The sequence below is a fragment of the Poromitra crassiceps genome (genome assembly GCF_964638095.1).
Source record: "Poromitra crassiceps genome assembly, chromosome: 10".
Taxonomy (NCBI): Eukaryota; Metazoa; Chordata; class Actinopteri; order Beryciformes; family Melamphaidae; genus Poromitra; species Poromitra crassiceps.
Window position 1 is genome coordinate 44237408 of NC_139631.1, and position 51582 is coordinate 44288989.

At 44.4% G+C, this 51582-nt stretch overlaps 1 protein-coding gene across 1 annotated transcript; it reads left to right on the forward strand.

The window, feature by feature from the left end:
- Positions 1–34458: 34458 nt before the first annotated feature.
- Positions 34459–47872, forward strand: lox (lysyl oxidase; the record flags this gene model as incomplete). The annotated part of the gene is made up of 6 exons (XM_083645053.1): positions 34459–34594; positions 41496–41604; positions 45600–45731; positions 46089–46245; positions 47477–47572; positions 47753–47872. The coding sequence occupies 6 exons, from the start codon at positions 34459–34461 to the stop codon at positions 47870–47872; spliced, it is 750 nt and encodes a 249-aa protein (XP_083501179.1).
- Positions 47873–51582: the final 3710 nt, after the last annotated feature.

The following is a 51582-nucleotide window of genomic DNA, read 5'->3' on the forward strand; positions in this document are numbered from 1 at the left end:
CCAATATGGCTAATTTTTTGTCTCTGAGTAGTGGGGCACATTTCCAACCTATGTGCAAAGTCTGGCTACTGTACCCCTTACGGTTTTTGACGTGCATACTGTTTTAGCGGAGAATAATAATAAAAATAAAAATAAATATAGCCGCAAGCGGCGATGCGGGGTCCAAGCTTCTGGTGACTTGGGGGTTATATGTCAGATAATATAGACACTGAATTGCACATTTAGTCAGAGTTGATATGTGCACAAGTGTACCAAGTTTGCAAGTAATATGTAGTAAGTAGCAGTGGTGGTGGTAAGCCATTTGGTGGCTGTCAAAGAGGCTTATTAAGCAATGGACTTTTTCTAGGCAAACTGTCATAATTTCAAATCCTAGCTTCCTGATAAGCTTAGATGTGTTAGCCATGAGTGGACAGCTTACTGAGGTGTTGCTTTTGTGGTGTTCCGAGTCCATTGGATGAAGATAGTGTGCTGCTTCTACTGTACACTTCTGATCATGGTTATAGATGTGCTCAGTGAGGAAAGGATTAAACAAACTGTTCCTGAATGGTGATATAAGTAATTGGTTGTCACAATGAAAAGCCAGTGCTTTTGTAGTAGTGGTGGTAGTCATAAATCTGGTCTGCATAAGCACAAGGCCAGAATTTGAACCATTTGTCTTGAAATTAATGTAAAATCCTAACTATTACTAGATACTCCACATGGTACATTCATAGTGTCTCTGTATAGGTATAACAAGATTAATATTCAGGTTGTGTAAATCACCCTTTAAGTCAAACTGTTAGTGGCTTAATAGGTTATCAGTTAACAAGTTACTTGTCTGTTATTCAGATGTTTTGAGAGGGTAAGCTTGGGCACAGTGGACATCTACAAGTTGGCAATAAAAGTGTAAGCTCAAGGTTGACTAAAGGAGTTAGGATATAATGCATAAAAAACTGTGACAAAAGACAGCAAAGGAGGCAGATATATGATTCAAACAATAAGTTTTTATTGCAAATAATAGTTTTTATGAAATGAAAAACTTAAAGTAAAAATAAATATATCAATCCATTTTGTCCTTGTGTGGGGCTGAGTCGGGGTTTCTGGACTGTGTGGAGGGACTGTCGAGTCTTGGAGTCAAGTCTGAGTCAGGGCTATGATTTGTCTATTATGTCAACTCAGATGTGATTGAGCATGAGGATAGCTTCTTCCATTTCGTCTGTAGTCATTTGAGTTGGTGATTTTGTAAGCAGTGGTGTGATAAGTGCGAGTGGGATGGTGTATGATGTTTCCTGGTTATTGATGGACAGAGAGAATTGGATATGTGTTTTGCGGTTTCTGTTTTATGGCGTTGATTGCATTTGTGACATTTGTATGTGAGTGAGTCAAAGTTTACAGTAGTGATAGGTGCCAAAAACAGAAGTACTTGTTTGTGACGGTGGCAGAAGAGACTTCACCATAGATGCTTTGAGTGGTGGGTGGTGGTGGTTCTGTGTATGATTCAAGTGCAGTGGTGGGTGTTGATGTTGTGGTTGGGGTGGTTGTCAGATATGTATTGGTTTGTATGCATGTATGGATAGGTTGGTCAGGTGGTACCAGTCGTCAATGTCAGGTTTACAGTACCCCCACACAGCTAGGTCAATGGTTCCAGTTGCGTCAATGAGGAGGAAGGTTGTTGTATTCATGGTGGTGCCGGCTCAGGTTGTTGCTTCAGTTGTGGGTTTTACCAGTTTGATTACTTTGCAAGTGATGTTGATCTGTGGAAGAGCATGGCATAAACAGACAAATTAGTCATAGGAAGTAGTATGTTTAGCTTTTATAACTTCACATTGACATGACACTATTTGCATATAGGTTGACTTTAGAAAATCTGGAGTATGTAATTCAAATTCAAAGATTCAAGGCCAAGGTTCAGTAGGTGGCATTTTGTTTTTGCATGATATTGTATGTTTTATCTAATGTCACTACTGTGGCATAGGGTGCAAAAAAAGATAGTAGACTTACTTTTTCGAAGTGGCGTCCTTCATTCAGAATGGTGCTGGTTGCATGTGAATAGCCACCCAGGGAGTGATGGATTATGGGAATTTGAGTCCGAGTCTCCAAGCCCTGAGTCAATTAGGTGGCTCACACATGTGTGTGTGTGTGTGTGTGTGTGTGTGTGTGTGTGTGTGTGTGTGTGTGTGTGTGTGGGAATGGGGGGGGGGGGGGGTGTCACAGCAGGTGGCATTAAAAGTTTAGACATTACAAGTACCGCATAGTACCACACTTCAAATAAACCAAACTATACCTTTCACAAATCAACTCAATAAGTGTCAAACTAAATGAATGCCTGCGGAACTGTTTTCGGATGTGTGAGATGTGCAAAGTAAATCAGCATTGTTTTTCGGTGGAGTGTCCCTTTAAGGCCAAAACTCTTAACATCTTACTTGGCTTTAATTAAACACACAAGATAGGAATACATTTCAAATTTTTATACCCATAGCTCCACCCATCTTCCCAGGGGGGGGGGGGGGATGCAAACACACAAACAATAACTCACCAATTCAGCTTCAGAGTTTAGATTCAACAGGGCACCATTGGCACAGTGGATATCTACAGATCAGTAAAGGCGCAACCAATCACTTCAAGTTCAAACATTAACATTAACATGGTACATTCATGTCCACATTTTTAGTAGCGTTTTAAACATAAATTTAACATTTTTAACTTTGTGTTATTCTTTCGTAATTTATACTTTTAACTTATGCTTTTAACTTATTAAACTAAAACACAATATGAATTCAAAGATGCAAACACAAAAACGAAATCAGTGCTGCAATACAATGGTTCCTTCCAATTGAAGCAATTTAACAAATAAATTAAGCAGCATTGCATCAAACATTTAAGCAGCATTTTAAAACAACAGGAATGTAAACATATTCACCGACCATTGGCGTCTTTGAAATTAAACTCTGAGTAGAGCTTGGTGCTTCTGGTTGCTGTCTGTTTGTTTGAAGCATGACTGAGAGAATGTATTCCTTTTCAGGTGTCCTCAATCTGGTAATGAGCGGCCATTTTGCTGCTGCATCTTGGGAAGTGTAGTTTTTTGTGAGAGTAATCCCATTCCCTGGCTCATCTCTTGCACCAGGGGCTGTGTGTGTGTGTGTGTGTGTGTGTGTGTGTGTGTGTGTGTGTGTGTGTGTGTGTGTGTGTGTGTGTGTGTGTGTGTGTGTGTGTGTGTGTGCGTGTGTGTGTGTGTGTGTGTGTGTGTGCATGTGTGTGTGTGTGTGTGTGTGCATGCGTGCGTGCGTATGTGTGTATGACACCTGTGTGTGGAGTGAAGCACTCTGGGAGATGAAGTACAGCCGTGGTGGCCATTTTAGTATATGTGTGTGTGTGTGTCTGTGTTTGTTTGTTTGTTTGTTTGTTTGTTTGTGTGTGTGTGTGTGTGTGTGTGTGTGTGTGTGTGTGTGTGTGTGTGTGTGTGTGTTTGTGTGTGTTTAGTGTCAGGGCATGTGTCATCAAAAGTTTAAACATTTATCATTTCAAGACGGTTTCACGTATCCAAATTCTTTCTAAGATTTTGAATCAGGGAAGTCCAGAGATGACACACAAAAAGTTTGCGCTCATTCGGGCAAATGGCCTAGGACGAGTTCGTTTTTTTTTTTTTTTAGAAAGTCCAAGATGGCGGAAAATCTAGCAGACTTAAATGGGCGTGGTCTATATGGATAGATGCGTATTGATCCAGGGAATCCAGCAGATGTGGAATTTTGATTCTACGCCTCACGGTTCAGCAGTTATGGGTCAATACGCAAAAGGGTCTGTTATAGCGCCACCATCTGGCCAATATGGCTAATTTTCTGTCTCTGAGTAGTGGGGCACATTTCCAACCTATGTGCAAAGTCTGGCTACTGTACCCCTTACGGTTTTTGCCGTGCATACTGTTTTAGCGGAGAATAAAAAAAAGAATAATAAATATAGCCGCAAGCGGCGATGCGGGGTCCAAGCTTCCGGTGACTTGGGGGGTGTATGTCAGATAATATAGACACTGAATTGCACATTTAATCAGAGTTGGTATGTGCACAAGTGCACAAAGTTTGGTTGAGATTTGGTGACCTGACCGGGTTCAAGCAGTAGTAGCAGTAGTAATAGTAGTGTGTGTGTGTGTGTGTGTGTGTGTGTGTGTGTGGCAATGTGCACTGGAGCTAGCGGCTGAATTACACCAACTAAGGTACAACCTTGCTACAGTGAACATTTAAGCTAGAATCAGGGTGTAAATGACATTTTCAAGTCAACTTGGCATCTCAGGGCTTGTGGAGAGTTTGATTACACCAGGTGAGCAGTATGGAAGCATTCTATGTATTTGTTTTTTCTCATGGTCAACTTCACTCAGCAGACAGCTCTGTTGTGGTTAGAGTACAGTTCTATCTCTGTGTGTGATGCGTCCAGAGTGCTTTACCCAGTACACCGACTGCATGCAAGTACCGCATAGTACCCCACTTCAAATAAACCAAACTATACCTTTCACAAATCAACTCAATAAGTGTCAAACTAAATGAATGCCTGCTAAACTGTTTTCGGATGTGCGAGATGTGCAAAATAAATAAGCATTGTTTCCGTTTTCGGTGGAGTGTCCCTTTAAGGCCAAAACTAACATCTCAGTTGGCTTTAATTAAAACACAAGATAGGAATACATTTCAAATCACAACACATTGCCGTCACTTCAAATTACCTTCATACCTCCCTTTACATAACATTGAAAATATATTTCAGATTGTGTAAACCTCCCTTTAAACTCACAGATTTGGCTTTTGGAGGTTTCATTCAGCAGGTTTCAAAGATAAGTTGAATTGGATGTTAAAAAACGTTCCCTCTATACTGCCAACTGTCTTGCACCATCTCCATTCATCAGTGATTCAGTGCACCTGGTACAGAGCCTGACCACAGCCCAACTCTGATTGGCTCAGTCACACTGCAGGATTACAAGCCCGCCAACTTCTGTTTCATGTAAAATACATTGGTGATACATTTTGCAGTGTAAACATTGGTGAACTGGGTTTACAATTATCAAATTATGTGTTCTTAAGTTAAAGCAACTCTGTTCAACATGTGGTAAAATATCAGCCAGGATGAGCGGTTAATGCGTGTCACACCTATGAACAGGTGAGGGCAATGTGACCCCTCAGCACTGGACCCAGATAAAACCACAAGGAAAGATGGCAGGCACACAGCAGGACAAGGTGCAGGGTGATTTTATTTTCCCAACATCAAAAGTGACAGTGAGGCAATCAGCATGTTGTCTGTGGATAAGAACACAAACAGAATTATTTACCCAAATACACAATGTTAACAAGCAATCCAAATGACATCAAATTAGCAATAAACAAACAATGTAACAATCAATTAAAGCAACAATAAACAATATATTTCAACCATGCTAAAGAAAAAAACATATGCAATTCACCTTTAAGGTCAGCATGAGTTGGACTGGCTCACAGCACCTCTGTAGCAGCAGACTGGGGTTTGGGGCAAGTTTTGCACTTCTTTTATAGCCATAGCTCCACCCATCTCCCCACCCACGTGGCACAATCCACAAGTGAGTGAGTGAAGCACTCTGGGAGATGAAGTACACCAGTGGTGGCCATTTTAGTGTGCGTGTGCGTGTGTGTGTGTGTGTGTGCGTGTGCGTGTGTGTGTGCGCGTGTGCGTGTGCGTGTGCAAACAGACAAAATAGTCATAGGAAGTAGTATGTTTAGCAATAAAAAACAATATAACAATCAAACAAACAATAAACAATATATTTTAACCATGGCTAAAGAGAAAAACATATGCAATTCACCTTTAAGATCAGGATGGCTTGGAATGGCAATTCAACAATGGCTAACAAAACTACAACTTACTTAATAATGCATCTGAAGGGAGGATAAACACCAGACTGAAACACCAACACAGCCTCTACTGCAGTAACGGACACACACTGAGTGTAGAGGCTGATTAGCGTCTTAAGTGCAGGTGTGTGGTGATCAGTCCAGAATTAGGTGCAGGTGTGGTGTATATGTGTGTGCGTGTGTGTACGTGTGTGTGTGTGCGCGTGTGCGTGTGTGTGTGTGTGTGTGTGTGTGTGTGTGTAGATCCGGTGACCTGACGGTTTCCAAGCAGTACTAGTAGTAGTAGTAGTAGCAGTAGTAGTAATAGTAGTAGTAGTAGTGTTGGTAGTAGTGGGAGTGGTAGCAATAGTAGCAGCAGAAGTACTAAGAATAGTAGTAGTAGTAGTAGCAGCAGCGGCAGTAGTAGTGGTGGTTGGCTGTTATAGCGCCACCATCTGGTGGATTGGTGTAATTTTTTTACTCTGAGTAGTGGGTGATGTCGTGAACCTGTGTGGAAAGTTTGGGTGATGGGGGGTGTATGGTTTCTGAGATCCACACACTTTTAGGGCAGGAAAAGAACAAAAGTAAATACACAAAAGTTTAAACATTTATCATTTCAAGACGGTTTCACGTATCCAAATTCTTTCTAAGATTTTTAATCAGGGAAGTCCAGAGATGACACACAAAAAGTTTGCGCTCATTCGGGCAGATGGCCTAGGACGAGTTCGTTTTTTTTTTTTTTGAGAAAGTCCAAGATGGCGGAAAATCTAGCAGACTTAAATGGGCGTGGTCTATATGGATAGATGCGTATTGATCCAGGGAATCCAGCAGATGTGGAATTTTGATTCTACGCCTCACGGTTCAGCAGTTATGGTCCAATACGTGAAATGGTCTGTTATAGCGCCACCATCTGGTCAATATGGCTAATTTTTTGTCTCTGAGTAGTGGGGCACATTTCCAACCTATGTGCAAAGTCTGGCTACTGTAGCCCTTACAGTTTTTGCCGTGCATACTGTTTTAGCGGAGAATAAGAAAAATAATAATAAACGGAACAGATACAATAGGGATCCACGCACTTCGTGCTTGGACCCCTAAATATAGCCGCAAGCGGCGATGCGGGGTCCAAGCTTCCGGTGACTTGGGGGGTGTATGTCAGATAATATAGACACTGAATTGCACATTTAATCAGAGTTGGTATGTGCACAAGTGCACAAAGTTTGGTTGAGATTTGGTGACCTGACCGGGTTCAAGCAGTAGTAGCAGTAGTAATAGTAGTGTGTGTGTGTGTGTGTGTGTGTGTGTGTGTGTGTGTGTGTGTGTGGCAATGTGCACTGGAGCTAGCGGCTGAATTACACCAACTAAGGTACAACCTTGCTACAGTGAACATTTAAGCTAGAATCAGGGTGTAAATGACATTTTCAAGTCAACTTGGCATCTCAGGGCTTGTGGAGAGTTTGATTACACCAGGTGAACAGTATGGAAGCATTCTATGTATTTGTTTTTTCTCATGGTCAACTTCACTCAGCAGACAGCTCTGTTGTGGTTAGAGTACAGTTCTATCTCTGTGTGTGATGCGTCCAGAGTGCTTTACCCAGTACACCGACTGCATGCAAGTACCGCATAGTACCCCACTTCAAATAAACCAAACTATACCTTTCACAAATCAACTCAATAAGTGTCAAACTAAATGAATGCCTGCTAAACTGTTTTCGGATGTGCGAGATGTGCAAAATAAATAAGCATTGTTTCCGTTTTCGGTGGAGTGTCCCTTTAAGGCCAAAACTAACATCTCAGTTGGCTTTAATTAAAACACAAGATAGGAATACATTTCAAATCACAACACATTGCCGTCACTTCAAATTACCTTCATACCTCCCTTTACATAACATTGAAAATATATTTCAGATTGTGTAAACCTCCCTTTAAACTCACAGATTTGGCTTTTGGAGGTTTCATTCAGCAGGTTTCAAAGATAAGTTGAATTGGATGTTAAAAAACGTTCCCTCTATACTGCCAACTGTCTTGCACCATCTCCATTCATCAGTGATTCAGTGCACCTGGTACAGAGCCTGACCACAGCCCAACTCTGATTGGCTCAGTCACACTGCAGGATTACAAGCCCGCCAACTTCTGTTTCATGTAAAATACATTGGTGATACATTTTGCAGTGTAAACATTGGTGAACTGGGTTTACAATTATCAAATTATGTGTTCTTAAGTTAAAGCAACTCTGTTCAACATGTGGTAAAATATCAGCCAGGATGAGCGGTTAATGCGTGTCACACCTATGAACAGGTGAGGGCAATGTGACCCCTCAGCACTGGACCCAGATAAAACCACAAGGAAAGATGGCAGGCACACAGCAGGACAAGGTGCAGGGTGATTTTATTTTCCCAACATCAAAAGTGACAGTGAGGCAATCAGCATGTTGTCTGTGGATAAGAACACAAACAGAATTATTTACCCAAATACACAATGTTAACAAGCAATCCAAATGACATCAAATTAGCAATAAACAAACAATGTAACAATCAATTAAAGCAACAATAAACAATATATTTCAACCATGCTAAAGAAAAAAACATATGCAATTCACCTTTAAGGTCAGCATGAGTTGGACTGGCTCACAGCACCTCTGTAGCAGCAGACTGGGGTTTGGGGCAAGTTTTGCACTTCTTTTATAGCCATAGCTCCACCCATCTCCCCACCCACGTGGCACAATCCACAAGTGAGTGAGTGAAGCACTCTGGGAGATGAAGTACACCAGTGGTGGCCATTTTAGTGTGCGTGTGCGTGTGTGTGTGTGTGTGTGCGTGTGTGTGTGCGCGTGTGCGTGTGCGTGTGCGTGTGCAAACAGACAAAATAGTCATAGGAAGTAGTATGTTTAGCAATAAAAAACAATATAACAATCAAACAAACAATAAACAATATATTTTAACCATGGCTAAAGAGAAAAACATATGCAATTCACCTTTAAGATCAGGATGGCTTGGAATGGCAATTCAACAATGGCTAACAAAACTACAACTTACTTAATAATGCATCTGAAGGGAGGATAAACACCAGACTGAAACACCAACACAGCCTCTACTGCAGTAACGGACACACACTGAGTGTAGAGGCTGATTAGCGTCTTAAGTGCAGGTGTGTGGTGATCAGTCCAGAATTAGGTGCAGGTGTGGTGTATATGTGTGTGCGTGTGTGTACGTGTGTGTGTGTGCGCGTGTGCGTGTGTGTGTGTGTGTGTGTGTGTGTGTGTGTGTAGATCCGGTGACCTGACGGTTTCCAAGCAGTACTAGTAGTAGTAGTAGTAGCAGTAGTAGTAATAGTAGTAGTAGTAGTGTTGGTAGTAGTGGGAGTGGTAGCAATAGTAGCAGCAGAAGTACTAAGAATAGTAGTAGTAATAGTAGCAGCAGCGGCAGTAGTAGTGGTGGTTGGCTGTTATAGCGCCACCATCTGGTGGATTGGTGTAATTTTTTTACTCTGAGTAGTGGGTGATGTCGTGAACCTGTGTGGAAAGTTTGGGTGATGGGGGGTGTATGGTTTCTGAGATCCACACACTTTTAGGGCAGGAAAAGAACAAAAGTAAATACACAAAAGTTTAAACATTTATCATTTCAAGACGGTTTCACGTATCCAAATTCTTTCTAAGATTTTTAATCAGGGAAGTCCAGAGATGACACACAAAAAGTTTGGGCTCATTCGGGCAAATGGCCTAGGACGAGTTCGTTTTTTTTTTTTTTGAGAAAGTCCAAGATGGCGGAAAATCTAGCAGACTTAAATGGGCGTGGTCTATATGGATAGATGCGTATTGATCCAGGGAATCCAGCAGATGTGGAATTTTGATTCTACGCCTCACGGTTCAGCAGTTATGGTCCAATACGTGAAATGGTCTGTTATAGCGCCACCATCTGGTCAATATGGCTAATTTTTTGTCTCTGAGTAGTGGGGCACATTTCCAACCTATGTGCAAAGTCTGGCTACTGTACCCCTTACGGTTGTTGCCGTGCATACTGTTTTAGCGGAGAATAAAAAAAAGAATAATAATAATAAACGGAACAGATACAATAGGGATCCACGCACTTCGTGCTTGGACCCCTAATAAACGGAACAGATACAATAGGGATCCACGCACTTCGTGCTTGGACCCCTAATAAACGGAACAGATACAATAGGGATCCACGCACTTCGTGCATGGACCCCTAATGATAATACTATTAATAAGATCCTAATGTTTTGCAAATGATTTGGCGGCCCACCAGTGTCTCATCTAAGGCTTAGACAAATATAAATAGTGAAGTTGATCCTATGTATGAATTTCTTTCCAAAGCCTTTGTCTTTCCATCAAGACAAAGAATCTAAATGATCAGATAGTTTTGATTTGTTTGACACCTTTTTTGGCTGCCGCATAATTCCATCCAACCTATTCTCACTCCCTAGTTGGCAAATACTGCCACTACCCAAAGCATTTGTGTGCAGCCGTCAGCTCTCTGACCACAGCTTTTGTCATGCAGGGTGTTCAACACGGGTTCAGGGTCAAAAGATAAGTCGCAGGAACATCAATCTGGGAACGCAATCGGTTAAAACAAAAAAGAAAAAAGTCTGTCTTGAGAGATTACAGGAACATTAGCATAGATCCCTGTCTTATTTCAGAGAGATGAGTCCTGAACATAATGTTCCTAAAGCCTCCTGACGTCCCTGCAGTGTAAGGTATGCAGGATAAATCACTCGTGGATGGGTAGCAGGCTAAACATAAGCCTGCTTTTTGGATGGTGAGGGAATGTCTTTTGAAAGTGTGTCTCTCCAGAGAAAGGCTTCAGACACCACTGGGCGAGGTGACAACAGCTTTTACGAAAGTGTTGTTTCAGTGTGTGTGATGCTGGAGCAGGCCAGCCAAACCCCCACCCAGTTGTAATTGTTGGTGGAGCCTCAGTCAGCAGCTGTGTGTGTGTGAGTGTGTGTGTGTGTGTGTGTGTGTGTGTGTGAGTGTGTGTGTGTGTGTGTGTGTGTGTGTGTGTGTGTGTGTGTGTGTGTGTGAGTGTGTGTGTGTGTGTGTGTGTGTGTGTGTGTGTTTGGCTGTGGACATCTCTGTGTGAGCTCTGTCACGTCCACACAGACCTGCACGTCAACTCAGCACAGCTCAGCTTCAACTCTGACCCTATTTTCACCTTTGATACATCATTCCATCACACATGCTTCCTCCGCCACATGTGCAGTCGCCAGCCGCTTATTTTCACCTGACAGCGAGGGGTCTCACCGGCAGGGCGTAGCAAGTGGGAGGATCACACTATTCCCCAATTGTGCCTTCAGGAACGTCTGAGCAAGCTGGAAGTATCGCTGCCGGGGATTGAACGTACGGTGGTAGGCGAGTGCTTAGTGCTTTACCTCTACACTAGCCTCTCCCCAGACTCAAATATTACGTTGAATCGCTACGCTCCGCATACTACATAAGTGAGTCTGTGCCAGTTCACAGCCACTGCTGGTTTTGAAGGCGGGTTGAAATTGAATGAGTGACAGGTCGTAGCACCGATGAGAGAGCGGTTCGAAAAATGGGCGGCGCCTCCCGTGTTGTCTGATCGCGAAGTCGTTACTGATTGGAGAGGACTGAAGCCATCACTGGCATATGACTGGCCAAGTGAACGGTTCCCTCCCATAACCAGCCCTCTGAGGGAAAGTGTCCCAGACCCAGAGAGAGCTCTGTAGCATGCAGTAACGTAGTGTATCAGACCCAGAGAGAGCTCTGTAGCATGCAGTAACGTAGTGTATCAGCGTAAGAACTCTCATGGGTCTGGCGTTGAGACTACCTCTACACTACCCAGATGCCCCATCAACACTTTATTTTGCTTTCTTTACTTCTGTGATTATGAGTGTTCTACACAGTATTGACTTGCGACAAGTGTCAAAACTGCTCCACCAAATAAGAATCTGCTCAGAGATGAAAGGTCAACCACTTGAGAAAATCTATGAATCAGCCTACCATAATAACATGTCAAGGCTGGTCAACATCACCTCTGACCCCAACCACATCCTGAACAGCCAATACAACCAACCTGTTACCTTCTAACCCGAGATATAGGGTTCCACGATTTCATAGGGTTAAATTAAAATGCTCCTTTGTGCATCGGTCAATCCGAAAACTAAACACGGAGCTTAAGCCAAGATCAAATGTACGAAAGGGCCTTGAAGGTTGTCTTCTGTGATTGGATGTTATGTTGAATGTATGTATCTTGCGTCCATGTTTGTCTTTTTTGTGACGTTGTAAATGGAGTTGCTGCTGATGCAAGTTCAAATCAGCCAATGAATGGACTCCAATGGACTCCAAAAATCACCCCCAAAAAGCACCACAGTAATGACATTTCAATCAGGAGAGAGCACTATTTAGTTAACAGTGATTTAGGCTATTAACATGAGCAAAGATTGACAATGAAATGTTCAAAGTCTTTGGCGATTAGACTCCATCACGACGTTATAGAGATGTCATGCTGATTATGAAAGGGGAAGTGAAGCTGTGGAAATTTCAGAGAGATTTATTTTGAGCACTTGGAAGCAGTGCATCCAATGTTCTTCTTACATGGAGAATTCTGGAGACTTACAAGACCCATTGTAAGCTGCAACTACTGCTGCTCACGTGGACCAGATCTTCCAAAGCTGCAGGCCAACCACAAAGGAAGTTGAACCCACAATCTTCTGATCTGAAGTCAGACTCCTTATCCTTTAGGCTACGTGCTCTTGTTCATGGATGAAGATGTATTTTCCACTGGGCCACATTGAATGCATTGCTGACAAGGCAGTCAAGACAATCTTTACGCAGCAGGACATAGCCTACATGTTTAATGCTACGGTGCAGTTGCTAATTTTGCCACTGCAGAACAGGGTCTTTGATGAGACTGTTTTTTTTAAGACCTTGCTCTCTGCAATAAAGCCAGAGATCATGTCAACTTTATTTTGATCTGCTGCTTGCACCAGAATATAGCAACGCTATAGCTAGAGCTGTCACTTTTTATTTGAAATTCGAATGTAACTTTGAATGTGGGGGTGGGGGGGGGATGTTCGATATGTAATTGACCCATCCGAATTAAAATAATAATAATATTGTAATATTGTAATATATAATATTTTGGGGGCAGGGGATTTTTTTGATCCAGCAGAGGGCGCTCTGCTCTAACAGCTTGACCTATCCTGACCACCTGACATGTTGACATGACTTTGTTGTTTGATGAGAGACACAAGACAAAATGGAGGCGGAGGAAGATGCAGCCGATGCAGACTGATGGAGACCAGACAAACAAAGCCAGCAGGAGCGGACAATCACTACACTAGCCTCAACGCGACTCATCAGTAATTCTTCCCTCTTCATCTGGGAGGTCGGCTCAAATGGCTGCACGCAATATACACGTTATCATAAAACGGGACCTTCTTCGGCTTAGTCATTTTGGGTTTCAACTGCTCCACAGCCCCAGATGTATCGGTTCGGTGCTCAGTGGTTTGGTGGTGTACTGCAGTTTACAATTTTGAGCATCAGCTCCGGCATGTGAATAAGGGCTCGCTATTGGAAACTACTGAATATTTTGGAATGCCATGGCCCCGGATACTTTGATAACAACATTGTGTCGGAGGTAGGTACAGTTTTATTGTGTTACTTGAGTACAACAACAAATCTGCGGACACACCTGCTAGCGAGTCACCCCACTCACGTTACATATCTCTCATGTAATGTGTAACGTAATCTTTACAGGGGGGGGGATTAACCAATTAACGTAATATATAATCGAACAAATTGCGGGTCAATTAAAGTTCGTTCGAATGTTATTTTTGGAAAAAGTGACAGCTCTAACGTGCACCCTTACTAAAGAGCTACCACTGGCCAGTATGGGGGTCGAACCCAAAACCTTGGCATTATTAACTCATTGAGTGCCAGCCACTTTTGGAGAATGGAAGCTCCCAGTGCCAGAGTTTCAGAGCGTTTTCAGTGATTTCTCGAGGCCCACAGAATATTGTGTGATATTACTATGTAAAGACCGAACACGCAGAAAGAACGAGGAGACTCTCTTCTATCATCTGCAAAAAAAAGTTTATTGATCCCATTTTCCGTTCTTTAGTTATGAGCCGGAGAAGATAGGCTGTTTTGAGCAAAAAGACAGGTTTCAAATTATAAGCTGAGATAATCAGCCTTTTGTGAAATGCAGCATTTCAAGCACATTCACTGACGCTAGCTAATATTTTCTGATGTAGTGACGTGGTGTAGTTCTGTGGAGCCTGCGTGCCCCACCCCCCTCTCCCCGCCTCAGCTGCAAACTCCTCCCCACACGCACCCAGTCTATTTTCGGAGCCTCCGTTTTTGCGCCGGGCGGCTCCCGGGCGGCTTCCAGCGCGACAAGGAAATGCCAAACGGGACTGCAGGGATAGGTTTGGCCCTTCGGCGTCGGGTGCTGCCTTTCTGGCGGGTAATCGTGTGGAGAAACTATATGCAGACAGACAGACAGAGGCAGAGGAGCTCAGTTGTGTGCGCGGATTGACTGATGTTCGCAGCCCGACGTCAGCTGCAGACAGAGCAATCTATATGGCTCTGGCTGCAGCATGCATCGGCTTCTCTTTGATCACGGCTTTTTGCTGTAGTTTTCCGGACCTTTCTGTAATCTGGAGAGCACTGTCACCACCTAATGAGTCCGTAAAATAGGTTATACACCTTCAATAGCTCCCATATTTGTACAGGAGATGCCTGATGCTTTGATCCACGTCCCACCGTCAAAAAACGCAATTGACGAACATACTCGTCCTTGGCACTCTACGTTACTAAACGAAATGACGAACATACTCGTCCATGGCACTCAATGAGTTAACACCACGCTCTAACCAGCCTACTGTCTGTGTCATTTCTAGCAAACTCTCTGAGAGGCAAATAGAGGAAACAATGTGATGGATAAGAGTATAACCCTACAGGTGCAGCTACTTTGTCTACTCCATCCAGCTAGGTTGCTAATTCCAGGAGCATTCGTTCAATGGTAGAGTTCCCTTTGCATGTGAGAGGTAGTGGATCCATGGCTGCATTATCCAGAACAAGTGTTTCTTTGAATCCAAAAGCAATTTGACAGGTTGACTTTGGAACTTTGGTCATAATTGTTTGGTTACAATTCTGGAGGTGCTAGGACTCTGATTGCGCAGAAATAGGGCCCTTGGAAAAGCAACTTGCCTCTGATCTGAAGTTTTGCTGGTTGTAAACTTTCAAGGGATTTATTTTGAGCATTTGGAACAATGCATCCAATGTGACCTCTTACATGAAAAGTGTGGAGACTTTCAAGACCCATTGTACGCTGCAACTACTGCTGCTGAGCTTCCAAAGCTGCAGGCCAACCAAGGGAGAAACCCTCAATCTGCTGATGCAAAGTCAGATGCCTTATCCTTAGGCCATGTGGTCTTGTTCATGGATGTAGATTTACTTTCCACTGTGCCACATTGAATGGAGTCTCTTCAGACGGTTGGCTCTCACAATTTCTAAATACTTCCGCCTAAACATCTGTAATTTGAGCACGGAAAACTTGGTCAAAACGGAAAGGGAAGCTCAGAGAAAATAATCAATCAATCAATCAATCAATCAATCAATCAATCAATCAATCAATCAACTTGTATTATCAGACACAAGGTCCATAGAAAAATACATACATGAACAACACTTAAGAAAAATAAAACACACAAGAAAGAATTAAGATCTATAGAATGCACCTATACCAATAGGACCACATTCGTGAGTTGTATCTCACAGCACTAAAAACAGGGTTGGTTAGCAGTACTATGATGGCATTCTGGGACACATTTAGTCTGCCGATAAATTTGTATATTAGGTTTCTCAGGAGGGCCTGAAAAGTGTAGACTCCTGCCTTACAAAACAGGTCACTTGCACTACTCCACCTAGGTTTTTTCATCAGAATCCGCATACAATCGTTATATGCAACCTGAAGCTTATGTTGGCTCGCTTTTTTGAAGTTCACCCACAGGGGGGCAGTATAAATAGAGGTACAGTAGGCTCTGAAAAGGTTCATCTTTACATCATCAGAACATGCATGGAATTTCCTGACCAGCATGTTAGCCTGCCCATATAGCACACGCCGCTGTCTATACATGTCCTCATCATCAGACATTTGGTCAGTGATGAAGTGACCCAGATATTTTGTTTTTATCACAAACAGACAGAACATTATTTGACAAATAAAAGGCAGGAAAAGTGAGAGCAATGATAGGGGGATTTCCAGGATGTCGCGCCTAAACACAGTTGATTAAAGAAATAAAGAATTATAAGCAGATGTCCCACCTTCTCCAATCACCTGCATCTGTTCGAACTTCCAACTTCCAACTTCCACCGTCACTTTCTTTTCCGCATCCATTCAGGCTATTCGCTGTTGTTGTGACTACTAGTAGTATCGCCAAAGTTGCGACGCAAGTTGCTATTCAGACTGTAAACAGTGGAGCACGGACGCGGAAAAGGAAGTGACGTGGCAGGAGAGGTGCGCTGTACAGGAAGCCGGGAACAAAGGTAGGGCTGTCCCAGAGTCTATTTTATTTTATAAATAGACTCTGAGTTCCAAGATTGTGTTTTATCCAATGGTGCAGTTTTGGCACTGCAGAACAGGTTCTTTGATAAGACTGTTTTTTTGAAGACCTTGCTCTCTGCAATAAAGGCAGAGATCGTGTGAACTTTATTTTGATCTGCTGCTTGAAACAGAAGATGGTGATGTACACGTGTCCTTACTAAAGAGTTACAGCTGGCCAGTACGGGTGTCGAACCCGTGACCTTGGCGTTATTAGCACCACGCTCTAACCAGCTGAGCTAACCTGCCTACTGTCTGTGTCACTTCTAGCAAACTCTCTCTGAGAGCCAAATTGAGAAAACAATGTGACGGACAGAAGTATACCCTACAGGTGCAGCCACATTGTGTCCCCCATCCAGCTTGGTTGCTTTTGTTTCCAGGAGCATTTGCTCAAATGGTAGAGTGCTCCCTTTGCATGTGAGAGGTAGTGGGATCCATGACTGCATTCTCCAGAACGAGTGTTTCTTTGAATCCAAAAGCAATTTGACAGGTTTGCTTTGGAACTTTTGCTGGTTGAAAATAGTTAGTAATTCTTTTGAGCACTTGGAAGTAGCGCATGCAGTGTGACTTCTTCATACATGGAAAGTCTGGAGACTTTCAAGACACATTCTAAGCTGCAACTACTGCTCAGGTGGACCAGAGCTTCCAAAGCCAGAGGCCAACCACGAAGGGAGTCGAACCCTCAATCTTCTGATCCGAAGTCAGACGCCTTATCCTTTAGGCCACGTGGTCTTGTTCATGGCTGGATATTTATTTTCCACTTGGCCACATTGAATGCATTGCTGACAAGGCAGTCAAGAAAAACTTTACGCAGCAGGACAGACATGTTTTATCCAATCTGAGAACCAAGTGTCTATTTTTATTTGAAAAATAGACTCTGGGACAGCCCTACCTTTTTTCCAGGCTTCCTGTACAGTGCTAACCTGACGCTGCCAGATGGACGGTTTAGGTCCACATTGCGTTTCACTAAACCAGTCGATCTGGGAATGCAGTAACCCGAGATGACAGATCCGTCTATGACCCATCTGTCTATCACCACTGGTGCGTGTTAACTTCAACCAATCAGATCGCCATGCCTCTGACGTCACGTTTGCGACCGGAGGAAGGTGCCTGATCTCCGTGGTAGTCTATCATTGATTGAGTCCTCAGCGTCCTCATCATCGTAAAGTCGCCTTTGAAGCATGACGTTAGATTATAACGAACTAGTTGTGTGGCTTAGCCTTCCCAAATGTTGAGGGTCGTTTTTTTAGAATTTAATACATAGAATTGGGAATGTTACATTCAATTTCATTCAGACTGCCTGTAACTTCCGCGGCGGCAGCCATGTTGACGAGTGAAAAGAACTACAAAGACCATGTACCCACTACTTGCCCAGACGAGCCTAAGCCCGCCTAAGGCTGCCGCTGATTCGTCGAGCCGGCATGGTTCGGCCAATCATCTTAACTGCCTGTGCATGACAAGATGGATTACGTCGAGAGAATCTCTTTTGATCTCACGAGGTTATCTATCTTGCAAGCAAGGTTAGTACAGTGCACCTCTCCTGCCACCGTCACTTCCTTTTCCACGTCCGTTTCGGCTATTCCCTAATAATGTTAACACATAAACACACTGCATGGAAGACGTCAACTCTGCCCCGTCAATTTGACAGGTTGTCTTTGGAACTATGGCTGCCATAATTGTTTGGTTAAAATTCTGGAAGTGCTACTTAGGACGCTGATTGCTCCGAAATAGCGCCCTTGGAGAAGCAACTTGCCTCTTATCTGAAGTTTTGCTGGTTGAAAATTTCAGAGGGATTTCTTTTGAGCACTTGGAAGCAGTGCTTAAAAGACTCCCCACTTCATTTCACTTCTCTCTTCTTCCACATATCACTGAACTTCAGCATGTTGGTCTTCACTGGGTCATGGAATTTCTTTGCTGGTGGGTCTTTCTCCAGTCTCTCATCCTTGAATGGTAAATGGTAAATGGACTGCATCTATATAGTGCTTTTATCCAAACTGCTTTACAATGTGCCTATACATTCCTCCATTCACACACCGATGGTGGCAAAGCTGCCACACAGGGTGCTGGCACAGCCATCAGGAGCAATTTGTGGTTCAGTGTCTTGCCCAAGGACACTTCGACATGCAGAGTGGAGGAGCCGTGGATCGAACCACCAACCTTCTGATTAGTGGACGACCTGCTCTGAGCCACAGCTGCCCCTTGTTCAGGCTGAACCATCTTGTGCCTCTATAGGAGTCTGTGTGTCTTTGTTAACTGTGACTTCAGTAGCCTGATATCTTCATTTACTCTAGAATGGTAATAGATGCAGGTTTACACTGGATTCATATTGCTTCACTTGTTACCTATCAAAGGGGACCAGAAACATGCAGATAGGCCTTATGGTTCAGGAGCTATCATGATTCATTTAGGGCATGTCATTTCGGGCAGGAGACCTAAAGAATATTTATTTATTTATTTATTTATTTATTTATTTATTTATTTATTTATTTATTCTTTCTTTCTTTCTTTCTTTCTTTCTTTCTTTCTTTCTTTCTTTCTTTCTTTCTTTCTTTCTTTCTATAGGGGGAATCTCACTGACATCACACTCACATTCACACACACCCATTCATACCTGGAAGCTAGTGATGCGCGGGCTACCCAGAACCCACCGGGTCCCGCGGGCTGGCCCGCCCCGTATCGCGGCTGCAGGCAGGGCAGGCTCAGAACGTGACAAAGCAACATTATTAAATAATTTAGTTAGAGCAGTGAGTGAAACACGCAGACTAACCCTTTATTAAGACAGTCAGACAGACAAGGCAAGTCTGAAGCCGAGTGCACCTGCTGCACTCTCTAATTATAGCCTACATGGTGGAGTAAAGAAACGCTTCAAATGATGTAGCCCTAGCATTTTTCAAGGATTATTCTTCAAGGATTATTCGCTGACATTAGTACTATTTGAAGTGTCCATAAAATGAATCCCATCACATATTTTTTGTGTGGACTCGACTGTGATCTAGGCTATTTGTCAATACCCCCCCCCCCCATCCCCCATCAGCTGAATGCAGGGCAGCTGAAAGAGAGAGGGGAATAAAGGTCTCCCGGTCTGAACTTCCACCTATAAGCGTCAAGTGTCATCCAGTTTTTTCATACATTAGCTTTCATGCTATCTTGGCATTTCTTAAGCAATGCATTGCTTCCTATTCTGCCCTACTACGCTAACATGACACTGAGAACAATGGCTTTTAAGGTTTTTTGACTGTCCAGCCAAATGAGTTACAGGTTGAAAAGTGATAATGCACTTATACATAAAGTATTTTTTATGGGTAAAAAAACAAAAATTATTTGACCTATGACCCCTACAATCTAGTGTCCTTTTCCTGTCTTGTTTTTCATGAGAAAAGCGTAATCTGTTTTGATTTCGATACCACATTATATCTGTATTTAATTGTTTTATTGTTTACATGTTTAAATAGATGAGTAACTGAGAGAAATTCAGGGAATCCTGGTTGGATTGTATAACTACAGAGGGATTCACAGTGAGAAAAACAAAGATTATGCCTTGGCAATTATTTTGGTGTCAGACGTGTACAAGCACTGAAGCCTTCAAGGAGCAGGTTAGAAAAGTTATAGGCTATACAATTACAACATGTCTCATTTCCTTAGCATTTTCTGGATATTTACGTTTCAAAGCAAGCTCCACTATTCTTTCCCCCCAGGATTGTGCCATTATGAGTGATTGATATGTTGGCCTTTGTTATGGAAAGAGCGGGAAAATTGCAGTAAGTACAAAATCCAACCAAAAACCAATGTGAACCGCAGTAACACTTTGAAGTGTAGTTACTGCAGTTTATCTCTGTTTAAGTCCAGCTGAAGCTCTGGGAGACCAAATCAAACTGCAGTGAGTTACTGCAGTTTTGCTGGGTTTTTGGTTGGATTGTAGTTACTGCAATTTCTGTACTCTGTTTTCTCAAATATAGAGCAAGACTGAACTTAGACAATTTGTCACATGATAAAACAGATATCTAAAAGTTTAATTTCAGTACAGTAATAACAAAATTTTGACAAAAATTGTAGTTACTGCGGTTTGGATTTGGCAGTATTGTGCTGATGTACATGTGCATGCATATAGGCAGAATAGAATTGGGTCTAGGTTAGAGCCCTGTGCGATGCCACGAGATTTAAGAGGAGGTGGGTTTAATACCTATAAAACCAGAGAATGTTGTCCTGGTGAGATCAGAGATGACCCAGTCTAGTGCTGTGTCTCAAATGCCAACCCATAGTTCCTGACAGTGAACACACTTTTTAGCGTCGGTGGCCCGGTTGGATTGGAACGCCAAACCCCGGCGGCGCTAATGCCTTGCTCTACAGACAGAGCTGCAGGACGCTGCATAGCCTGCTGTGCCAGTGTGGATCAAAAACTCTACAAAGGATAATTGAATAATACACGTTTTAACTAAAACCAAATCTATCTGTCCTTAGTCCACATTTTCAGGTTCTAAAGGCATAAAGTTAGTCACATTTCCACAGTGAGATTTCAATCATCCTTGTGTGCATTTAAATAGTATGTTGGTGCCCTATTGAGATACGCTCTTCATGTGTGGTCAGCCATTATTTCCCTGGATGAATATACATATTTTAGCGAGTACTGAATAACTGCTGGTATGTTAAACTCAGGGGTAAATGTTGTAAATGTGAGGAGCAACAGTCTGAATAAAGCATCAGATTAGTTCAAACTTTAATGATCCATGTTGGGGAATTGGGCTGTTGCAGTAACAAGTAGTAGCTCACATCAAGGGAAAATTGAATATTAATAGAGCAAATGAGATTATACATAATACACAAATTACTTAAATGGGTAAACGTGCAAAAAAAGTGTGCACTGCAACATGAACAGGATGCAAATAATCATCATAGTAGGCTGTTGGTCGTTGCAGAAATCATTCAAACAAAAAGTGAGATTTGCATTATGAAAAATGTGGATGAAAGAAACTATAAAAAGATGTGCACTGTAATAAGATGAATGTGAGAGAATCAGATATCAAACATCAAATGCAGAAACATTAAACTGGAAGTCTGAATGTTCCACTGATTGCAGGCTTGCTGCTGGCACGCACACACACACACACACACACACACACACACACACACCTACACACACACACACACACACACACACACACACACACACACACACACGTGCACACACACACTCACACTGTGTGTGATGCGGCGCTGGATGGAAGCTGAGAGCCACGTAGCACGAGGGAGGAGGTGAGGAGTCAGCGTTATAGTAATAATGCTTCATGACATTTTCATACCAGCAAAGGTCTGTTTCTGCACGTGTGACAGTCATACAACCTGTGTGAAGCTTTTCCATTGTCTGTTGTCAACGCTTTCCCAAAGACTGGGTCGCAGGAGAGTTTATTTAGGTCACCAAATACATTTGCTGAGTTTCTTCCACAGTCTTTTATTTAAAATGTGTTGTTTTACTGAGAGGAAATAAAAAGAGTGAGACAGCCAGCCTGTTAACGCCACCTAAATGCATTCATTCAATCTCATTTATAAAGTATTTTTATATTGTCACGTGTCGGTTCTGAACTTTGCATTAAAATCGTGGTATTTTATCATTCCACCAACACCTATGTGATCAAAAGGGTACAAGGAGGTTAGTTAGGCTGTTGGTCATTGAAATGAGTTTATATTGCCTTTGCGCATGATGACAGGCTGCATCTTGTACTCAGCTCTTTCTCCAGCTAGCAGCTAGTCCATCCTGACCCTGGAACAGCACTGTCATCTTGTGTTTTAAACGTTTCGCATCAACACCAGGCCGCCCGGTTCCTGGAGCAGATTCTGGTCTTCTGGGTCCAGCTAGGTCCCTGGAAGCTGTTTCTGGATGACACTTCGGTGATGACACCATCACTGTGTCGATGACCTCACAATGCTGCCTGTGACATCATGTCAGATGTGATGTTTTTTGCAATAGGATCTGTGACATCATCGGCAGCGTGCGAGCAAGGGCTATAAGTAGCACACGCCAGACCAAGACAGCGGGTTATGGGAGAAACGGGTCTCCGACATAATCTTACAAGTATGCCTGTGACATTGCGAGTTTCGAGATCTGAGCCAGGTTCATGCCTACAAGAGACCCATGGTGAGTACGCTGAACTCTAAAACAAGTGGTGAATTCAAACAAGAGTCTGGGCCTTTCAAGTCTGTAGGGAACTCTACAACAAGGAGTGAGAGCCGATCCAGGCCTCACCAGTTCAGTAGTGCCTCGCCGAAGTGAGACTGGAAAACATAAGTATATGAAACATAAGGTTAGCTCCGACTGTCCTGTCGTTCTGGCCTGTGTGAATGCTGTCGTCCTCGCCCCGGAAGTAATCTGACAGGAAGCAAGGGCGAAAAGTCACCTTGAGAATCATATTTATAGCAATAGTTCATACTTCCACCAGTAATATAACGAATTACTTTTGGCAGGGAGTAATAAGTAAAGTAACAATATTACTTTTGAAAAGAGTAACGAGTAATGACTGAGTAATATATTACTTTTTTAAAGTAACGTTCCTAACACCGCTCTCACCTAACGAACAGTGACAATATGTTTTCAATAAGATGCAACAGTTATGATTTTTTTTCATTTTTTTTTCAACTTTTTTAAACAAAACATGAACAAGACAAACAAATAGGCTCAGAAAAATTAAGAAAAAACAAACATACATCATATTGTCAACATACCAGTCACGCTAACAGTCACATACTGTCAACCGCGCTGGAAAGGGGGAGCTGCCGGGGCTGCAGCCCCCCCTGGTGGCGGCCTCAGCCCCTGCACCTTCCTGATGCAGCCCCCCCCAGCCCCCCCAGCAGCCCCACCCTCATTTGGCGAAACTTCAGTGACTGTCACAGGCATCTCTCTCTCTCTCTCTCTCTCTCTCTCTCTCCCCTCATTTCCCCGTGGGTGCTCTGCTCTGGGCTCTAGGCTATGCTGGGCGGGGTCGAGTCTCTTTACATTGATTTGATAGCAAACTCCTCCACCCGAGGCCCGCTGGCGGCCCCGGGTTACAAAACGAGTTGATCAAAACATAGCCCAATCTGATTGGCTGCATGAGTCAGTGCACTCTACCCTGCTGACGTAGTGAGTAAACACACGTGTGCATTGAGCGGTATCAGAGAGAGAGTGACAGACTGACACATCAGATGAGTGTGGTTTACAGCATGCTTCGGTCGCTTGTTCCTATTCTGTCGAACTGAAGTGGTGTGTGAAGTGTGTGTGTGTGTGTGTGTGTGTGTGTAGGTCGCTGTTAAATCTCCTATGGTGCGTTTGCGTCAGCTTTATCGCTTTATCGGGGGATGGGTTGGGCGACGGGCATGCGCAAGCATGGGCACGCACTGGCACAGACATAAATCGGCACCCCTGATTCCATTCAAGTTTTAAGACAATAAATTGTGCATTACAAGTGCCAACTTCACGCAGCATGCTCGCACAAGGCCGCGCCGCGCAGCGCACTTTGCGTGTGCTCGCACCTCGCACGTGCATGCGCACGCACCTCACACGTGCACGCGCAAAGTGCACGTGTGAAAAAAAAAAAGTGCGCCGCGCAAGTCCGAGTATATGCTTCAGACCCCCTCGTGGGAGATAGCTTCCCGCGCGCCTGCATACTGTATGGTGCTTATAGGTTTGTAGAAGATATTATGCCCAGGATCTCATGCAAGGGGTCCATGAGAAACCAGCCAGGCGAGTCACCCGTTGCCCCCAACCTCAGCAAGAGCCCAGAAATGGGTTCCAAATAACTGAGAACTTCCTAAGTGAGTTGGTCCTCAGGAACCTGAGTCTCTCCATCCATATAACGGAGGTCATATCCGTCAGCCACAATTGAAAAGAGGGGGACTTCCATTCCTTCAGCATTATTTTCTTAGAAACAGTTGTCCCCTGTGTCAGAGACTGTGCAACAGTTAAGATTTACCAAACTTTTGAACACAGTGAAATTGTTTGGCTACAAAACACCTAACTTGGATTCTACTCCTTGAGCTGCATAAATAATGCATGCGGCCCAGTGGGGGGCTTTCCGTTTTTGTTCAGTAAAAATCATTTAGTTAGGCTATAGCTGAACCGTTCACTTCCCAGTGTTTGTTTCCTACCTGCAAGAGAATAGTTTTATATACAGTATAAGCAGCTTATGCTAATGAGCTACTGCTCTTATTGGCTGGCCATTCTGGAAGGCCCACACTCCTCTTCACGCTGATTGGTCGCTGGAGCAAAATCTGACTGGCTTGTGCAAGGAGGCGTGTTTCATAGTTGGTGACTGGAGAAACGGCATAGTAACATGATTCCTTTTTTTTTTACTGTGATTACGTCACACCTCCAAGAACCAAAATCACCAGAAATACTCATTGCCACATCCTCCACCTCTCCTCTCTCTCTCCCTCTTTCTCTCTTTCTCTCTCCCTCTCCCCCCCCCCACCCCTCTCTGATGTTTTATGAAACATCACGCGTGTGTTTGCCCTCAGTGTCAGGGGTCAAATGTCAGCCTGACATGGAATCAGAGCCTGGTGTGGTTTACATAACAACAGCCTGGCTTCTATTAGGTCCTCTGATACTGGCTTTACAGGGGAATGTGGCAGCCGTTCAGGTTTCATAGAGACAGAGTTGTAGGTGAGCAGCTGGCTGTTAACAGACTCACTGACTGACTGACAGATCAACTGATATGCTGCTTGACGATATAACATTACTCGCAAATGTGAGGACTTGAGACTTGCTTGATGAATATCGAAAGACTTGACATTGGCTTCAATCTTTGTTCCTTGCTGCTCCTGATTGGAGGAACATTGTGGTTCGTCCAATCAGGCCGTCTGTGATCCTGATTGGATGAACAACATCTGAACAGTGTCTGAAGCGTGGAAAAAACATGGCGGCAAATTTTAAATGTTCTCTTCGTTCCTATATGAAAATCGCTCAATGAAACCTGCAGCGATTCAGCTATATTTAGAATCAGGAGAGACCATAGAATATTTCACTTCAAAAAAAAAATCTGTTTTGTTTTTAAATGTTGGTCTTGTGTGAGTGAAAATGAGTGAAATGTTCTATGGTCTGATTCTAAATATAGCTGAATCACTTGGTTTGACAAAGTAAAATAATTTTTTATATTGTACAAGTTTCAAGTTGAAATACTTTATTGCCATATATGCCATTCAGATAAGCATTTATTTCTATGAAAAAAGAATGACAGATGAAATCCCTTGGTTTGTATGCCGAACCCGGAATAGGGCATGACTTTGGCACTGGGAAGTGCATGATGGAGAAATCCCCTCAAGTGGACAGCACTGTGAGGAAGGTAAACATGTGTGTCTGTTTGAGCTACGTTAGCGTATTAGCTGGTCAGATGCTGCTGTAACCCTACAGGCACATCATGCTGGCTGCAGGTGTCTCATCTGCACCAGTGAAGGTGTGAATCACCAACAACACTGCATCCACTCTGTAACACCTCATATACAGGCTGAGCTGAGCTGGAGTGCACGACTAGCAAGGGCCTTTGGTTGTAGCCTACACACACACACGCGCACACACACACACACACACACACACACACACACACACACACACACACACACACACACATTCTCTCTCTCAAAACATATTTGGTAGTATATTATGTGTAAGTAACTTTCTCTCTCTCTTATTCAGATTCACTTTGCCACTGGTAATCAGATTTACATATGAGGAATTTGACTTAGCGTAGCCTAATGCAACAATCTCTCTCTTCCATACGCACACAGGAGGTGGACGTGGACCTGATGAATGATTTATTTATGTATTTATTGAGGGACAATGCACATTGTGATTGTGAACATTACGGTAAATGTGTCAGTATTCGCCAGATGGCTAATTTTCAACTGTCGTCCCTTGGAACTCCAGTTCGATTGCCAGTCACCCCCCCCCCCCCCCCCCCCACCTCACACACACACACACACACACACACACACACACACACACACACACACACACACACACACACACACACACACACACACACTGTGTGCAATGTGCAAATAAGTGCCAGAATTCCATAGCTTCCGAGGATGAACCCAAACATAGGCTACATGTCTTTGTTAGTGGGAGGAAAACACCTGGAGGAAACGCACATGAACACAGGGAGAACATGCAAACTCCACAGAAAGGACCTGGGACGGACTGGGGTTCGAACCTGGGTGCCATTGTTGTGGTGGCAGTGCTGCTGTGTCTGGCATGGTGCATGCTGGTGGGAGGCGGACCCCTCCGGGGGAGCAGGCCTCATTATGGAGCTGTTTGAAGCGTCAGATCAGCCGACACACCTGCTTCTCATTGGAAACAGCCAGGCTTGTATATGTGGAAGGGAAGCTGCGATAAAGTCGGCCTGCCTTTGATCTTTACGCAGATGTTATAAAAAAAGGAGCTCTTGTTCAGCTTGATCACTTTTTCCTTAGCGCAGGCATCACTAAAGTGTGTACACGTGTGGCTGCCGCGCGAGCTACCTATACTGTACTGCTACTGAAGGAAACCGCAATCTGCAGCAGCGTTAGCAACCGACGCATTTTCCACTGAAACACACAGTCTGGGTTTTAACCCGGTGTGCTCCAGGTCTGAATACAACCCACACGCTCACACCTCAAGTTTGAGGTCTTTCTTTATCTGTTAGGATCCATGTCCACAGAAAGCTGTTTTTGAGCTGCCAGTGCCTTTCTGCTATTGATTCTCTATGGTAAAGACATTCTAGGAGTGCTCCTGTTCCCAGCACAGCGCCCGGCGGCTATGTGTTTTTGGGCGAAGTGGTCTGGGCGCCTCAAGCAGAAAACAGTTCAACTTTTGGAGAAGAGCGCTGCTCATCAATGTCATTTTTTTTCAACCGACCAATCAAAATCGAGGAAGTGGTGTACCAAAACTGGGGCTGCTCGAGGCGGACAGCCACGGAGGCAGCCATTACTGTTTTGCCAGCAGCGTTCCTGATTGGCCGGTTACGACGTCAACCACGAGGCAGGTCCCTGATTGGCTAGTGCCCTTTGCAAAATCTGAAAGCACCCACCCAGGGCTGGAGGCCAGACAGTCTCGCAGAATGAAACGGAATGTAAGATCACGTGACCAGATGCTTTACCAGGCTAGAATTATTCTATTTCTAAAGAAGACTTTCTCCAGGTCTGGTTGAAGCTGTGCAGGGTACCAGGTGGTAACGTTACATAAGAGACGCTTTACGTCTGCTATAGTCTGCTTTCTCATCCAAAGAAAAGTTATGACGATATAACCCGTTTGAAGTAACTTAGTGGATCAGTTTAAAGGGAAAGTTGTGGGGCCTTCTAGAGAATCTGAGTGTGTGTGTGTGTGTGTGTGTGTGTGTGTGTGTGTGTGTGTGTGTGTGTGTGTGTGTGTGTGTGTGTGTGTGTGTGTGTGTGTGTGCGTGCGTGCGTGCGTGCGTGCGTGCGTGCGTGCGTGCACACCATGTGGGTGGCAGGTAGCATGTTTTTACAGTGTTCTGACTGGAGGAAACTTCTTGGTTGGTAAGTGCCTCAATTTCAGCCTTTTAAAGCATCCTGAGTGCCCAGCGGGGAGGGGGAGGGAGGGAGGATTTTATTCCATAAAATAAAACAAAAGACGGCGGATTGAGCGGATTGTCCCTATGAACCACGTTTCAGTTACAACTGAGCTCTAACTCAATCTCAACAGAAAATCCAAGGAAACAAAAACTAATTCTGGCAAATACATTATACAACAAATAAAGGAATCTAGCAAATATCATAAAGGAATCTGGCAAATATACAAATAATTGCAAAATTGGAGATAATACAACAAAGGGGACATGTTGGACTCTTCATTCAGTCTCACTGTGGTGTCCAAGCTGACTGACCTGTATCCAGTGGGGACCCACCACATGTGACCCGTTTTGGGCCCCGAACCGTAATGTGAGTCACAGGCAGCAGTTGGTGTGTAGAGAGTGTGTCTCCTGATCTCAAATGAGAGAGCAGCTCACACCACAGAGACAATGAGACCGGGACATGCAGGGCCAAAGCTACGCCTTAATTACACCTTCTGGTCCTGACAGAGAAAACAATATGGACTCACACACAAGAACACTGCTGCAGGTTCAGTCAGTCCTCTAAAAACCACTTTGGCTGATCAGATCTTAAAGGAGCAATAGGAGCAATATATTGATGTAAAACATCTTTTATGTAATCATCATTAAACTAAAGATGTGGAAACTGCCCACAGGAATTGATGAACGGACATTTAAGAGTAAAATCCAAACCTTTCTGTGAGAAATGATTTGCCTCCCCTTTCCTTTTTCTTGTTCCACCCACTTTTCAGATTTTGTTGAGCAAGTCACTAGTGATCGGTCCAGATACGTCGTCACTAGTGATCAGTCCAGATACGTCTTCACTAGTGATCAGTCCAGATACGTCGTCACTAGTGATCAGTCCAGATACGTCGTCACTAGTGATCAGTCCAGATACGTCGTCACTAGTGATCAGTCCAGATACGTCTTCACTAGTGATCAGTCCAGATACGTCTTCACTAGTGATCAGTCCAGATATGTCTTCACTAGTGATCAGTCCAGATACGTCTTCACTAGTGATCAGTCCAGATATGTCTTCACTAGTGATCAGTCCAGATACGTCGTCACTAGTGATCGGTCCAGATACGTCGTCACTAGTGATTGTTCAGATACGTCGTTACTAGTCGTCGGTCACTAGTGATTGTTCAGATACGTCGTCACTAGTGATTGTTCAGATAGTTTCCGGATTGTTGGAAACTATTTTCCAAGGGCACTGCCGCTAAGCGCCACCCATCGCAATCCTACTATGGAGACCTGCGGCGCCAGACTCCTCTCCCGGTAGGGAGGGGAGGCTGGCCAGCGAGACTACTAGTGATCAGTTCAGATACGTCGTCACTAGTGATTGTTCAAATACATCGTCACTAGTCGTCGGTCACTAGTGATTGTTCAGATACGTCAATCACTAGTAATTGTTCAGATACGTCAGTCACTAGTGATTGTTCAAATACGTCGTCACTAGTGATTGTTCAGATAGTTTCCAGATTGTTGGAAACTATTTTCCAAGGGCACTGCCGCTAAGCGCCACCCATCGCAATCCTACTATGGAGACCTGCGGTGCCAGACTCCTCTCACGGTAGGGAGGGGAGGCTGGCCAGTGAGACTACTAGTGATCAGTTCAGATACGTCGTCACTAGTGATTGTTCAGATACATCGTCACTAGTCGTCGGTCACTAGTGATTGTTCAGATACGTCGTCACTAGTGATTGTTCAGATACGTCGTCACTAGTGATTGTTCAGATATGTCATCACTAGTGATTGGTTCAGATACGTCGTCACTAGTGATTGTTCAGATACGTCGTCACTAGTGATTGGTTCAGATACGTCGTCACTAGTGATTGTTCAGATACGTTGTCACTAGTGATTGGTTCAGATACGTCGTCACTAGTGATTGGTTCAGATACGTCGTCACTAGTGATTGTTCAGATACGTCGTCACTAGTGATTGTTCAGATACGTCAGTCACTAGTGATCAGTTCAGGTACGTCGTCACTAGTGATTTGTTCAGATACTGTACATCGGCCACTAGTGATTGGTTCAGATACGTCGTCACTAGTGATTGGTTCAGATACGTCGTCACTAGTGATTGGTTCAGATACGTCATCACTTCTGTTTGGCTCAGATATGTCAGTCACTAGTGATTGTTTCAGATATGTCGTCACTAGTGATTGGTTCAGATACCTCGGTCACTATTGGTTCAGATACATTGGTCACTAGCGATTGGTTTGGTGAAAATCATATGATTTTGTCCAAGATTCCATGACCATCCGTATTGTAGCAATAACAGTGAAACTATGATCAGAACAATACTTATTCTACATTCTCCATCTTGTAAATGAAATAATTATGAAATTGAACAATTCATCAGTTATCCTTATGGGAGCTCACACCCCTCCTTATGGGAGCTCACACTGGCCCCACATAACTCCAACCCTGATCTGTCATTTTCTCACCTCAGTAGCCATAGACAGACAAACAGCACAGGGGCTTAACAGAGCCACACATTTCAGTTTCAAAAACAAACCATGCTGACGGACCTGACTACTGGACTAGAGGGGTCAAAAAGTCAAACTCCCACATAATGAGGTAGGGCTGAACAATCCATCCAAATGTGTATCGAAATTGCAATATAGTCTAATAATGTTACTGCAATTTTCAAATCGACACATTTTTTGAAGGAGAAATGTGTGCCAGAATACCATATTAAAATAGCGTTGTGATGCTGAGATCTCCTGGCCTACACATTCTACACTTAAAAAACGGCTTTGTTTGGTACAGATGCGTGCCCAAATCATATCATAATCTGTTTTTGATGTCTTTCAATGAAAATGGGAGTAATCATGTAAAATTATCATTCCATCTTATCGCAAAATATCAGTCAAAAGCATTCCAATTAGATATTTTTTCCAAAATTGTGCATCATCATGGCTTATGGTTTCTCCAAAATGTAGTTTTCTTATCCTGGAAGCTGTCTAAATCTCTAACTCCACCTCTCTCCCCCTGTCTCCCTCTCTCTCTCCCTCCCTGTCTCTCTCTCTCTCCTCAGCAGCAGCAGCAGCAGCAGCAGCAGCGGTATGATCCAGCTGCTGCTCTATCAGTCGTGAGAAGCTCTTGTGATAGTGGCTGTGTGGGGGGGTCAGGTGGAAGACTCTTCTTGGGGGTCTCTTTTTGTAGATTATTTTCAACATAACTTATTGGTATCATGAAGGAAGTGTCCCGGGACGGGCTGCTGCTGTGTGTGACCCAGCTGTGTTTGCTCTGTAGCTTCCTGGGCCGCGGTGGCGCTCAGGACGGGGACGCGCTGCAGCAGGGGCTGACCTGGCAACATAATGGGCAGGTTTGTCTATTATTGCGATCTTCTTTCACCTTCTTTTTTCTGCCATTTCTTTCCCCGTGTTTTTATTTATTTATCTATGCATAGGCCCTTTACTGCTTGGCCCTTGGGAATTATAGGCTACTTGGTGATTATTCTTAAAGAATATTTGTATATATTGAACTTCATGTAACTTGTATGCATTGGCCCTCCTATTAACTAATGTTAATAGGTGTATTAACTATTCAGGCTACCCTGTACTAGAACTTATCTATTGCATAGTTTTTTCTGTGTATTTTATAGATTTATTGCATGAGACATTACATGTGTACATCATGTATTGGTGTACTATTTTAATGATGCTTTTTCCCCTCTGTGAGGCTGCCCTCTGCAGAATGCTGCACGTTCCACCTCATTATTGGTAGAGCACAGACACTCCCCCCCCCCCCCCCCTCTCTCTCTCTCTCTCTCTCTGTCACTCACCTGTTGGTGATCTTTTGACAGTCTTTAAAATGCCAACTTGCCTTTATCTGTGATGACACTGATGACAATGTATCAACACGTCCTCACTCGTACCAGAGACCCGCTTTGTAAAAAGGCCTTCGGCGTATGATGTAACCCGACCACCCCCCCCCCCCCCCCACCCCCCCCCCGCCCCACCCCAACACCCACTCCCTGGAGCCTTGTGCGTTTGAGGTACCCCCACCCCCTAAAGGTCTCCACGGGTTGGGTTTAGGCATTGGGTGGGTGGCAGGGTGGGAATTACCATGGCCTCCATTGCCCTCCTTCTGGCCGTGATGCCCTGAGATCCCTAAGGCCACTTTGGCAGTGCCCTGCTACCAGGGGTTGTCCTCTAAAAGTCGAATATTCAAATCATCAGTCGAGAGACCCGTGAGTCGACGGACATTCCTTAAGTCGAGCAGTCGTTTTTTTCCCATTTAAATTCCAATCTTAATTTAATTTGTTAATTAATTCTTGTTTAGATTTATTTAGCCATTAAATAGTTTTTGAGAAATAGGCTAAAGAACTGTATAGCCTTAGCCTGACTCCACCAGACGGGGGCGGCATTGTTCCACAAATTCACAATCCACCTCAGTCTGGCCCTGGCCTCAGAGAGGCGTTTAAATCGGCCGCCACCCAGGCGCACCAATCAGCGTGAGCTACGGGCGGGCTTTAGGCGAGACCGGGTGTGACGCGATCGAGAGGCGCCTGTGCGTTTGTAGTTCTTTCACTATTCAACATGGCGGCGGCTACCGAGGCTAGCTCCAGTGAGCTAGTCAAACATTCTATTCAAAACAATAAGCTAACATAAACGTTAAGCACTTGATCTTACAGTGAGTACGAAACCGTAACTGTATTGCTGTAACGTTATCAACTATGAACGTTAGTAAACAAGACATTGTTGTAGAATTTGGGGAGATAGCCTTCAGACCGTTGCTAGGCTGGGAGAACATAGCAGCCATCAGCTAGCTGTAAGGCTAGCCGTTAGCCATTCACGCAAGTCACACAAACACAAAGCCGTACGTCATGAAGGGATGTCGATCTGATTGGTTGGCGTTGGCAAGCCCAGATGGTGACAGACAGACGGTCCATCCAATCACCTGCCTAGTAGCTTGAAAAAAGTGACCGCCCTCTTCAGCAATGTAGCTTGGCCGAATCCAGATGGATGTTGGTTGTGAAACAAATGTGAACGAACTTACATCCATCTGGCAGCGTCAGGTTAGTATAGCTTAGCCCTAGGCATTAGAGGTGTCATTTCAAAGCAGCAGCAATGTCTTATTTTACACTGTTTCATTTATTTATTCATGTAGGCTACATGTTTTCATGTTTAAAAGCTGAAATAAAAAATTAGGCTTTACGAGCTTAATTTAAAAAATAAATAGATGTCTCCTGCCTGTCTCATTATTCAGACAAATCATCCGATAGGCCGACGTCAATCATATATGTCTCTTATTGCTCAAAATATGTCCCCATCACTCTGTTGCATTGACTGTTGATATGGTCGAAATAATTAGTGAAGATATTCTATAATTAGTTTTTTTAATATAGAATAGTGGATTATTCGTATTGGACAGTCGAATTCGATGTCAATAGAGCAATGGCCTTTGTGCCCTAACAAAATTTGCGATGCCGAAGGCCAGATGGCCTTGCCTCTAAAATTACGAAAATTTGGTGGTCTTAGCCATTGTTCACACAGGACGCCGAACATAAGCAGAACTGAAGCTTGAAGCAGGCACAAGCTGAACGTACGCCTTACCGTGCACACAAGACGCCTTCTCTTTTCCTCTCAGCGCCTACTCTCGCACCTTGAAGCCGCCCACAACTCCCATTGACTTCATGCCTGGATTCAGCGTCACGCTTGGAAAATCGGCGTCAATCCTGAGTTATCGCTTCAGCGTGGCGTGAGCGTGGCTTCAGCAAGGCGTCAGCGTGGCACACGCACGGGTGGTGTGAACGGCTTCGCCTGTTAACAAGGACGCCTATGCTGAACCCACAAGTTCAGCATAGGTAGAGCTTCGGTTGAGCGTTACTTCGGCGTACTGTGTGAGCGGGGGCTTAGGGTTAAGCATTGGGTAGGTGGTTTTAGGGTTAGGCATTGGGTAGGTGGTCTTATAGGGTTAGAGTCTGCATATGGTGGTGGGTTTAGGATTAGGTCTTCGACCCGGGGGCTAACGGAGACCGGTTCTCATCATCCAGAATGAGTTGGGAAGAGGTCCGCCCCTGGTGCGTTCCAGAAGACGCACAAGGCTCCGGAGTGCGTTACCTCACATGCACACGTTGGGTGACAAAGCGGGGCTCTGGTATGAATTCGGAGTGAGAACAGGCCAGGCTGCACATGGAAACGTTAGTAGTGTATTACTCTGCACCAAAAGGTGTTTTGTCCGAGCTGCTGTAGTCACTCCTCCCTTACCTAACGGGCAGGTCTTCAGCATCCTGAGCCGCGGCTCTCAGTACCAGCCGTCCCACAGGAGGCAGGCGGGTCCGACGCGGCCCCGGGAAAACCCCGTCGTGGTCCTCAGCAACAGTAACGACACGGCGCCCGCCGCCAGCGCCTCCCGAGGCTCTCCACGGGTCCCGGCCAGCAGCAGCACTGCGCAATTCCGCACGGCGCGCCAGCAGAGGCCACCACACCGGCCGCCACATGCAGAGAGTAATGCAGACTCCGCCCCGGTCCGACGGGAGGACATGATGGTCGGAGATGATCCAAACGACCCATACAAGTCTTCCAACTACTATCCTTATTACAACTACTACAACTCCTACTACAGACCGAGGCCCAGGGCGGCGCCGCGCCACGGGTACGGCACCAGCTACCACCAACACGGTAGGACTACATACTGCAACTAACAATTATTGGCATTATTGTTTTATCTGTCAATTATTTTCCCGACTAATTGAACACAGTGTTTCTCAAGTGGTGGGTCGGGACCCAAACATGGGTCGCGGCTGTGTTTTGAACAACCCAATCTAAATTTGTTTTTTTAAATAGCAAAGTTTTTGGACCAACGTTGCTGTTACAATTTCGGCTCCGAAATAGTGAAATGGTAACGTACATTTATACAGGGGTGGGCGTGGTTTCCAGAGATTTTCCCTTTCTAACCCCTCCCCCTATACCCTAACTTTAAACCTAAAATCTCATAACGTTACCATTTTACAATTTTGGAGCCGAAATTGTAAAATAGCAACGTTGGTCCAAAATGTTGCTATTTTACAATTGTCTGCGAGACTGTGTTGGTTTTGAATGGGTCGCGGATGCCCCTGGGAAAAAAAAGTCCAAGTATCCCTAAATGGTGTTGTCTTGACTTGTTTTACTGAAAGGATTACTGAAAGAAAAAGTTGCCTGTAAACATGCCTGTAATTCAAGATGTCTGCCTTTTTATTACATTGGTTTGTTTTATCGCTAGTTGCAATTATGTTTTTTTTCCTTCTTTTCTTTCAATATTTTATTTTCATTTTTCTATAGAACACAAACAAAACAAACAGGCTCAGACACAAGAAAAGAAAAGAATAAACAAACATACAACATAATGAACATTCAACATTACAGTGGTGCTACCAGCCACATAAGGTGCTTATATTTCTTGTTTTAACAGTGCATGTAGGCATTGCATATTACTGCACGGTTTTTTGTGAAATACATTTGAGTGGTATAAAAAAATTAATTTGGGTCATGACTTAATGACTAAGGAAAAATGTGGGTCATGCGGATAGACCAGTTGAGAACCACAAGTCTATAAAATGACACAAAATGGTAAAAAATGTCAATCACATTTTCCCCAAAGCCCAAGCCCATATCCACAAATGTCTTCTTTTGTCCTGAGCAACAGTCCACAATCCAAAGAGAATACTGTCATAGAAGACTAAAGAAACCAGAAAATATTCACATTTAAGAAGCTTTTTTAACAATTTGTCTAAAAGTTTAATGGATTATAAAAAATAGTTGACGATTAATTTTCTCTCGATTGACTAATCGATTGACGACTGCAGCTCTATGAAACTTTTTTCACTTGCCTTTAATGTTATGCAAACATCCCTGTCTTTCTAAAAAAAATATTTCAGAAGTGAAACTTTTAATTCTGTTTCCACTGGAGAGTTTCCTCTTTCTGCAGTTTGTAGTTTCCTCTGTCCTGTTTAGAGCTAGTTTGTAGTTTCCTCTGTCCTGTTTAGAACTACAGTTTGTAGTTTCCTCTGTCCTGTTTAGAACAGTTTGTAGTTTCCTCTGTCCTGTTTAGAACTACAGTTTGTAGTTTCCTCTGTCCTGTTTAGAACAGTTTGTAGTTGCCTCTGTCCTGTTTAGAACTACAGTTTGTAGTTCTCTATCGTCTATCGGGGTTTACCCTCCAATACAGAGATGAGATATGAATATATCTTGTATGGGAAACCTGATTATTGGAATCAGGTGACGTGAATAATTACTTTAAGATAATCCACCTGTGGACGTGGTTCCAGCCGAGCTGATATAACCACCTGTTAATTCTGGGGACTCTTCTCTCGTTAAACAGCCTTCCCTCTTACCTTCGGTGGGAGAGAGCACTGATGGTCCATGTGCCAGGGCTGGACAATTGTGCGGCGGATCAGCTGTCCAGGGGGGGTCCAGACCCAGGGGAGTGGCGGCTGCACCCTCAGGTGGTCGCGGAGATTTGGCTCCGCTATGGATGAGCAGAGGTCGACCTGTTTGCATCACAGGAATCCACCCACTGTCTCCTGTTCTTCTCGCTAGGGAAGGACAATCCTCCCCTTGGAGTGGACGCCTTGGCTCAGCCTTGGCCACGCGTCCTGCTGTACGCTTTCCCTTATTTGTTCCTCCTACAGTGGGTACGATTGGAGGAAATTAGGCTGGTCATGGTGGCCCTGTGTTGGCCACACAACACAGGGCCGACCTGGTTCTCAGACATCCCGCAACTGCTGGATGGGACCCCATGGGAGCTTCCAGTGCGGCGGGACTTGCTGTCCCAGGCACAAGGTGCTCTGGTTCATCCCTTTCCCCAGGGGCTCAATCTCTGGCCGTGGCCCCTGAGGGGACCAAACTATTAGCCATGGGGCTGTCTCCTTCGGTGGTTGGTACACTGCAAGAGGCTCGGGCACCATCGACGAGAGCACTCTACGCTTTCAGATGGAGGGCCTTTGCGGCCTGGTGCGGGGAGCAGCAGATTGACCCGCTTACATCCTCTGCCCCGGCCATTCTGCAGTTCCTAAGGGCTTTTGGATGCCTCAGGGGTGACATGGGAGCTCGGGTTGGGAAGTATCGGTTGTCTAAGGAGGTAGACAAGCTGATATCCCAGTTCCTCAAGGGCGCTAGGAGACGCATCGGCCTACGCGGTAGGCCGTCTCTCCCACCCTGGGATTTGGAGTTGGTTCTAGTGGCTCTAGAAGCACCTCCATTTGAGCCCTTGGAGTCAGTAGACCTAAAGTGGCTATCCTTCAAATCTGCCATTCTGTTGGCCTTGGCCACGGCCAAGAGGATGGGGGAGCTCCATGCTCTCTCAGTGCATGAAGGCCAGCCGAGCCAGGCCATAGACTCCGGTCCCTCTACTCTGCTCCGACAGAGGAAGGGGAGCGCAGGCACTCGCTGGTTTGCCCGGTCAGGACACTGAGAGTGTATCTGGACCGGACACAGGGCCATAGGTGGACTGACCAGTTGTTTGTCTGTTTCAGGCCAGACCGCTGGTGGCAGCCGCTGTCTAAGGCCCGTCTTTCCCACTGGATTGTGGAAGCTATTCAGCAGGCATATGTGGTGGCTGAGATGCCCTTCCCTTTGGGGGTGCGGGCACACTCGACCCGGGGCATGGCTACGTCCTGGACGGCGTGGGCCGGTGCGTCACTCGGTGAGATCTGCGAGGCGGCCACCTGGTCGGCCCCTTCCACATTTGCTCGATTCTACCAATTAAATGTGGCTGCAGGCATGTCGTTTGGCAAATGGGTGCTTGGCAGAGCCCGGCGGTAGTGACTTTTGGTGTGTGGGCTGTCTGAGTGGCCTCTTGACCCCTCCTGTTGAGCCTTCGCGAGTTGTGGGGCCAACTAGCCCTCAGTACCGTCTGGCACCGGGGCTCCAACCGACAGCATGTCTGGCGGAGCTGGCCGACTTTTGGGCGTTTGTACATAGTGTACATTTGTATGTATATAGTTGTTGATGCACTTGTTGATTTTGTAGAGCACTCTTGGTGGCGGTGATGTCTCATTCAAAGCTCCCACGATTCAGCCTCCTGGGGGGGCTGGTGCTGCTCTATTCCCTCGCGGTGTGTCTTACAGCACTTCCCATACAAGATATACATATATAAGGTTACATGATATAACCATGGTTCTCTGAGTGGAGGGGTTTACCCTCCAGTTCGAGGCCGCTCGGGGATTCGTTCAATCGAAACTTTAGTCGAGTTGGGCATGGTTAATAGGTGGTTATCAGCTTGGCTGGAACCACAGGTGGATTGTCTTAAAGTAATTATTCATGTCATCTGATTCCAATAATCAGGTTTGCCATACAAGATATATTCATATATCTGTATTGGAGGGTAAACCCCTCCACTCAGGAAACCATGGTTACATCATGTAACCTTACGTTTTGCTGACACACAAGGATTTATCAGGACGACGGCTGCTTTACTCCAGCTGGAGCTGGAGAACATGGGCGCTCCAGCCCGCAGGTATAATTATTAATCCTTTAAGTTGTGTTTCTCAAACAAACAGAAGCATACGGCTAATTATTATTCACACTGACATCATCCACATAGGCAGATGCTCCCAATCAACTGTGGGAAACCAGTAGGAGGCGGGGCCGCCTGGCTGCACGCCATGAATGTTTTTGGATGCACGGCCTTCTCGTTTTTGGGATACCAAGCTGTTGGACAATTAGGTTTTCCGTCCAATGGGACATTTTTCAGACTATTGGGGTTTTGGAGGTGCTGGAACAATGGGCAGTCCCCCAAATACTCTGGTTAGCTATAGCTGCTGACATCTTTTCTAAACAATAAAACCAATCGGAGGGATCAGCATGTGTGATGTCATTGGGCAACAGGGTGTTGTTGTAATGTCATTGGGCAGCAGGGTGTTGATGTCATTGGGCAACAGGGTGTTATAGTGAAAAGGGAGAGAGGACTGGGTTTGAAGCCTCCATGTCAACAAACCGCACCCTGCTGTGTCCTTGTAAGTGTCCTTGAGCAAGACACTTATGGCTCATTTCCACCGCAGGTAGTAACGCGATCCCGCTCCGCTCGACTCGATAAATTGTCTCATCCCACCGGTTTAAACTGTCCCAGCCCGGGTTGTATTGGGGCCGAGTCGTGCTACTTTTCGTACCTGCTTCGTCGAGGTTCTATTCTGTGAACCCGGGTTCATACGGTGACGTGAAAACATTGTAGACGACTGATTGGCCAGGCAGAATCGTGTTTACTCTATCTACTGACTGTCAATGCGCTGCATACCAGTTTAGTGGGCTTACCTTCTCTTCTGTTATGTTATTTCCATCAGTCTTTTGTGCTGCCTTCGCCTCTGGTGAAATAAAGTCGTGGCGGTGGTTTCAATTGTTTTCAGAGTGAAAAAAGTCCGCTGCTCAGCAAGCTCCTGTAGTTAGTTGAGCTGCAGCGCTCCGCTAGGCCGCAGCGGGTGTTTGGTGAAGCCGCGGTCTTGCCTGGTGAGAGGCCGCGGGGTACAGGGCAGGCTTCCGTCCACGCGCAGCGCAGCGCATGCCTGAGTTTGACTAACTACAAAGTGATATCCATTCTCCTGGCCGATTGTCACATTCGCCCATGTACACTGTAGGTCATTTAGAGGCACCAGTATTTCATAAACAGTTTAAAAGTTCTGTGGATGGATTTAATTGTAACGTTATGTTATAGCCTACTTCGGCTATAAGCGAAGGACAGATATGCGGAGGCGGGGGTGGGTGGGGGCAGATGATCCGCGGTGGAAGCAAAACGTCCATCGAGCCGAAACGATTAGAGCCGAGTGGTGACGAGCTGTGCAGGGCAGTAAAATGTGGTGGAAATGAGCCATTACAGTAATCCCTAGTAGGGCTGCACGATTAATCGAAATAAAATCGCAATGTCGATTCGTAGAAAGCGCGGATCTCATTTCTAAATGACGTCGATTCTGCCGCATTTTCATTCAGGGACATCAGCTGCAAGAAAACAAGCGCTCCTACTATCATGACGAAGTGAGTAGGCAGAGCAGTCAGCAGAGACCGGGGCACGGCTCTGTCTGCCGGCAGACCTCCGCAGATGTAGAGTGATTCAGTGAGAAACAGGCCCATTAAAGTAACAATGAACGCAGTACTACAGGTTTCACTCTCAAATGACCATATCAGCATATAGAATAGGAATAGCAAATAGGAATAGAATCCCCAAACTTGCTGCACATTCATTTCTTAGGCCCGATAGCCTAGCCTACTTTGTGTTGATATCTGCGCGCTGCAAAATGAGGGATAAAGGTGCTCTTATACTCGATCAAGCTCCGTGGGGGTGTGGCCCCGCGAGTCTCCGCGAGTCACCGTGCAGACCCCGCGCTGGGGCTGATGCCATTATACTCACAAAGTGATCAGCCAAGTGATCAGCATGTATTGTACAATGGTAATAGTGAGAACAGCCCGTGAAAAGTCACAATGAAACGCTATTATGTGCAGTACTGAGTGCGCTTTCACTCTCAAACGACCGCACATCAGCACATGAAGGAATCACCAAACTTGTTTTTACTGAAAGCCGTTTTACTTCTCAGCGCTGATTGCCTACTCTGTGCTGCTTTTAATCTCTATCAATAATGCTCTCAACACAACACATTTACTTGGTGAAATGACTAAAAACGAACAGTTGCAAATCAAAGTTGATAGCCTACCACATGGGTCAAGAAATGTGGCGGAAACACAGCTCAGTGTTCAGGGCTCAGTGGCTTGAAAGCGGCCATGTTTGGAGAGAAGCCTGCTCGCGCTGTGAGAAAAAAAATCAGGCACACGGTGGGCGCCCGATGGAGGTAGCGTAGCGAATAACCACGTCCAACAAATTTACGTCATTTGACGCGCCCGGCCCTCGCTTCACGGCAGGGTGAGCATAATTTAGCCTTTAGAGTGAGGAAGCGCTACTCGCCCTCTCGCAACTTCAAACGTTGCATCACCTGGTCTATACAGTCAGCAGCGATCAAATGTAGAGACAGAATTGCGGGGAGGATATAATGTTGCGCGACAATGACAGATTTATGGTCCAGCCGAACTATGGAACGATAGCATATGAGCCTGACGGTCCATTTGATCGATAGTGACTTCACCATGAAAACTCGTGCACAGACTGCATTTCTCACACAAGCGAACGCCCAGGTACTGAAGGACACTCTTACCTCCTCCTTAACTATGCCATTTAGCGAAATTTGTATAATAATAATAATAATAATAACAACAGTAACAATAATCTATTTTACATCAATATGTTTCAATAATATAATAGATTAATACAAGTAGATGATGATGCCAATAATTAATTAAAATATGTTTTCGTTCTGTTTTTCATGTCTGGTAAATGAGTGCAATAAATGCTGAAAAAAAATCGTGAGAGAATTGTGATTTCAATTCAGAGAAAGAAAATTGTGATTCTCATTTTTTCCAGAATCGTGCAGCCCTAATCCCTAGCTGGCCCAGAGTCTTTGCCGCAGGTCAACCTGCTTTCTTCCATCTTCCCTGTCTTTCCATACTGTGACTGATTGGCCAATAATTGGTTATCTGGATGTGTGGTGTCTCGTCCGAAGTGCAGGTCTGCCTGATCTGGTTCCTGATCCCTACTACATCCAGATCGCCACCTACATCCAGAGACTTCCCATGTACAACCTGCACTGTGCCGCCGAGGAGAACTGCCTTGCCACGTGAGGCCATGGTCGAGAATGACCCTTATGATTATCGTGATATTGATTTCAAACGTATTGCCTGCAGCCTGCAGCCCCAGCATACTCTGTTCTGCTCTCTCTTCTTTCCCTCCCTCCCCCTCTCCCGTCACTCGCTCCCTCCTCCCACCCCTCTCCCCTTCTCTCCCCCCATTCACTCCCCAGTATTCTCTCCCTTTCTCCCCCCGTTCTCTTCCCCCTCCCCCCTCCTCTCTCTACTTCTCTGTCTCTCTCTAATGTAAGATTGTTCAATGCTGTTTATTGATAGTGCTTAGACTTAGCTAGACGTGTTCAATCAGGAGACTTGATGAATAACAATGATTTTATTATAATGATGATGAATGATCTTTACAGAATATTATGATGAGAAAGTTAGTTAGTCTTTAGAGCTTGACACCACAGGGAGATATCGAGATCGAGCTGGATCAGCTCGAACAGCACAGCCATTTATACTCCCCTGTGGAGTCAGGATACTGGTGCTGGTGAAAGCTCTTGATGACTGATGGATCAAGGAACTTGGCAGAGACGGGGAGGTGGTGGGTGTGCGTCAACCAGCAGGGTTTAGAGAGACTGAGGGTGTATTCACACCTGTAGGTCGTTTGCTTTGTTCCGATTCAGGTACTTAATTGATACAATTGTTGCATTTGTGCCTTGGTTCGTTTGTGTTCACACAGCCACAAATGAAACGGTCCAAATAGTATTGTCAAACTTCCTGGATTGGCCAGCAGAGACTCTGATAGGCTAATAGCCTCTCGGGATGGACAAAATAATTCCCAGAGATTTTCCTATATGATTATAAAAATGCGTTTTGTTAGACCTACATTTTAGGCTATGTCGGGCGTCCGCCGTGCGAGGAGAGAGAGAGAGAGAGAGAGAGAGAGAGAAAGAAAGAAAGAAAGAAAGAAAGAGGGAGGGATCGGGAGAGAGAGGGAGAAAGTTCTTTATTTATTTATTAATGTATGCTATGTAGCCTATGTAAGCCTATGTATTTATTTAGCCTATTTAGGCTATTGGGAATTTGGAGATAGAAGATCAAAGACCCTCGCAAATTCTGCTATTAGGCTACTATCACGGAGATGAGGATTAGCCGAGACATAGGCTATATGAACACCTGTCCTGTCAGGAATAAAATATGAATAAATAATTTAATAATAACGGACATTTCGAGGAAGACATGCAATCAGTCTGATTGTCTGATTGAACCAGACAATCTTATCACAAAGAAGGCTGGCTCTGATTACCACGATTTGTTTTCATTTATTGAATGGAGACCAGAGAGAGCGAGAGAGAGGGAGAGAGAGGGCGGTGTGCTGCGCAGCACACCGCACGCAAAATCCGTAGAGATTCAACACATTAACGTTGCTTCCCATGGTCCGAGGTAAGTTGATTGAGTTCAAACTGCTGATGTGATGATCCAAAAATCCCCCAAAGTTTATCGATGCAAGTCACAAGTCGCCAAAACAGGATCTGAAAGATGTTGTTTTTAAACGATAAAAATGTTCGTTCTTCAGGCCATTACGCACAGCGCAGCTGACTACGGCAGCTGGTTTATCCAAAAATGCGCACCGTTTACTGCTGTTGTGGCGGATCGAGGTCGGCTCACGTTCTCACCACAAACGAACTGCACCAGAGTTCGTTTGGAAGCGGACCGAGACCACCCTTTCTTGGCGATCTCGGTCCGCTTGTTTTGTCCCGCATCCGAGTGCGATTGCTGTGTTCACACTCCCCCAAACGAACCGCACCAAGGGGGAAAATGCTCTCCGTTTCGGAACAACTGCTCCAAATGAGATAGGTGTGAATACACCCTGAATGAGACACAGAAAAGCATATTTATGCACACAGCAACCATGTGATAGGCTGCCTAAAGGGGAGTGCCACGATGTGATAGGCTAGAAGTGCAGGTGAGCAAAGGTGTATGAGGTGATGTGTTGCTATGCTATTGGCTTATGGGAAACTGGGAGGCAACCACTGATTATTCAATTATCACCAGGAAGCTGACAGGTTAAGGTTAACAGGTGAGCAAGCAGGAGAAGTGCAGTGACTGTGGAACCGGTGAGGATCAAGATCGTCCTGTCTGAACCTTCGTTAAAACTCCACTTCTCTGTGAAGCCCTCTGAGACATGCTTGTGAATTAGGGCTATACAAATAAACTTGGCTTGACTTGACTTCCACTGCCTCGCCACATGAGACCACGCCCACTTGACGTGACCCAGGGGCAGGGCAACTCTAATGGGCAGAGCCAAAGTGCCAGTATTTTCAAGCAAGTTCACTATCTGAGAAAGACGTCGAGAATGACCGTGCTTGCAATTATTTATTTTTATGCCGTCATCTCAAGATCACAAGTTAATTATTTCATTAACTCATTGAGTGCCATGGACGATATGTTCGTCAATTGGTTTAGTAACGTAGAGTGCCAAGGACGAGTATGTTCGTCAATTGCGTTTTTTGACGGTGGGACGTGCATCAAAGCCAGATCCATCTCCTGTGAAAGTATGGTGGCTGTTGAATGTGTAAAAGCTATTTTAGGGACCCATTAGGTGGCGACAGTGCTCTCCAGATTACAGAAAGGCGAGGAAAAAACAGAGAAGAAGTCGTTGGGGAAACGGAAATCGCATCGCATCCGTATGCATCGATATGCATGAAGCATAACGTTAGCTGTGCCTGCAGCAGCCGATCTGCTGCCACAATTAAGCACCTCCGTGTCCGCTGCGATAGCCCATCCGCATGATTTTGTTATTAGTTGTTATTATTCTCAACTGGAAGCATGGGAGCCGGTGACAAATACACATGAACGCTGTAAAAAAGCTGGATGTAGCGGACTTTTCAGTGCAGAGCAAACGCAGCAGAAAGCCCCAGAGACACTCCCATACGGAGGAGGAGTGCAGAGCAGCACACAACACTGACCCAGACAGCAGGACAGGATTGGCAAACGCAAGCCAGAATATCTGATGCCCACCAGCAGCAAATCAAGACCAGCAAGAAGCTGCAACCAGCAGCGCACGCAGGGGCCAGCGCTGCTGGTTGCAGCTAAAAAATATTGTTTTGCCAAACAAAATTCCTTGGTTTTCGCTGTTCTATTGAAGGAAATTATTTTTGAGGTGTGACTACATCAGAACATATTAGCTTCAGTCAGTGATGTGCATGAAATGTTTAATTTCACAAAAGGCTCTTTATCTCTGCTTCTAGAAAAAATGGCTGTTTTTGGTCAAATCAAGCTATCTTCTCTGGCTGATAACTAAAGAACGGAAAATGGTATCAATAAACTTTTTTTTGCTGCTGATACAATAGAGTCTCATCGTTCTTTGTGCGTGTTCGGTGTTTACAATATGTGTGTAATATCACACAATATTCTGTGGGCCTCGAGAAATCACTGAAAACGCTCTGAAACTCTGGCACTGGGAGCGTCCGTTCTCCAAAAGTGGCTGGCACTCAATGAGTTAAGAGGAAACAACATTTTGTTTTCTTGAGATACCGATTATCTCGTTTTCTTGAGATAACGAGATAATTAACTTGTGATCTCGAGATAACATTCAAATCAATAATAGCAAGCACGGCTGTGACGGCCGTCCTCGGCTTCCGTATACATAACAGGAGATTCCTGCTGTTCTTTTCCTTACTCTGCCCATAGAGTTTGTAACTAAATGTTCAATCAGAAATAGGCTTTTATTTAGATTTTTTATCTTATTATTACTATTACTATTATTATTATTGTTATTATTATTATTATTATTATTATTACCTCTATTAGTATTATTTTGTTATTATTATTGTTATTGTTATTGTTATTGTTATTGTTATTGTTATTATTATTATTATTATGTTGTTCATTGATGTTGTTTTTATTTTATTTTAATTCAATTCCTAGTTGCATTACAAATCTTAAAAGTATTAAATTTAGCGGATCATGACCCTACTTACATTCAGATGATCTACTAATTAGCTAATAGCTACTAAATCCTCTTTCCTCTCCTCTTCAGTTCTGCTCGTTATGCTCAGGATTATGAAACCCGGGTTTTGTTGCGGTTTCCGCAGAGGGTGAAGAACCAGGGAACGGCCGACTTCCTGCCCAGCAGACCTCGCTACGCCTGGGAATGGCACAGCTGCCACCAGTAGGTCACACTGAATAATACACAGCAGCTAGCGTTAGCATGTTCACATTAACATCAGTGTGTTTGCTGGCTAGCTAGCAGTTTGTTCAGGTTAACTGTGCTGATCTTCTCAAACTGCAACTCAGTTTGTTTGCCTACTGCTAGGTTTATTAATTATGGTGTGCATCCAAATTGTGCCAAATTGTGTCCAAATTGTCCCCACCCCAAAAAAACAAACAAACAAACAAACAAACAAAAGGTTTGAAAAATGCAGAAATTCTCCTTTAACTTAATGTAACTTCACTTCACTTTACTTAACTTAACTTAACTTAACTTAACTTAACTTAACACGTAACTTAACTTCACTTGTGTGCTCAGTCACTTCCACAGCATGGACCAGTTCAGCCTGTATGAGCTGCTGGACCACAGCACGCAGAGCCGCGTGGCAGAGGGCCACAAGGCCAGCTTCTGCCTGGAGGACACGTCATGTGACCCTGGATACAACCGCCGCTTCGCCTGCACCTCACACACACAGGTGTGTCACACACACACACACACACACACACACACACACACACACACACACACACACACACACGAACACACACACACACACACACACACACACACACACACACACACACACACACACACACACACACACACACACACACACACACACACACACACACACACACACACACACACACACACACACACACACACATTAAAGGGGTAGTTATGATTTTTGGAACCCTAGCCCTATTCAAAATAAGGCATTCACCGCCCAGTCTCACAGAAAATTGTGAAATAGTTATGTTTGTGCACAGCAAAAAACGTTACAGTTAACCAATAAAATCTCTAATCTAATCTAAAATTATTAGATGGTAAAACATTTTGGGGGTGTGGGTTTTGAAAGTAAATAATTAGGTTATAAGGGAGGTGGGAGACCCTAACCCTAACCCCTGCCTCTAAACCTAATCTCTTCCCCCCCAACACCTAAACCTAACCCATCACTCTCAAAACTACCATTAAAAACAAACAAAAAAACATCTAACAATTTTAGAGCCGTTATTTCCAACTGTAACATTTTTCGCTGTGGACCAACGTTACTACTTCACAATTTTCTATGAGACTGTGTTGGTTTCCAAGATCCGTGATTGGTTGAAGAACCATTTAACTGCCTTCCGTTCTGAAGCGTTTTTCTCTCTGTAAGATGAGAACTTCCTCTGGCCACATTTTAATGGTCTGAAGTACAGACTGTTTCTGGAGCGTAGGAAGATTGTGAAAGAGATAGACTGACTTGAGAGACTATATACTCACCGCCATGCTGATGGAAAGTCGGCTGAAGTTTCTTAGTCCAAAAAACAGTCCTGGAGCAAAACAGCGTTGTCCTAAACAACCACAGTTCACGGGGATGTGTAAAACTGTAAAACTTTGACAGTTTGTGAGTTTAAAAAAGAGAAAGAAGAAAGATAATTACTGTAGGTTTAAACATTTTTCTTTCATTGTTCTCATGTATGAGAAGACCCAACATGATCACTGTAAGTAGACTTCTCAGGTGAACTATTCAGTGTGTCATTCCCTCCCAAACTTTTTGATCCATATAAGTGGTTGATCACTACAACTCAACTATCACTGTGTGTGTGTGTGTGTGTGTGTGTGTGTGTGTGTGTGTTTGTGTTTGTGTGTGTGTGTGTGTGTGTGTGTGTGTGTGCGTGCGTGCGTGCGTGCGTGTGTGTGTGTGCATGTGTGTGTGTGCTCAGGGTTTGAGTCCAGGCTGCTATGACACCTACAACGCCGACATCGACTGCCAGTGGATCGACATCACCGACGTCTCTCCTGGGAAATACATCCTCAAGGTCTGTCCTGCCTGCATCCCACTGCAAGCTGCTGCTGCTGCTCTCTCTGGCAGACAGTGGTGGGAGAAGTACTCAGATCTTGGATCTAAGTAAAAGTAGAAATACCACGCTATACAATACAAGATTATTAGCATCAAAATATGTTTAAAGTCACTTTACTGTCTTCTGTTTTCCCTCCAGGTGACGGCGAACCCAGGACACCAGGTTCCAGAGTCCAACTTCAACAACAACGTGGTTCGCTGTGACGTCCAGTACACGGGCACAGCCGCGCACGTGTCCGGCTGCACCACCACCTCGTAAGAAAATAGCCACCGTCTTCTTATTCTGCACCGTTAACGTTTGGTTTTACCACAGTTCTGGGGCCCGTTGTACAAAGCACCTTGAGTTGAGATTTTACTTAAGTCTGAGTTAAGGTTTCCTTAAAATAAAATCAGTTGCACAAAATACCCTTAATCTTAAGGTCTCCTTAATGTATTTAAGATTTTCTCCTTATCTTGGTCTTATACTTAAGGAGTTCCTTAAGCCTTTGACACACTGTGCGATTTTGGTCTGTCCCAGACAAAAGATGGCCAACGTGAAAGAATCGTGGAGATATCTTTGGTCGTGGGTACAAAAATGATGGTCCTGCGTCGCGCAGTGAGAGAAGTTGTCACAGTCTTGAGACCAAAGATACCCTAGGACGAATTCTGACAGTGTCAGAAATTTAAGGTGGCAGCTACGATGACGTCTGATAACAACCAATAGAAATGCTGCATGATCATATCAGTATAGAGGCTAAATGCTACAGTAGTAGAGAACAGTCTAATACAGTAAATAGTTGATGTTACCTCAAGCTCTCTCATAAAATAGTTATAAAATAGTTTTACTTGGTCAAACCAAGCAATTCAGCTATATTCAGAATCAGGAGAAACCAAAGAACATTTCACTCAGACCAAAAGACAAGAACCTTTCTTTCTGTTGGTCTGAGTGAAATGTTCTATGGTCTTTCCTGATTCTTAATATAGCTGAATTGCTTGGTTTGACCAAACAATTCCAAGTGAAACTATTTTTATGGATTTTATGATAGATCTATGGAAAATGCATAGGGAATGAAATCCCTGTCCAATGCCGAAGAGGGCGTGACGTTGGCACGCTATTTATGACTGCTTGTGTTGCTTCTCTGTTTTTCCAGCTACTGAGAAGAATTCTTCAAAGTGAGCTTGAAGACTTGGACCAGCCAAAGACCAAACGAAGACCAGACAAAGACCAGACAAAGACCAGACAGACGAAGACCAAACGAAGACCAGACAAAGACCAGGCGAAGACCAGACGAAGGCCAGACAAAGACCAGACGAAGACCAGACGAAGGCGAGACGAAGGCGAGACGAAGACGAAGACCAGACGAAGGCCAGACGAAGACCAGACGAAGACCAGACGAAGACCAGATGAAGACCAGACGAAGACCATAGCGCACCAGCAGAATGAGGCGCACTGGAGTGGCTGTGATGGAATGGCTGCGTTTATCGCTAGGTGACACAAACATCCCACCACCAACTCCTCTGCATCCAGCCCCCTGAATAAAATATCAGCATTGTGCATTTCTGGAATCCACGGATATGACATCACCAGGTGATGTCTCCACCTGACATCACCTGGTGATGACACCACTAGGTGATGACATCACCAGGTGATTGTAACTATAAACATTCCTGACATAAAATACATTTCATATCATGTTTGTATATACAGTAGGTGATTTCTTTCTTTCAATCATTTTATTTTCATTCTATGCACATTTAGCATATTACAACAGTACAACAGTTACTCAATACAATACAAACAGATGAGACAACTACAACAACAACCACAACATCATCAACAACAACAAACAATAATATGATACAGAAAGAAACAACACAGAACACAGAACATCATCTTCCCACAGTTGCAAACCCCCTTGATATGATATTAGCATGGTCCTCTCTGATAAAGTCCATAAGTCCCAAACTGAGAAAAACCCATTCATATCTCCTTGGAGAACATGAGTGAGCCTTTCCAGTGGGAGAAGTTGTAATACATTATTAAACCAAGTTGAGACAGATGGTTTGAAATCATCTAGCAAACACTGTAATATTGATAACCGTGCACAGTACCACAGGATATTAAGAATTATCTTAAATCTCTTTAATTCAGGTGAGGCAGCATGTAGTCCCAATGCAGAGGACTAAACTCAACTGGGCAGATTATGGATGACACTTGATTACCAATCTCAGTCCAGAATTTATGAATTACCACACAGTGCCACATTAGGTGGATATAAGTGCCCACATGCTGCCTACACTTTACACATACACCAGAGCAGTCTTAGTCATATTTTCTCCTATAATATCGAGTAGTTTGTAAATTATGTGCAATCTTGAACTGAATTTCTTGACATTTATAATTACTACAAATTATTTTGGTATTTAACATAATTGTTTTCCATTGGTGGTCAGTAATTGCAGTTTTAAGGTCTCGTTCCCATGACTGCCTGGTGCTGAGAATACTAATATTACTTAAGGAGAACATTTTATCATAAATATCGGTGAATATTAACGTTCTACATGTAAATGGCCTAAATGGTAAATGGCCTGCATTTATATAGCGCTTTTATCCAAAGCGCTTTACAATCAGTAGATAGTCTACATTCACCCATTGCCTACACACCATCGGGAGCAAGGAGGGTTAAGTGTCTTGCCCAAGGACACAACGACAGCAGCTGGGAGGGAGTGGGGATCGAACCGCCAACCCTTGCGTCATTGGCCAACCCGCTCTACCTCCTGAGCTAAAGCCGCCCCATGTCACAAAGTCTAACGTCTGTCTCATCTTGAAGTACGTTGTTGGTGCCTAAAGGCTCATTTATACTCAATTTTCATACGAAAATAAATGCATCCATTTCAAACGGTGTAATCGTCACTGCCCATATACTTTCGTGCGTCGTTCACGTTGGTATCCTGTTAAGCAATAGTGGGCAGTAGAGAGTCAAATGTGTGAGTGTATGTGTGGTTCTGCTCCGTTTCATGCGTATCCATAAGCTTTTAGAGAAGATGGACAGAAATACTCACAAAATGGACGCAGAGTACGGACAGAAGGCTCTGTCCGTCTCTGTCATTAATGTAGAGTATAATTGGGCAGTAAAGCAACTACGAGCAAGATTTTCGATTGTTATTAAACCATATAAATGTAATATTGATGCATCACATCTTACCTCTAGATGAGACCAATGCCGAGTGAATCGGCGAGTGCTGATTATATTCTGTGTGCGGGCCGGGCAGATCAGGAAGTGAAACGAAACGGTTTACGGCAGCCACTTCGACCATAACCACTAAATAACTTTCAAACAAACTGTTAGAATTTCAATCAGGAGACTTGATGGATAAACAATGATTTATTATAATGATGATGAATGATCTTTACAGAATATTATGATGAGAAAGTTAGTTAGTCTTTGGAGCTTGACACCACTGGGAGATATCGAGTTCGAGCTGGATCAGCTCGAGTAGCACAGCCATATATACCCCCAGTGGAGTCAGGATACTGGTGCTGGTGAAACCTCTTGATGACTGATGGATCAGGGATTTGGCGGAGACGGGGAGGTGGTGGGTGTGTGTCAGCCAGCAGGATGAGAGAGACTGAATGAGACACAGAAAAGCATATTTATGCACACAGCAACCATGTGATAGGCTGCCTAAAGGGGAGTGCCACAACGTGATAGGCTAAAAGTGCAGGTGAGCAAAGGTGTATGAGGTGATGTGTTGCTATGCTATTGGCTTATGGGAAACTAGGAGGCAACCACTGATTATTCAATTATCACCAGGAAGCTGACAGGTTACCAGGTGAGCAAGCAGGAGAAGTGCAGTGACTGTGGAACCGGTGAGGATCAAGATCGTCCTGTCTGAACCTTCGTTAAAACTCCACATAACGAGAGATGTTCGCGAGAGTATAAACCCCTTTGAAGTAGCGAGGGAAGCGGTCCTTCTTGTTTTGGGTCT